Source organism: Giraffa tippelskirchi, chromosome 5 (assembly GCF_054371585.1).
Source record: "Giraffa tippelskirchi isolate mGirTip1 chromosome 5, T2T-mGirTip1v1.2.pri, whole genome shotgun sequence".
In the NCBI taxonomy this organism is placed as follows: domain Eukaryota; kingdom Metazoa; phylum Chordata; class Mammalia; order Artiodactyla; family Giraffidae; genus Giraffa; species Giraffa tippelskirchi.
This window is the reverse complement of record NC_137279.1, coordinates 53,290,424-53,362,512: the sequence shown is the minus strand read 5'-3', so window position 1 is coordinate 53,362,512 and position 72,089 is coordinate 53,290,424. Positions and strand designations below refer to the sequence as shown.

At 41.8% G+C, this 72,089-nt stretch overlaps 2 long non-coding RNA genes across 2 annotated transcripts; one reads left to right on the top strand and one right to left on the bottom strand.

Moving 5' to 3' along the window:
• Positions 1–43,151: 43,151 nt before the first annotated feature.
• Positions 43,152–46,128, bottom strand: LOC145506103 (uncharacterized). The gene is made up of 3 exons (XR_014053547.1): positions 45,282–46,128; positions 44,734–45,186; positions 43,152–43,911 (listed from the first exon to the last, which is right to left on the bottom strand). It is a non-coding gene; the product is annotated as an uncharacterized LOC145506103 (long non-coding RNA).
• Positions 45,386–50,504, top strand: LOC145506104 (uncharacterized). Its single transcript, XR_014053548.1, has 2 exons — positions 45,386–46,223; positions 49,846–50,504. It is a non-coding gene; the product is annotated as an uncharacterized LOC145506104 (long non-coding RNA).
• Positions 50,505–72,089: the final 21,585 nt, after the last annotated feature.

Sequence of the window (72,089 nt, the reverse complement as noted above, 5' to 3'; positions counted from 1 at the left end):
TCACTTGCATTTCTATATACTACCAAGGAAAAATCAGAAAGAAAAATTAAGGAATCAATCCCATTCACCATTGCAACAAAAAGAATGAAATATCTAGGAATAAACTTACCTAAGGAGATGAACTGTACACAGAAAATTATAAGACACTAATGAAAGAAATCAAAGACAAAATAAACAGATGGAGAGATATTCCATGTTCCTGGGTAGGAAGAATCAATACTGTGAAAATGACTATACTACCAAACGCAATCTACAGATTCAATGTTCAGTTCAGTTCAGTTCAGTCGCTCAGTTGTGTCCAACTCTTTGCGACCCCATGAATCGCAGCACGCCAGGCCTCCCTGTCCATCACCAACTCCCAGAGTTTACCCAAACCAATGCCCATCGAGTCAGTGATGCCATCCAGGCATCTCATCCTTTGTCGTCCCCTTCTCCTCCTGCCCTCAGTCCTTCCCAGCATTAGGGTCTTTTCCAGTGAGTCAACTCCTCGCATGAGGTGGCCAAAGTATTGGAGTTTCAGCTTCAACATCAGTCCTTCCAAAGAACACCCAGGGCCGATCTCCTTTAGGATGGACTGGTTGGATCTTCTTGCAGTCCAAGGGACTCTCAAGAGTCTTCTCCAACACCACAGTTCAAAAGTATCAATTCTTCGGCGCTCAGCTTTGTTCACTGTCCAACTCTCACATCCATACATGACTACTGGAAAAACCATAGCCTTGACTAGACAGACCTTTGCTGGCAGAGTAATGTCTCTGCTTTTCAACATGTTATCTAATTTGGTCATAACCTTCCTTCCAAGGAGTAAGTGTCTTTTAATTTCATGGCTGCAATCACCATCAGCAGTGATTCTGGAGCCCCAAAAAATAAAGTGTGCCACTGTTTCCACTGTTTCCCCATTGCCACTGTTTCCACTGTTTCCCCATCTATTTCCCATGAAGTGATGGGACCAGATTCAATGTGATCCCTATCAAATTACCAATGGCATTTTTCACAGAACTAGAACAAAAAATTTCACAATTCATATGGAAACATAAAAGACCTCGAATAGCCAAAGCAGTCTTGAGAAAGAAGAATGGAGCTGGAGGAATCAACCTTCCTGACTTCAGATTATACTACAAAGCTTCAGTCATCAAGACAGTATGGTACTGCCAGAAAAACAAAAACATAGACCAATGGAAAAAGATAGAAAGCCCATAAATAAACACATGCACTTATGGGTACCTTATTTTTGACAAAGGAGGCAAGAATATACAAGGGGGCAAAGACAGCCTCTTCAATAAATGATGCTACGAAAACTGGACAGCTTCATGTAAAAGAATGAAATTAGAACACTTCCTAACACTATATACAAAGATAAACTCAAAATGGATTAAAGACCTAAATGTAAGACTGGAAATTGTAAAACTCTTAGAGGAAAACATAGGCAGAACACTCAATAACATAAATCAAAGCAAGATTCTCTATGACCCACCTCCTAGACTAATGGAAATAAAAACAAAAGTAAGTAAGTGGGACCTGATTAAACTTAAAAGCTTTTGCACATCAAAGGAAACTATAAGCAAGGTGAAAAGACAACTCTCAGAATGGGAGAAAATAATAACAAATGAAACAACTGACAAAGGATTAATTTCCAAAATATACAAGCAGCTCATACAACTCAATACCAGAAAGACAAATAACCCAATCAAAAAGTGGGGAAAAGATCTAAACAGACATTTCTCCAAAGAAGATGTACAGATGGCTAACAAACACATGAAAAGATGCTCAACATCTCTCGTTATTAGAGAAACGCAAATCAAAACTACAACGAGGTATCACCTCACACTGGTCAGAATGGCCATCATCAAAAAGTCTACAAACAATAAATACTGGAGAGGATGTGGAGAAAAGGGAACCCTCTTGCACTGTTGGTGGGAATATAAATTGATACAGCCACTACAGAAGATGGTATGGAGATTCCTTAAAAAACTAGGAATAAAACCACCATATGACCCAGCAATCCCACTCCTATGCATATACCCTGAAGAAACCAAAATTGAAAAAGACACATGTATCCCACTGTTCATTGCAGCACTATTTACAGTAGCTAGAACATGGAAGCAACCTTGATGTCCATAGATAGATGAATGGATAAAGAAGTTGTGGTACATATGCACAATGGAATATTACTCAGCCATAAAAAGGAACACATGTGAGTCAGTTCTAATGAGGTGGATGAACCTAGAACCTATTGCCCAGAGTGAAGTAAGTCAGAAAGAGAAAGATAAATATCAAATTCTAACACATATATATGGAATCTAGAAAAATGGTACTGAAGAATTTATTTTCAGGGAAAATAAAGAACAGACTTATGGACAGGGGGAGAGGTGAGGAAAGGGTGAGATGTATGGAAAGTGTAACATGGAAACTTACATTACCATATGTAAAATAAATAGCCATTGGGAATTTGCTGTATGGCTCAGGAAACTCAAACAGGGGCTCTGTATCAACCTAGAAGGGTGGGATGGGGAGGGAGATGGGAGGGAGGTTCAAAAGGGAGGGGATATATGTATACTTGTGGCTGACTCATGCTGAAGTTTGACAGAAAACAGCAATGCTCTGTAAAACAATTATCCTTCAATTAAAAAAAAAAAAAAGGTGACCCCGCTCATCAGTATTAACTTTAGTGTAGAAGCAGAGACAAAGGACAGAGGAATCCAACTCAAAGAGTATTCTGGGGCACTTGGAGGGGAAAACGTCCAAGGGAAAAGGTTTATGAAGTGGTCAAATCCTCACGAACTCTCCTGTGTGCTCCAGGAAAGGTGTGGATAAGACAGTGCAGATTGAGGGACTTGATAGATGTATCAAGTATGCTGTGTCTTTTCAGAATTGGCCCCTACCAGCTTAAGTCCAACGTCATCAGTGTTCACTGATACTTTTAGGCTGGTGATGCTCTCCAGATAGAGAGTTTACAATTCACTGCTGATATCATTTGATATCCTGGAGAAGGAAATGCCAACCCACTCCAGTATTCTTGCCTGGAGAATTCCATGTAAAGAGGAGCCTGGTGGGCTACAGTCCATGGAGTTGCAAAGAGTCAGAAATGACTGAGCGACTAACACACACACACATCATTTGATATCCAACAGTTTTCACACTGGGGACTTCCCTGGTCCAGTGGTTAGGACTTCACTTTCCAATGCAGGAGGTGAGGGTTCGATCCCTAGTCATGGAGTTGAGATCCACATGCCTCATGACCAAAAAATCAAAATATAAAACTGAAACAATATTATAAAAAATTCAATAAAGTTGTTAAAAATGGTACTCATGAAGAGAAATCTTTCCAAAAACATGTTTTAAAAAGAATCAATCACACTGTAATGAAGTGACCTTTCAAAACTTTAAGAAAATCCTTTCCCAATCTGCCCTACAAGGAGAGAAGCAATGTCTCTTTTTCAAGTTTGTGTTTCACAAAGTACATTTTGGGGAGTTACAACTTGAATTCCTTTATCCCTTCTTCACACCTTCCATGCCAAATGATGCTCTGGAAACACAGATACTATGTTGCATCTCTTGGCAAACCCTCCCTCATCTTTGTGGGGAAGCAATATGATTCTCTTTGTTACTATTGTTTGAGGTAAATCATTTTTGAGACCAGGATTCTTCAAAATATGTTCCACTTCAATTATTTCAATTTCTAAACATTTATCAAGCACTTACTCTAAGTCATTCATTATGTAGTTGTTATAAAAATTATGAGGATGAAAGGATGGTACTCAGACTCAAGTAGCTTTGGAGCCCTCATCTCATTAAAAACCGTAAGCTCCCTGATCTCAACTTTTCTCACAGTTGAATACATGGAGCAGTTGAAGAGAGTTTTAAAAAGTATCTAGCAGCTAGAAATTTCTCACAGAGATATTGACAGTATTATGATGGTGCTTGCTACTAATACAAATAATCACTTCCCACTGTATAGCCAGTGTATAGCACTTACTGGGTTGTAAAAATTATTCTTCCATATGAACCTCAGCCCTATAGGACTTCTTCTAAGTGTGATACCCTGTCCTCTGTTTTGAGACCCTCTTGTCATTTATCTTACATGTTTGAATTCATTTATCCATTCATTTATGACTTACAAGAATGTATTTCTTTTAAAAGTCCATTTTCTTACCACTGAAGCATCACTATTGAGCATAAAAATAAGCGCACAATGCAGAAAAAAAAAACCCGCAGATCTTATATTTATGCAATTGCAAATGCATTGGGTACAGTAGAAAATGCAAAACTGTCTTTTGCTACAAACAGACAAACCTCAAGTTGAAAGGATTAATTACTAATATAACAAAGCGAGGCACACAAAATCTGATTCCAGACTTCTCCAGAAACAATATTCATTCATCTGATTAACATGTACTCAACATATCAAGATTAAAACAAAATGATTATATGTATAATCATTATTGTAATTGCTCTGAAGGCTATTGCCAGTGCAATAAGGCTTGAAAGAAAAATAAGAGGAATGACTATGGGAAAAGAAAGAACCATTATTTTTAGAGGACTCAGACCTACTGAGAAAACCGAAGAAATGACTGTTAGTCAAGACTGTGCTATAGTTGAAAAACTGAACCAAAGAATGGGAGAGATATTGGCAATACATATAACCCAAAAAAGATTTGTATTGTATTCAGAATCTACAAAGATTGTCCTCAAATCAGTAAGAAAGAATGAATAGGGAAAAAAAACGGGCAAATGTTGTGTGTGTTTTTTTTTTAAGAGGAAAACTGAGTGTTAAATGAACCTCTGCAAAGATGTATCATCTCTCTTGTTCTCACATAAAGGAGGGGTTTGTAGACAATGGCCTCCAAGTGATTTTGCAATCATGTATCAAACAATAAACTTCATTAATTTATTAATTAAATAAAAAATGAATCAATGGTCTGCTCTGTGTATGCTGAGTCCCTTAGTCCTGTCTGGCTCATTGCAAACCCATGGACTATAGCCTGCCAGGATCCTCAGTCTACGGAATTTTCCAGGCAAGAATGCTGGAGTGGGTTGCCATTTCCTCCTGCAGCAGTGGTCTGGTAACATTCTGATTCAGTTCAGTTCAGTAGCTAGGTCATGTCCGACTCCTTGCAACCCCATGGACTGCAACACACCAGGCTTCCCTGTTCATCACCAGCTTCTGGAGCTCACTCAAACTCATGTCCGTTGAGTTGGTGATGCCATCCAACCATCTCATCCTCTGTCGTCCCCTTCTCCTCCTGCCTTCAATCTTTCCCAGCATTATGGTCTTTTACAATGAGTCAGTTCTTCTCATCAGGTGGACAAAGTATTGGAGTTTCAGCTTCAACATCCGTCTTCAGGACTGATTTCCTTTAGGATTGACTGTTTTGATCTCCTTGCAGTCCAAGAGACTCTCAAGAGCCTTCTCCAATACCACAGTTCAAAAGCATCAATTCTTCGGCACTCAGCTTTCTTTACAGTCCAACTCTCACTTGCATACATGACTACTGGAAAAACCACAGCCTTGACTAGATGGACCTTTGTTGGCAGAGTAATCTCTCTGCTTTTTTAGTATCCTATCTAGGTTGGTCATAGCTTTTCTTCCAAGGAGCAAGCATCTTTTTATTTCATGGCTGAAATCACCATCTGCAGTGATTTTGAAGCCCCCCAAATAAAGTCTCTCACTGTTTACATTGTTTTCCCATCTATTTTCCATGAAGTGACAGGACCCGATGCCATGATCTTAGTTTTCTGAATGTAATGTTTTAAGCCAATTTTTTCACTCTCTTCTTTCACTTTCATCAGGAGGCTCTTTAGTTCTTCTTCACTTTCTGCCATAGCGGTGGTGTCGTCTGCATATCTGAGGTTATTGATATTTCTCCCAGCAATCTTGACTCCAGTTTGTGCTTCATCCAACCTGGCGTTTTGCATGATGTAGTCTGCATACGAGTTAAATAAGCAGGGTAACAACATACAACCTTGACATACTCCTTTCCCAATTTAGAATCAGTCGCTATTTCATGTCCAGTTCTTACTATTGCTTCTTGACCTGCATACAGATTTCTCAGGTGGTCTGGTATTCCCATATCTTTAAGAATTTTCTATAGTTTATTGTGATCCACACAGTCAAAGGCTTTGGCATAGTCAATAAAGCAGAAATAGATGTTTTTCTGGAACTCTCATGCTCTTTCGATGATTCTTCAGATGTTGGCAATTTGCACTCTGGTTCCTCTGCCTTTTCTAAATCCATCTTGAACATCTGGAAGTTCATGGTTCATGTACTATTGAAGTCTGGCTTGGAGAATTTTGAGCATTACTTTACTAGCATGTGAGATGAGTGCAATTGTGTGGTAGTTTGAACATTCTTTGGCATTGTCTTTCTTTGAGATTGGAATGAAAACTGATCTTTTCCAGTCTTATGGCCACTGCTGAGTTTTCCAAGTTTTCTGGCATATCGAGTGCAGCACTTTCACAGCATCATCTTTTAGGATTTGAAATAGCTCAACTGGAATTCCATCATCTCCACTAGCTTTGTTCATAGTGACGCTTCTTAAGGCCCACTTGACTTCACATTCCAGGATGTCTGGCTCTAGGTGAATGATCACACCATCGAGGTTACCTGAGTCATGAAGATATTCTTTGTACAGTTCTTCTGTGTGTTCTTCCACATCCTCTTAATATCTTCTGCTTCTGTTAGGTCCATACCATTTTTGTCCTTTATTGTGCTCATCTTTGCATGAAATGTTCCCTTGGTATCTCTCATTTTCTTGAAGAGATCTCTAGTCTTTCCCATTCTATTGTTTTCCTCTATTTATTTTCATTGATCACTAAGGAAGGCTTTCTTATCTCTCCTTGCTATTCTTTGGAACTCTGCATTCAGATGGGTATATCTTTCCTTTTCTCCTTTGCCTTTAGCTTCTCTTCTTTTCTCAGCTATTTGTAAGGCCTCCTCAGACAACCATTTTGCCTTTTTGCATTTCTTTTTCTTGGGGATGGTCTTGATCACTGCCTCCTGTACAATGTCATGAACCTCCATCCATAGTTCTTCAGGCAATTTGTCTATCAGATCTAATCCCTTGAATCTATTTCTCACTTCCACTGTATAATCATAAGAGATTTGATTTAGGTCATACCTGAATGGTCTAGTTGTTTTCCCTATTTTGTCAATTTAAGTCTTGATTTGGCAATAAGGAGTTCATGATCTGAGCCACAGTCAGCTCTCGGTTTTATTTTTGCTGACTGTATAGAGCTTCTCCATCTTTGGCTACAAAGAATATAATTAATCTGATCTCAGTATTGACTACTTGGTAATATGCATGTGTAGAGTCTTCTCTTGTGTTGTGGAAGAGAGTGTTTGCTGTGATAAGTGCGTTCTCTTGGAAAAACTCTGATAGCCTTTGACCTGTTTCATTTTGTACCCCAAGGCCAAATTTGCCTGTTACTCCAGGTATCTCTTGATTTCCTACTTTTGCATTCCAGTCCCTATAATGAAAAGGATATCTTTTTGAGGTGTTAGTTCTAGAAGGTCTTGTAGGTCTTCCTAGAACTGTTCAACTTCAGCTTCTGCAGCATTTCATGTTGGGGCATAGACTTGGATTACTGTGATGTTGAATGGTTTGCATTGGAAACGAACAGAAATCATTCTGTCATTTTTGAGACTGCATCCAAGTAGTGAATTTTGGACTCACTATTATGGCTACTCATAAGTGGCGGAATAGAAGGACATGTGCTCATCTTCTTCTGTGAGAACTCCAAAATTACAACTCGCTGCTAAACAACTGTCGACAAGAGAATGTTGGATTCCACCAAAAACGGATACCCCACATCCAAGGGCAAAGGAGAAGCCCCAGAAAGATGGTAGGAGGGGCAAAATCATGTTTAGAATCAAACCCCATACCCGCCAGAGACACTCGGAGGGCTCAAACAAACCTTGTATGCACCAGGACCCAGAGACCCTGCAGAGACTGAGACAGAACTGTGTTTGAGTGTCTCCTGTGGAGGTATGGGTCAGCAGTGACCTGCCACAGGGGCAGGGGCTCTGGGTGCAGCAGACCTGGGTATGGCATAAGCCCCCTTCGAAGAGGTCACCATTAATGTCACCATAGAGCAGCGAGAACTTACACAGGACTGGGAAACAGACTCTTGGAGGGCACAAACAGAACTTTGTGCCCACCAGGACCCAGAAGAAAAGAGCCGTGACCCCACAAGAGACTGACCCAGACTTGCCCATGAATGTCCAGGAGTCCCTGGCAGAGGCGTGGGTCGGCGGTGGCCTGCTGCAGGTTTGGGAGTGCTGAGTGCAGCGGCGGGTGCATGGGATCTTTTGAAGGAGGTCGCCATTATCTTCATTAACTCCACCATAGTTTGGCCTCAGGTAAAACAACAGGGAGGGAACACAGCCCTGCCTAACAACAGAATATTAGATTAAAGATTTACTGAGCATGGCCCCACCCTTCATTCTGAAGACAAAGTTTCCCCCTAGTCAGTTTCTTCCATTGGGAAGTTTCCATAAGCCTCTTATCTTTACCCATCAGAAGGCAGACAGAATGAAAACCACAATCACAGAAAACTAACTAAACTGATCGCATGGACCACAGCCTTGTCTAACTCAATGAAACTATGAGCTATGCCATGTAGGGCCACCCAAGACAGACAGATCATGGTGGAGAGTTCTGACAAAACGTAGTCCACTGCAGAAGGGAATGGCAAACCACTTCAGTATTCTTGCCTTGAGGACCCCATGAACAGTATGAAAAGACAAAAGATATGACACTGAAAGATGAACTCCCCAGGTCGGTAGATGTCCAATATGCTACTGAAGATCAGTGGCGAAAAAGCTCCAGAAAGAATGAGGAGATGGAGCCAAAACAGAAACAATACCCAGTTGAGGAGGTGACTGGTGATGGAAGTAAAGTCCGATGCTGTAAAGAGCAATATTGCATAGGGACCTGGAATGTTAGGTCCATGAATCAAGGCAAATTTGAAGTGGTCAAACAGGAGATGATAAGAGTGAACATCGACATTTTAGAAATCAGTGAACTAGAATGGAATGGAATGGGTTAATTGAACTCAAATGACCATTATACCTACTACTGTGAGCAAGAATCTCTTAGAAGAAGTGTTCTGATTAACAAAGACTTATAAAATTCTTATCACATATCAGGCAAAGAAGCATCCCTTGTGAAAATAAAAGTCTACCAAAGTGATGTACTCACTCTCAATGAAATTTACTTAAAATTCTCAGAAAGAAATGGAATTAAATCCCACACATTTAATATTGTACAACTGAACCATTATCAAAAGTGAAACCCAAGTATATTTGCTTTCATGAATGGGAATATTTATCTTTCCAAGTGCAGTATTGGATTGAAAATCAGAAAGCCTTTAGAAATATCTGATGCTGTGGAAGGTCAGATGACAGGCTTCATTGATTTCAACATTTGGGGAAGTGTCTCAAAAATTGAGTGCATGCTTTCCATCTCTGGAGACTTGTTTGTCTCTTACATAGTGAAGGTACCTGGTAATGAGCTCATAGTTAAGAGCTAATTTTAAATGGAATTTTTATAGAGCCAATTTTTTGGTTGCTTAAAGTTAATTGCTTTGTACCTAATTTAAGTCCCACGGGGAGCAATTCTGATCTCCCACAACAAACTTTATCTTAAAGGAGGCTGATCTATAATTCTATTACATGTATCTGGGTGTCTATCAGTCAATATCACAGGAAGCACTCAGTTTCTAAGGGGTACTCTGTAGTTTTAACATCCTCCAAGAGTTTTACTTTTGACAAAAGAGTGAGTTGTTTTCTTGAAGCCAGGTCAGTTCATAGTACCAAACAAAAGGTATAGGAAGGTGATGAGATTTGTATTAACTTTTCTTATTCAAACAATAGATCACAGTTGCCAGCAACTTGCCAGAAATAAGATGCTATAAATGCAATTCTCAAAGTGTGGTTGCAGTATCAGCATATGAACTTTTTAAATACAAATTCTTGAGCCCCACCCCCATTCCACTCAATCTGAAGCCCTGAGGGTGGGGCTCAACGATTTGTATTTTATCAAGCCTTCCTCCCCCATACTCAGTGGACATGAGTTTGAGCTCCAGGAGATGGTGAAGGACAGGGAAGCCTGGTGTGCTGTGGTCCATGGGGTCACAGAGTGGGACACAACTTAGCAACTGAACTACAACTGCCGCCTCCCTAAGGTGATCCAAATGCACACTGAGGTGTGAGACACACTGAGCTAGATTAATGGGATTTTGCTGAAATAGATTCGTGATATGCATGTGGTCACTCATAAATGTGTCAGGTTTAGTCTGAGACGTGGGGACAGAGATGGGCAGCATTGGGAAGTGAGCTTCTAACAGGAGTTCATGCAGAAACACTCAAATTGTTGTTTCTCATTTGGAGAAGGAGTGGAATTGTGAATCATGCCAAGTCAGAAACCAGAAAGTTTAATCAGGATGGTAGACAAAACTCTGGGACCAGGTATGGTTTTCTGCTATGTGCCTGATTTTTATCACCATCTCTTTCCTGGAGATACCGTGAAGTTATGGGAGGTCTCTGACATGGAAAATACCATGTTGAAGATGGAGCCTGAAGCGAACAACGCTTTCATTCATCTAAATTCACTTGTGAGACAATGCACCCAAAGCTCATAGATCTGAGCTCACAGGGTGTGAGTAGGTGAGCTATGGGTAAGAGAAACAAAGAAACTTTTCAGAAAACTCTATGACGTTCTTTGACATCATTCCAATTTTGGTGGACAATGTGGGTTTCATTAGTGTGAATAGAATAGATGGTTAACAAAGCATTTGACGCCTCTCTCAGTGGATCTTATTATAGAAACAGCAATAGAGAGCTATTTGACAAAGAGAACCATGCTGAGGACACCAAATTATTTTCTAGAATTCAGAATATGTGAAGATGATAAAATATAACTGTGAGGGTTTGTGACAAGAAGGCTTTCAGAGACTTTTTTAGCCATAGATTTCAGTGATCAGGGTGGCCTCCAAAAATGGTTTGAATAATAATTGGGTGCTGACTAAATATTAAACAAGATAATCATGGTTTCATCTCTGGCCCAAAACTTGTCTGAAAGCTCTCCTTCCTGGATGTCAGAAGCCAACAGCTTATCAGTAGTAGGAGTTAATCAAAAAGGATCTCTTACCTGAGAACAGTTCTTCTCAACCTTAGCATGCATCAAAAACCCCTACAGAGCTTGATTAACACAGACTGCAGGACTCCACCCCAGCATGTCTGATTCTGTACATCTTGGGTGGGGGCTGAGATACTGCATTTCTAGAACACTGGTGTTTCTGTTTCAGGGGCCATATTTTAAGGACCAAAATGTTAGGGGAAACACACTGAAACTGCCCACCCTGGCCAGGCACTATAGTAAGCAATTTTATGACAGGAGGGCCCAGTAAGGAACACGGGACTAATAAGCCACCACCAACTGGAAGAGTTCGGTAAAGGTCAAAAGGAGACCCCACGTGTCCTTCCATCTCCCAAAATCCTTCTTGCTGGCATCCACCTTGGCTGAGCAATGCATGCGCAAGAATGACCCTGAATCAGAGTGACTGGCCAGAGAAAGCCTGGAAACTAACCCCATCATCATAAAATCCAAGACTCCAAGCAGGGTATTTCTCCTAGGTTCTCTTATAATCCTGCTTTCCACCTGGGCACCTCTTCCCAATAAAGTCTCTTGCTTTGTAAGCACATGTGTCTCCTTGGATAATTCATTTCCGAGTGTTAGACAAGAGCTCCCTTTCAGGCACGGAAGGAGCCCCCCTTTCTGCAACAAAAAGAGGAGAGGAAGCACTGAAGCACAAGGATGAATTTCTAGGATTAAATCACAGAATAGAGGCAGAAACAGTTCACTGCATAAAGCTGAAACTGACTTATTCTAATATCCAGGAATGAGAGATTCCAGGCAAGTTTTGGATGATTCTATGAGATAACTTCAGGAAGAGTTAAAACTGAGTCAGGTTTTCTAAAGCCTAGATACTTTTAAGAAGTTCGAATCTTCACCAGGAACAAAACAATGACCCTAAGGGAATTATCATTGAGGCTGTAAATTCTACCTGCTGTGGCCCCGCCCCCCTGATCTCAGCCAGGCTGGCTGTCTGTTTCCAGAAAGTTAGCCAATTACTGTACAAGTAGGTGGGAGATTGCCTTTCCCTGAAGCTCATGAATAGTCTCTGGTATGTGGCTGCCAAGAAAAGGGCAACCAGGACATTCTTCTTTTCCAAGGACTCCACCACCCACATACAGAGGCTACTAATAACCCTCTCCATGGCTCTCTGAACCTCAGAGCATCAATGTCATCTTTTCCTCAAAAACCTCAGCCTTGGTCAGGTCTCTCTCTGGTCTCAGGGATGGAGCATAGCGCACCATGGGGTGTGGAAGAAAGCTTCCTCACAGAAAAGAATTTGAGAGCAAAGCAAAGTGCTTGTTTATAAGGCATTTGCTAGAGCTTGATTTTCTGGCACTGCTTGTCACTGTGTCGTCTGCTCCCAGTCCATCACCATCAGGAATCCCTTGACTGCCCAGTACCCAGGAACCAACATGTGCAGTGGCTTTGACCTGTGAAGGGTGGAGTTAGGAAGGAAAGGAGCCTGCAGAGCTGGTCGGTTAACCTGCTACTACACCTGGTAATTTTCGTGGCCACACCCTGCTAAAAGTGACACACAAGAGGAAGACAATGCCTAGGAGGTGGGACTATTTCTATTGTTTACATGTCATCTGACCCATGGGGAAGGTGCTGCCACCAATATTTTCATCATTTGGTGGAAGCACTGGGTGGGAATTTCCAGGCCTCACATCATTCCCAGGACTTGATAGAAGGAGGCCTGACTTATGTGAGTGGTGACACTGATGAGACAATCATTGGTCATGTTTCTATTAGGTGATGTTAAAAAGTTCAAGGTCACTTTTCTACATGCTCCCCTGGCTCCTGAATTAGCATTTGCTCCAGAGCAACTGGGGGCTTCCTAGGTGGTACAGTGGTAAAGAATCCACCTGCAATGCAGGAGACTTGGGTTTGATTCTTGGGTCAGGAAGATCCCCTGGAGGAGGAAATGGCAACCCACTCCAGTATTCCTGCCTGGGAAATCCCATGGACAGAGGAACCTGGCGGGCTGCAGTCCATGAGTTCGCAGAGTCAGACATGAGTGACTGAACTGAACACTGAGCCAGAGCAATAGGTTCTGTGTTTCCAGTTTCTGTGGGTCAGCCGCTTGGTGAGACCCACATCCAAGCAGGGAAGCCGAACTTTTCTCAGCTTCTGGGCTTGGAACCAGGTGGTTGTTACCCTTGCAGGACAGACTCGGCTGACTGCTGCATTCTCTATTCTACCTGCAGCAGAAGGTCCTGAATAGGACTGATAGTGCGATCCTCACTTAACAACACGTGTATCTTTTATCAACCAGTCTCCAAAGAGAAGAAAGGAGGGTGTTAGGATCCGAGCACCCACCCTGCCTGCCACTCCACTTCCAACCAGCTGAGACTGACCATTCCTTTCCCATATGGGCTCCTCTCCCGTCCGGATTTATCAGGAGGAGTGGAGGTTTGTTCGCAGCAGGACAGCATAGGCAGGAAAGGGTCTGAGACTTGGCTTTGTCCACCAGGGCAGGGGAGGCCCAGCTAACGAAAGAGAATCAGGAGAGGCACATGGGCAAGGAGTTCATCATTCCACACTCCTGTCCAGCTTAATCGCTAGCCCCAAGTGCTCTAATTGAAGAGGTGATTTATGCCAAAAGGTGAGCAGGGCCCGCTGGGAATCTGGGACAGACATTTCTTGGAAGTTAGGGCAGGCTGCCAGCCTCAGGTAGTTTTGTCCACAGGAATCCAGGCCCTAGCACTGAGCTAAGATTCAGACTTTAATCCTCCCCTGAGCCTACCTCCACTAGGGAGAGCGTTATTGTCAAGAGTAAGGCGGGAGACTTTGAGATCAAAATCAAAGTGAGAAAGTTCAACCCATTGTGTCTACACAGAAGCTTCTGATGGATTGGCCCAAAAAGTTTGGTTTGGCTTTAAGTAGAACTGACACATTTTGTATTTTCACTAAGAACTTTATGAAACAATGGATTCCTTAACCGGATGAACTTTTTGGCCAACCCAATACATAGGTGCTCTATGATTACACAGGACTTTCCTGGTGGCTCAGATGGTAAAGAATCTGCCTGCCAATGCAGGAGACCCAGGTTTAATCCCTGGGTCTGGAAGATCCTCTGGAGAAGGGAATGATTACCACTCCAGTATCCTTGCCTGGAAAATCCTGTGGACAGAGGAGCCTGGCGTACTACAGTCCATGGGGTCACAGAGTCGACACGACTTGAGTGACTAAGCACGCACACATAATTACACAGAGGCTGTTATTTAATGGAAGAACTCCAAACCAGGGACACAGAGGAAGTATAATGGGGATTCTAGTGCTAATAAAGAGTAAGGGTGATTTAAGTAAGATGGGGAGAACCAAGATCAACTGGTTTAGCTCTCATGGGGATAATGACTCAATATTGAGGTGCCACTGCTTGGGGAAAGGGAGGTATAAGCCTGCTTTAGTGTTTCCTATCTCAAGGCCACACTGTCTGGGGACTGAGGCCTGAAGTTTAAGGGATCAGTGAATCTAGCCATAGAAATTAGGAGCCTGCAGAAGGATGGCAGGAGGCAGGCTAAAACTTCTGTAATACATCCTTACTACGAGGGCCTAGAAAGTGTCGAATCTGACCAGGGGACCCAGACAATTAAGATTAATGTAGATTGCAGCTTGCCTCAGACAGTCATGGGAGTGCAATTTGCCAAAGCCTGCAGACAGTAATTCTGGCATTGGCACCCTTGGCAGCAGCTGGCGTCACCAGGATGGGCCAGCCTCCAGCTCCCTCCGAGATGTAGTTAGGGTTTCTGGCTTTATTCTTGGAAGAGTTTTGTTGGATGAGTTAAACTGGAATCATCTTGCTTTCCTGGGAAACTTGTTCCTTTGTCTGCCATGCCTCTGGGCAAAATCTTTAGGCCTTGCTTGCTGCTATTTTTTACCACTCTAATAATTGCTCCATTGTTAGGCAGACAGGACATCAATACATGTCTCAGGATTCTGGGGACTTGGGGTTCTTACCTTCTAATTTTCTGAAATTTGTTTTTGTTTTTTTAATTGTTCTTTTTTCAGTTCTCTTTATTATTGTTTTGTTTCTCTTTGTTTGACCTCAACTGTTCACAAAATAGACCAGTTGTAAATTGAAGAAATCAGCATAGTATCTGTACATCTTCAGTTGTTCTGGAGAGTTACTTTTTCTGCAGTTTTCTGATCTGTCCCCACACAAGCTGTTGAAAGTACTTCATGCAATGCAAGCATCCTTAATGTGCCTCATAAGTGCATGCACCCACCATCAGTCACTCAGTTGTGTCTGACTCTTTGAGAACCCATGGACTGTAGCCCACTAGGCTCCTCTATCCATAGGATTCTCCATACTTGAGTGGGTTGCCATTTCTTATTCCAGTCTCATGAGTGAGCTTACTAGATTTGGTGTGTACCATCAACAGTCCTACCTGACTATTTGGGAAAGCATCAACAATTACCTCTTTTATTATCATTATTATCTTGTTTTGCATGTTAGCAGGTAGGAATCAGGCATATCCACCTCCTTATCCTGCACTTAAAGTAATTTTCATTTAATATTTTTTGGTCCATCTTTTTGAACTTCCACTCGACTTGAAATGACCCTGATCCCCATCCCCACCCAGCTTCCTTATTACTCCCTTCAAAGGAAGCAGGATAAAAGACTTTGTCACTGAGGAAAAGTCACTTGACAGTTTGGAAATTAGGAAAGGACAGGAAAACTCTCAACTTTGTTAAGTAAAGCTCTCAAGAGTAACAGTTCCAAGAGTCTGGGTCTCTGAACAAAGGCACCTGTTTTAGTGTCTTAATAATAGAATCTTCAGTTTAGAATAGATGCATTTCTCTGTTTCAATCTTTATTCAGGTCTATTTTGATAGCCACCCACAATTGTTTTATGGGCAAAAAAACAAGAGACACTATTTTCCAGGCTTGTGGTTTATGCATACTTTCCTGCTGTGTGCTTCCTTTGGTCACTAAGACTCTTTCCATCATCATGTAGCCAAGTGTTACCACTCCAGACATGACCCTCTGCATCCTTCTTCTAGTATGTGCTTGCCACTCAACAAATATGGAGCAACTTGATTTCCAACTCCCTTTGCTCACAATGGTCTCCATGCCTCCTTCCCAATCACAATGGTCTCCTCTTTCCATTGCTGCCCACCCAAATCCTTTCTCTGATTCAAGGGTCCAAACAAGTTCCAATTATACTATAAGACTTTCCTCCCCACTCTGGTTCTCACTATTATCTCTTTCAATTATGTCCTTAAGCACTTGTTACAGTGATTCATATCCTGGAAACTAGTGTGAATCACCTAGGGACTATTTAAAAAATATAGACACAGACCAGACAGACCTAATCAGAGTCTCAGTGGGTAAGCTACAGGCATCTACAGTTTTACAAAGCTTCATAGGCAATTTTAATGTGTAACTTGTGTTGAGAAATACCGATAATATGTAAATGACTAATTTTAGTATTTAATCATATCTTGCTATAGCTACTTATCTGTCTTACAAGTATATGCTTTGTAAACTCCTAAAGGACATGTTTTTCTTTTCTATTGTACCTAACTCAGAGACCTAAGAGAACCTAAGCTCTGCGACTCGTAGGGAGAGGCTGAAAAGCCAGATGCACCTACTTATACCCCCTAATTATCGCCAAGATGGCCATTCAGTGGGAAGAATCATCTGCAGCTTTTCTGCTAAGTGACAATGTGGACATGCACATGATGAATAAATGAAAGCGCGTGTTTGCTATGGCACTATCATGGCTATATTCAGATGCCCACAGACTGATCATGGGCAGCAGGTCAGGTTCCAGGGCTGTCCCAGGCAATAGGGTGCAGATTGTGAGAGATTTCTCTTAGTTGCTCCACTCTGTCCTTCTAATCACCTTCATCTTCCCTGGTGCATTGCTCCTTCCACCCCAGGTGCCTGCTAACTGCAAGATCTCTCTTTCACATTTAGAAAGACCTATTGTTAAGTTGTTCAGTCGCTAAGTCATGTCTGACTCTTTGCAACCTCATGAATTGCAGCACGCCAGGCTTCCCGGTCCTTTACTATCTCTCGGAGTTTGCTCAAATTCATGTCCATTGAGTTAGTGATGCTATCTAACCATCTCATCCTCTGCCTCCCCCTTCTCCTTTTGCCTTCAATCTTTCTCAGCATCAGGGTCTTTTTAGTGAGTCGACTCTTCATATCAGGTGGCCAAAGTATTGGAGTTTTAGTTTCAGCATCAGTCCTTTCAATGAATATTCAGGGTTGATTTCCTTTAGTATTGACTGATTTGATCTCCTTGCTATCCAAGGGACTCTCAAGAGTCTTCTCCAGTACTACAAAGTGAAAGCATCAGTTCTTCAGTGCTCAACCTTCTGTATGATCCAACTCTCAAATACATTCATGACTACTAGAAAAAAAAAAACATAGCTTTGACTATGCAGAACTTTGTTGGCAAAAGTCCATATAGTCATTCTTACTCTTAGGCATGAGTCTTAAAAATAAATTCATAGGAAAATATAGTTTACTGATAGAGCATTAGAATCCTGCCAAATAAGTAAGGAAACTAAGTTTTACTGAGTTTCTAATGTGTGTTGGCTCTGCTATGTTGCTGCTGCTGCTAAGTCGCTTCAGTCGTGTCCGACTCTGTGCGACCCTATAGACGGCAGCCCACCAGGCTCCGCCGTCCCTAGGATTCTCCAGGCAAGAATACTGGAGTGGGTTGCCATTTCCTTCTCCAGTGCATGAAAGGGAAAAGTGAAAGTGAAGTCGCTCAGTCGTGTCCGACTCTTAGCGACCCCATGGACTGCAGCCTACCAGGCTCCTCCATCCATGGGATTTTCCAGGCAAGAGTACTGGAGTGGGGTGCCATTGCCTTCTCCATGTTATGTTGAGAGATGACTAATAAATTAAATAGAGAAGATGATTAGAGGGCTGGGATTCCCGCAAAGTACATGGTTGATCCATTTGATGGTGGCTTTCCTCAATCCCATTTCTTTCTATTCCTCAGACTCAATAATTCTTATTGTCCTATCTTTAAGTTCACTGATTTTTTTCTTCTGCCTATCCAAATCTTACTTTGAATCCCTCTAGTGATTTTTTTTTTTAATTTCAGTTATTGTAATTTCAGCTCCAGATTTTTTTCTTTCTTTTTAGGTTTCCTATTTCTTTACTGACATTTCCATTTTATTCATATATTGTATCTCAGTACCCATGACATACAGATGGTGGCTTCTTCTTTCTCCCTTTATGTAAGGTGAGCCTTACCCCTAGCTTCCTAGGGGATCACACACTTAGTCTTGATTTTAGATGCCTCTTCTAAGATCCACTATCTGCTCTGGAGTTTTTGGCTTTTTTTCCCTTTGAGCATCTAGTTGATTTTGTTCCCAACTCTTTCCACAGACAGATTGCTTTCTGAACTGGGTCATTGATTTAATTTGTGAGCTCAGGGAAAGGTCAGTTTCCAGTGAGATTTGCCATCTTGACAAATGGTCCTTTGGATCGAATGTATCCTTTTGTATGCAATCTACATTCAATATCAATCTTTATCAATTTATATGCAAGTTCACTCTCTCTTTGTAATATCACCCTTCTTTATGGGATGTGAGAGCAATGTATTTACACCAAGAGATCATAGCAGTTCCTACCTCATAGAGGTTTTTGAGAATTCAATGAAATAATACAGAGAACCTAGAACACATAGCAAACACTCCCCAAAGGTCTGTTGGTTTGTCATCACTTTTGCTTTTGAACAAATGCCTGATAGCCTGGTGTTTCTCAGGCTACCTCTGTTAGCAGTAACCCACTCAATTTCCTCCCGCCACCAACCCCAAGCTGTCCCTTTTTCCTCCTTCAATAGAATTTCCGTTAATGGTGGTGATAGCAGTAGTAACAGAATTAAAAATTAATAGTAAACTCTTCCGTGTGCCTTCTTAGTCATCACTAATTATAATCACTTCCTTGGCATCAATAAGCATGAAAGAGTTCTGGCAGAAAAGGTATTGTAGGGACTGCTCCAGCCCTCTGGTCACTTCCTGTCACTTACAACTCTATGAACTGCGACAAGGAACTTAGACCCACTCTGTCTGTACTCTGTTGTCATTAGGAACTTAATCACCTTTCTGGGGTGGGGACCCCCACTTGATTAATGCTGACCCAGCTGTGATGTCAGAAAGAAAAACGAGCAAAAGTTAAGCTTTGGTGTCATGAATGCCTACTTAGGATGGTTTATTAAGGAGAGAAAAAGACAGTGATTGCATTTGAAATCCTAAAGTAAGTAAATTATCACAACACAAACAAAGGGAAAAATGGGCTGTGCAGTGTAAAACAGTAGTAAAATATAAACCTGCAGACAGAGGAAAATATTCTCAGGTTAAAATTAAGGATTTGAAGGTCTGAGGAGTGGAATTAAAATAAATGCATAATTAAGAAAAGAGTCAAGAATCTTGCAGGCACTCTATCTCTGATCCTGTGATGTTGTTTACCTGTGCTAGAATAGAATCAGACAGGCCAGGGAAAGACTCTGCTTTTACCTGAGCCAGGTGCTGGTGATGTGGTTCCAGGCCTGGCTATGGGAGCCCTCAAGGGGATTCACTCCCAGCCTTTGTCTGGGGAAAACCTGTCTCTCTGCCCCCACCTCCAGCTCTTGAAGGATAGATTCTATAACTTCCTATCTCCAGGATAAAATCATCAGGGTCCACTTGAAGCTTTTGGGTGGAGGCAGTTAGAGTTTCAACTTTCTCTGAAATGTAACATCTTCTTGAAAGAAGCTTGAAACCAAATGTGTACCTCCATTTTGCTTCAAGAAAACAAAAAATCTATGAAAATTTTTAAATACACTGGAAATGAGAGGGAAATAATTTTATTTGCAAAGTAGCCTGTATTCTGTATTCTCCTACTCCAATGTCAGCAAGAAGGGGGCTACTCTGAGACATGTCCTGGTCTCTCTGGTGCTTTGGCCAAAGTATAGGCCAAAGTTCCAATACTTTGGCCACTTGATGCGAAGAACTGACTCATTGGAAAACACCCTGATACTGGGAAAGACTGAAAGTATGAGAAGAGGATGACAGAGAATGAGATGGTTATGGCATCACCGACTCAATGGACATGAGTTTGAACAAGCTCCGGGAGTTGGTGATGGACAGGGAAGCCTGGCGTGCTACAGTCCATGGGGTCACAAAAAGTTGGACAGGACTGAGCGACTGAATTGAACTGAACTGGTGCTTTGAGAGGCTCAACCAGAGGCCTGTTACCATCAGTGGAAACAAAGGATACATTACCAGTGGCTCAGTTTGGTGTTGGACTGATTCTGCATTCCATAGGTACATTGGCTATTTGGGGAAATATTAACACCATCAAGATCAAGTGCTTACTGCCCCCCAACCTGATACTTTCATGTTTCTCCTAACAGACCAGATCTCCTCATACTCATTCAAGTATTCCCAGCTTCAAGGAGACACCCATGTGAGTGAGCACTTCATATTATATATGAATGTGTGGATTGATAGTTGGGCAGATAGATGCATGGATGGATGGGTAGACAAATGGATGGATGCATGGGTGGATGTTGATGTTAATAACAGGATAGGCATGCTTTGCTGGTACAGTTAGGTGGGAAATGATACAGAATCATCATTGTTCTATAGGCCCAGATAGTGATAGGGTAGGTCAGTGATGGACTGGTGTTAATGACAGATTAAGTTCCATAGATTCAGGATGTTTTCATATACATTCAGGAAATCTGTTAGAGAGAGTCAACAATGCTCTAGGAATGATGCTAAGAATTAACATGTGACACCAAACTCAAGGAAATAGAATGAGTTCATCGTTTTAAAACTCCCCACAGGGAAAAGATTATTTTTTTCTCTTCATCACATACTGCCTGGCTCCAGCCATATCTATCTTGGCCCCTGCGATAGAGCCACTGAGTATTTGGTTTTGTTTGCTTTTCCTGCATGCCGACAGCCTTGGCCTTGGTGGCCAAATCACAAACGGGCTTCGCCAGGGTGGCCAGCAGAATGCTCAAGCCGTTGTACTGCTTGAAGCCCAGCTCGTTGTAAAACTGCTTGCCCTCAACCAGGTAGAGCTCTTCCCGATCACCACATGCTTCAAGACATAGGTACCCATGTGGGCAAGGTCCACCATGTTCACAGCGGCAGCAGCCTCAGATCTCACCTGTAAGTTTACTCCCCACCAGCCCAGACACTGAGCCGCTGAGCTGTTTTTGTTTATGTATTGGCTACACTGGGTCTTCATTGCTGCGTGCGGGCTTTCTCTGGCTACTTTTCAGTTATGGTCCACAGGCTTCTCATTGTGGTGGCTTCTCTGATTGTGGAGCATGGACTTTAGGAAGTACACACTTCAGTAGTTGCAGCACATGGTCTCAGCAGTTGTGGCTTCCAGGCTCTAGAGCACAGGCTCAGTAGTTGCACTTGTGCTTAGCTGCTCTGTGGCATGTGGGATCTTCCCGGACCAGGGATTGAACCTGTGTCCCCTGTGTTCACAGGCAGAGTCTTTACCACTGGACCACCAGGGAAGCCTGCCACTGAGTTTTAATGGACTGGGTTTATAGCTTCTGGCCTGACTATGGGGACGAAGTTTTTGGTGCCCAGGAGATTGGAGTCAGTGGGAAGTGTGATTATCATTGTTGAAACTGTTTCCTATGCAGGGATCACTTCTCCTAGAGCCCGGATCTTCCAGAATAGTTTCAGGTCTCTGAGCCTCAATCCCACATCAGCTCTCCAGTTAGGCGGTGCGTGTCCAGGGAAGCAAGATTGACACTTGGGCTACAGTGTCTCTGACCTGTGGCTTTGACCTATAGAACAGAAAAAGGCCATCTGAGGGAGCTTCTAGAAGAATAATAAGAATGACCACTGTCGTTTATTGAGAACCTTTTGCTCTATAATAGCTGCTGTGCTGTGGTTAGGTATATTAATTTGATTAATGATGGCATTCTCTTATGAGGTTCCTGTTCTTGTTAGTTTTGCTAATGAAGAAACAAGGAATCAGAATCACTAAACAATTTTCTTAAAGTGGCAGAGTCAAGATTTGGACCCAGGGATTTGAGGCTACAGCCCATCTTTTTTCTCTTACACTGCTTTTTTTTAGTGCTACCATATGATGAATGCAACATCACAACTAGATGTGCCGCAGTGGGGAACAGAGTACTGGGAGAACACGTACTTCGTGAAGCCATTTGTACATCAATTTATCTGGGCATCTCTTCTGGCATGTGATTCGGCAAGAGCAGAAGATTTAGATTAGATTATCTTGAAGAGGCATCCATGACCAGACACATGAGGCATCCATGACCAGACACTTGCTGGAAGATTTTTAAGGCAGATCCGAGAGGTAAGGCCCTACTCTTGCAGCATGTCCTTATGAAGGAGAACGTGAGCTGGCCCCTTCCACTTTCTGAGCTACTATTCTGAGAAATAAGCTGGAGAAGCAGTGGGAGGTTAAGCTCCCAGTAGAGGCATTGTTATTCTCCAACTGCCTCTTCTGTCTGCCCTGCTGCCTAAACAAATATTGTCCTAGATATCTGAAACTGTCACTTTCCAAGAATGCACCTGATATGTCCAAAACAGGACAGAGTTTTGAAATGGTAGTCTGCATTTCAAGATCCGGGGAGGTTTTGTATTTTCTCTACATGCCTATATGGTCCTCCTTAGTGTTTACCAGACACCAGTACATTAGTTTCCTGGTTTTGTTCTTTTTTTCCCTCTTTGGCTGATGCTTCCTTGTAATATTGTGCAATTAACAACTGCTGGGTTTGACTAGTGACTGCAATTAACAACTGTTGGTTTGGACTAGTGGCAGGCACTGCTGGCTTGCAAGGATCTCATTCTTTAATTTCAGATTTGGGCATCTGCCATTGATTACATCTCCCTATCTTATTAGTGATGGTGCAATCACTACAGATAAACTTCAGGAGCATTCAGCTCCAGGTAAACCATGCCAGCATAAATCAATGAGGTGTTACGAAACTGTATAACACATACACTGATACTATGTAATTCTATTTTTCTGGTTACCAGAGCCCTCCCACAGACTTCAGCACTTGGTTTAGAAATCTCTCTGCCTTTCCCAACTTAGCTCATAATGATCTCATACAAAACTTTAGACTTCTCAGAAGAGATTCTGGAACAATGGGAACTATGAGGGTTGTGTTATACTTACTATTTAACTACATCTGGACTATGTCCAGTTTGACAGTCAGTCTGATCAAGTCTCTCTCAGAGTCATTCCCTGGACCATTGGCATCAGAAGCTGGTGCTTGTGGAAAATGAAGAGGCCCCTCTGGACACAGCATTCATTCAGAATTTCTGTGGTCAGTACTCAGGAATCTGAATTTTAAATAAGATTCTTATTGATATGTGTTGTCAGAGCCCCCACAGGAAACAGATGACACACTCAAATTAGGGTAATTGGAGGAAAGTTTAATAAAGGGATCATCTTCCAAGAAGTAGGCAAGGGAAACCAAAAATGCAGTATTCTGGCTTGTAAGAACCCTAGCTAAGGTAGGAAGGGGCATGGAGAGAGAGAGTGGTTACTGGAACTCGGAGTAGAAGGGTTGTACGGGGATGGCCACTAGGCAGGATGTCCTTGGGATTCTCCTGATGGATGGTCTCAACCAGTCTTTGGTGGTCTCACAGAAAGGGAACCGGGAGAATCAATACCCCGACCTCTCTTTACCCCTAACCTCCGATCTCCTGCCGGGACTTCCCATCACTGAATCTAATGAGAAGCCAGAGCAAGGGACTCACAGGTCAGACCCCCAGGGCACTGGGCAGAGTGGAAAAGAAGGCGATTGGATCTGCAGGGACAAAAAGAGACTGTCCCCACCTGGTTCTTATTCACTGTACTTGGAGAATCACTGGGTAGTGAAACTTTTGCCCTGTCCCTGTCAAATCAAGGCCAACTTCAGTTCCTAAGCAAGTGAAAGAAAGAGGGGAAGCAGAACAGGAAGAAACTGAAAAGTCATTTACGAGAAATCCAGGAAAGGTCAGAGATCCAGGAAGAGAGGTGGGCAGTGGGAGGGGTCTGAGCAAGTCTAGACCCCGCTTCCCTGGAGCTCACCACATTCCCTCACGCTGCTCTGCAGGTTACTTCTCTGACCTCTCCTCCCTGACACTTCTCCCTGAACTCCCAGTCTGTTGGAAGCCTGGTATTTGGGGGGCAGCATTTTGTGTGTTTTGATTCTTCCTCTTGTATCCATCTTTAATACAAGTGGTTTCCTATGTTTATGAACTCTTTTCAGATGATTCATTTGACTGATTCCAAGAGCTCTGTGACTAGTTACTGTCAAGAAGATCCCCTTCTCCAGGGGATCTTCCCAACCCAGGTATCAAACTCAGGTCTCCTGCATTGCAGGTGGATTCTTTACCAGTTGAGCTACAAGGGAAGCCCAAGAATACTGGAGTGGGCAGCCTATCCCTTCTCCAGCAGATCTCCCCTACCCAGGAATCGAACCAGGATCTCCTGTATTGCAGACGGATTCTATACCGACTAAGCTATCAGGGAAGCCCAGTTACTGTCAAAGCTGTATCAAAAAGAACGTGCATGAGGAACAGCAGCAAGAACAGGGTGGGCCTCTGATGGATCCTTAGAGAAAGTTCATTAGACATTTATTTTGACTTTATTGAGAAGCTGGGAAAAAACTGAGATTACCTAAATGGTCTCAAAATCATATCTCTAGAGTGGAATTGCTGCCAGCTCCCTAAACGTGATCATTTATCTCATAGGTATCTTAGCAGTTAATGTAACAGAAACTGTCCCAACCCACCCTTTTTTAATAAGGAAAATGCAGATTATTTTTCTTTTTAATGACATTTTGTCTTATTTTCTTTGGCTAGAAGTTTCCCTCACAGCTACATTTGACTGTATTCCAGTATCTTCCTAATGGTACGAGAGTCCTTGTATAGTCTGGAAGTAAACATCCAGATGTACAAGTCAAGTCCAGCTGGGAGAATGAAGATAAAGCATAAAATTCACTGGCTTTTCCTCTGAAAAATGAAGCCTGAATTTCTTTTTGTCCTTCACACCCTAAATTCATCCAAATGCTCATCCAAGTGTGATAGTATTTTATCAAAAAGAATCAAGTCCTCTGGGAAAGATGAGCAAGCAACAAGAATCACCATTTACTGAGCAGATATTATATGCTTAGCATATTCTATATATTTACCCTGAATTATTTAATCCTCACAATGACACTGTGGACTAGGTACTATTATTATTACTTTTTCTAGTGTGGAGAGTGAGGCACACAGTGGTAAACTGCTTGTTTAGGATTGTCCTGCTAATAGATCTTCGAGTCAGGAGTAAAACCAAGATGATCTGACTTCAGAAGCTGTGCCCTTAACTACAAAACCATGCTGCCTCTCTGGGTACTAGGAGCACCTGTATTTAAGTGCATCAAGTTCTTTCCATTCATTTCTTATTGTATTTGAATAAGTATTCAAAGAGTGCCAGACACTGAATACAACTCGTTCTCCCTTCAAGCAGGAACATGATGTGCCTACAGCGGAGAGCGGGGCAGTGATGTATCATTGCAACATATGGAACAGAAATAATCAGGGGTATGTACAGAGTCTCGTGTAAAGACAGAGAGGAAGTGACTAATTCTTTTTAGGGAAGTTGTGATAAACTTCATGGAGGACGTGACATTTAAGCCTGTCAAATAGCAGGCACTTGGAAAATTTTTGCTGAGTGAATGAATGAGTAGCAACTGAAGTTCATCAGAAAGAGAAAAAGGTGATAAATAAAGGAAAAACCATGGGCAGAGAGTGATCCCGGACTCTGTTAATCATTAGGTAACTCAAGAAATGTGTTTTCCAAGTGGGGTCGAAATGGATGTTCCTGAGATCTAAGTTTTCTGAGCTGCCCTGAGTGCTGGTATCAGGACCTCAATGGGGCTGAAAGCCTGGCTCAGGGGATAAAAAGGGGCAGAGTGACCAGCCAGGTCAGCAGGGAGTGAATAGGGCTCACAGCCACACTGAGGGGCCTTCAGAAAGGTCAGGAGCTGAGGGGAGGCCAATTAGCCTGGGAGTCCCCCTGAGCCCAGCAAGGGTGATGGAGAGCTGGACAAAGACCATACTAGTTACAGCCAACAGCCAGGAGGGGTGTTTTTTCTGCACATTCCATTAACGATGCCCATTGAGTTTGCACCCCCAAAACTCTGACAGACTACAATGTTGCAAGAAACCCAATCCTTTCAGACTATAGAAGGCTCTTGAGTCCATCATATGTGCTTTGCCCCAATCTCAGAAAGCATCCCCTTTCATTTTATTTTCTTGTTCACTAAGGACCAAAATGGATTTCCAGCTTGGATGTTTAGGTGGGGCTGCTGCCCAGCGATGGGGTTCTGAGCACATGTCCCCTCTAGAGCACTTCCTGCCTTGCAATCAGCAACCCCATGAGAATCACTAAGAGTCCCTGCCGGTGGCCCGGGTTCAGCAGTGCGGACACAGGCCAAGGGCTACACCAGCCAACTTCATGGGTCTTTCCTGCCTGTGTTCTCTCTGACTCCCCCAACACAGATAACATGTGGCAGTGAGCATGCCACATCCCTGGTACCTGCTGGATGGGTAATGCTTTTAGCTCCTGGATCCCTGGGCATTGCCAAGCTGACTCACAGGCCCTCTTACTCTGCACCCTTATCTCCTCTGCTGTCTTTTCCATGTCCCTTCTCTAAGTCAAGCTAGAAACCCTCTATTATCAAATTTAGACAGAAAATGTCTTATCTGCATAAACATGTGTGAGTAATAATGAACTGTACATTGAAATCTGTACCTGCAGCTACTTTTCCAATAGCTTTAAACTAATGTAGAAAGAAAAAAGTTCTTTGGCAAATAAATTGTTCCTTAGCCGCATCCAGACAGTGTGTCTTTCCTAATGTTTTCCCCTTTTCTAATGTTATATCCCTTTTCCTTGGCATTTCCATCCCCTATGATCACTAGAGTCAAGCCAAGGAAACTCCCTACTGCTCTAGACTTTGAAAAGTAGAAGAAAGGAAGGAAAGAAGGGAGGGAGGGAAGGAAAGGCCTTTGGGAAGCAGCAGGAGTCAGTATCCGGAGAAGGCAATGGCACCCCACTCCAGTACTCTTGCCTGGAAAATCCCATGGATGGAGGAGCCTGGTGGGCTGTGGTCCATGGGGTCGCACAGAGTTGGACATGACTGAAGCGACTTAGCAGCAGCAGCAGCAGCAGCACTAGGAGTCAGTATTGTTGATTAAACCCAGTAGGTCATCAGGGGTTTCATTTCTCTATGGGAAGATATGGAAAGGGGCCGGGCATGGATTATAAAGGCAAGCGCACCCCTGTGGGTATCCTGTGTCTGGCCCTGGGCACCTGGCAATCTTGGCCACGGTGTCTATTTTCCACCCCCACCTCTAGTCCACCACTATGTTAGTCTGTGTGTGAGGTAGAGAGGAAAGGGGTAGGGATGTGGTATGAGAGGAATCTGGGAAAAAGAGAGAAAGGAAGAGAGAAAACAGAACGACTTCTCCTTTCTAAATCCCTGTGCTCAACTTATTAATCTGTCTGAAAAAGAAAGATACTTGAAATATACCACCCCAATCATGGATGCTTGTGAAAATTACACAGAAAGTCATTGAATATGTACTGAGCAGTGTGTGAGACACTTGATAGGCATAATTTCATTGAATAATTATTTATTTCACATTTATTATTTAATCTTTTATTTAATTGTTTCAGCAACCCTATGAAATAAGTGTTATAATGAAGCCCATTTTACAAATGAGAAAGTGAGGCTTAGAAAGCATTCAGTCGTTCGCCTAAGGTTACCTATGTTGTGGCAGAGTTGAAATTCAAACTCATCTGACTAAATATTAAACCTTATATTCATCATATTTTAACAAATAGCTTAAATAATAAAATTTTAGCAAAGAGATTAAAAAGGGGAGAGTTTATTCTGGTTGTCACAAGATTTATATATGATTTATCTTACCTGTCAGATCCCCAGGTTCAAATCTCTCTGTCTGCTCTTAGTCCAGGGCTTCCCTGGTGGCTCAGTGGTAAAGAATCTGCCTGCCAATACAAGAGACATGGGTTTGATCTCCGGTCCAGGAAGATCCCCCTGGAGAAGGAAATGGCAACCCATTCCAGTATTCTTGCTTGGAAATCCCATGGACAGAGGAAACTGGCAGGCTATAGTCCATGGGGTTGCAAAGAGTCATTGGACACAACCTGGTGATTGAATAACAACTCTAAGTCCAATGTGCTAACTCACTAGATCATATATATTGGTTAATAAAGATGGACATTAACTGGGGGTGTTGCATCTGCATAAGAAAAAATTTAAATTAAAATCAACAAATGTTGCAAAAACAATATTTATAGAAAATAAAATATTTTTGAGACACAGACACTGCTATTCACCAAGAGTAGCAGTGGATAGAATTCTAGGACTTTGCTCCTCTTTCCTCATCCAGGACAAATCATTGCTGAATGATCACTGGGAAAAAGATTCTGGGCTACAAGCCACTTAGCAAACTGCAAAACCATAACAGCCGGGATTCCTAGTGCTTGCTATTACGGTACTGGATGTGTTTCCTTGTCAAAGCTTTTAGACTAGATACAGTCTTTTTTTTTTTTTTTCTTTTTCTGGCATTTTATTTTTAAATTGAAGGTGAAAATTTGGAAAGAAATGGTGTCAGAGTTTGAGTCCAGGTTCCTCACTATTTTTAAATGGGTAATAATAATAAGAATACTAATAGTAACACAACAATAACTAGACAACTCTAAGCAATAGTATAAGACAGATAAATTCACATCCAAACCAATTGTAAGAAAGAAAAGGGCTGAGCAGGAGCAATCTTTGAAGTAAATTAGACATTTTAGAACATTTGAAGTAAAATTAGACATTTTAGAACATTTGAAGTAAAATTAGACATTTTAGAACACTTATCTTCATTTAAGATAAAAAGGAAATGGTGTACGGGTCATGGCAGCCCGCTGTTTTGGGGTTCCGTACACTGGAACTCCTGAGAAAAGTGAAAAGAGACAACTTAAAAAGGAAATTAGAACACAGGAAGCTGAATCCAGGAATTTGGTCCATTGCCCCACAAAGGACTTCACTTCCAGACTGGTAGTGTCAAGAAATTCACAGACCCTCCATAGACAGCGGTGGTGTTCATATTGAAATATGAAAGAACATGTATGTGCATGGGCAGAGTCACAACAAAAAAATTTTCCTTATTTTCTTCTCTACTGGAAAGGGGGCTAAAACTAGAGTAAGAGAATAATATCAAGGTGAATGGTTTTATTTTAAAACTAGGATCACATGGTTCTGTAATGGTAAGAATAAATTCAGATTTGACATCAGGGAGAAAAGGAAATGGAATTTTACACACACACACATATACACACATACCCATAGACCCTGATCCTGCTCATTTCCACCCATGAACACATCCACCTATTTGTGAGGCAAATATATAAGGCAAGAAAAATGAAATAAGAGAGTGATGAGCAAAAGAAGCAGTTGGTGTCATGAGAGAAGCAGTTACATGCTGTTCTCTACTTTCTTCTTTATATTTACTCTGAGCTTTACTAGGAATACTGAGTGATTCAAAACCTGTAAGTCCAGGAGACATGACCTGGTGACTGTGAGTTGTCTGCCTGAAAACATCTAGTTTATATCTCAACACCCTACAAGGTTATTTTGTACAAAACACTCCCCTTTCCATTTCAGCTGCACTCTAGCATGACCTTGGCTGGTTTTCTGGGAACTTCTAGAAAACAAGCTCTTCTAATAATGAGTAAAGTTACTTTAAAAATCAGCTTTATCAAGGTATAATAAGTGCTATATAGTAAAAAGCAATTATTTGGGAAGTACAATTCAACATTTTGGTGAATGCATATAGTGATGTATCCACCGCTATACTCATGTTGTAAAGCAATTCCTTTACCCTCAAAAGTTTCCTCACACCCAGTGAATCTCCTCTGTCTAGTCCTGGCCCTGGGGACCCCTGATCTTTCTGTTACCATAGTTTTAACTCTGTAGAATTTTACAAAAATGTAACCAAACAGTAAGAAAACTTTTAGGTTAGTTTCTTTCGTTAGCAAACTGCTTTTGAAATTCATCCACATTTGTTGTATGAACCACTTGTTATTTCTGAGCAGTGGTGAGTGTTTATCCAAAAAACAAGTCAATGGGAATTTGAGTTGTTTTCAGTTTTTGGCTATTATTATGGATAAAGATGCTGTGAACATGTACAGTTTTATGTGGATGTATATATTTTTAATGAGATTGATTTTATTACTATTATTTTGTTTTATCCTTTTTTCCTTTGTAAATTCGGTGTTCTCATTCATTATATGTTCTCATCGCTATGTGTATGTGAAGCAAGGAGAGAAATCTCTCTTTTTTTCAGCCATGCCTTGGTGCGTGCGGGATCTTAGTTTCCCGACCAGGAATCAAGCCCGTGCCCTCTGCAATGGAAGCTCAGAGTCTTAACCACTGAAATATCAGGGAAGTCCCTACGTGTATGTGAAAGTGTTAGTCACTCAGTTATGTCCGATTCTGTATGAACCCATGGACTATAACAGGCCACTACTCTCCTCTGTCCATGGGATTCTCCAGGCAAGAACAGAGGAGTGGGTTGCCATTCTCTTCTCCAGGGGATCTTTCAGACCCAGGAATTGAGCCCAGCTTTCCCACATTGCTGGCAGATTCTTTACTGTCTGAGCCACCAGGGAAGTCCCTACGTGTATGTGATAGTGAAAGTGAAAGTCATGTCCAGCTCTTTGCAACCCCATGGACTATACAGTCCATGGAATTTTCCAAGCCAGAATACTGGAGTGGGTAGCCTTTTTCTTCTCCAGGTGATCTTCCCAAGCCAGGGATCGAACCACAGTCTCCTGCATTGCAGGTGGATTCTTTACCAGCTGAGCCACAAGGGAAGCCCAAGAATACTGGAGTGGGTAGCTCCACTAGTAGTAGAAGTAGACCCAGGAATCAAACTAGTAGAACAGGAATCAAGCTAGTAGTAGACCCAGGAATTGAACTGGGGTCTCCTGCATTCCAGGTGGATATGTGTATGTGAATGCTATCAATTTTTCACTTTTACCTTTTATCTTGCTGTCTTAATGAATTCTTTTAGTGAGATATTTTATCATTAATTCTCTAAGATTTTTCAGGTATACTTTTATGTCTTCTGCAAGAGGGATCATTTTATTTCCTCTTTTCAGTCATTGGGCTATGATTACTTTGCCTAGTCTAATTACATTAGCTGGTACTTCAAAAATGATGTGAAATGGCCATGGACATGGTGAAAGATGCTGGCCTTAGGAGTGAGATGTTGGTCTTTAATAATTTTAAGGTGATAGTTATCTATTTGTATTTTCTCAAGAATTTTAATTAGGAAAGAACATTAAATTGTGTCAAAGAATTTTTAGCATCTCTACAAAAAATCATTTGGATTTTTTTCTTAGGTCTATTAATATAGTGTCTAACATTTAATCTCCTTTGAATTCCTGGCATAAATCCCATTTGATTATAGTGTGTTACTTTCAGCATTTTCTTAATATTTCTTAACATGGTTTTAGAGTATGTTCACTAAAATTTAAGATTTTTGCACCAATGTTCATAAATCATGCTGATTTGGTCTATATTTTTTTCTTCATTTTTTTTTTTTAAATCAGATATAAGATTTGTTATACTTGCTTCATAAAAAGAATTTGGACATTTTCCTTCATTTCATATGCTCTGAAACAATGTGTGAGCCATATAAAACATATATTGTAATTTTGATGAATTTAGTTATTTTTAACTCTAATGAGGTTATTTCACTATAAATTTTTACTGTGGACCCCCAGGTATACCCACACTATCCACTGCTGTGCTAAAGAGAATTTTTTTTAGTATAATGACCAAAGTAAGGGCTTTGGCTAACTAGTATCTAGTATTATCTTTAATTTTAGGGATGGGCTTTACTTTTAGAGATGTGAACACTAGAGATACAGATGCAGCTCAAAAGATTGCCTTTCTTCCCACACAACCTGAGATCTGACCTTTAGTTTCTCGACACCACGGTTTGACAAGAACAAGTTTTACATCTCACATGGTCCACTGCTGTGTGAGCTAATCTTGGATTGAATCTTAGGCTCCCGAGTCCTTCACCAAGGATTCAATAAAACACCATTCCGGAGGGCAACTTTATAAACTGAAAAACACATGTAATGTTAGTTATGATTAAAGCTTGTGTAGAAGGAACTGGTTTCTATCACTTTGAGTAAATTACTTAACCGCTCTAAATTTCAGTTCTGCCGTTTGTTCAATAGAAATAGTGGGGCTGTTTTGTGATACAACACAAGTAAAGCCCTAGCACTGTGTCAATAGAAATATTAACTGTCGTTGTTGCTGTCACCTTGATTTCTGATTCCTGGTTAGCTGCTGGTGGGACCCCCCGGCCGAGTTCCGCAAGGACAGTGACAAGCGTTCTGAGCTCTCAGCCAGTGTCGTCTCCACAGCTCACCTTTCAGAGACCAGATTCTGGCAGAATGAGCACTTACGTTGGTGAGCAGATACATGAAAAGAAAAAAAAAAGTCTGGTAACGCTCAAATAACTGATTTTGGGTACAGGCTGTAATGAAAATGCATTCTTCAGAGCTTGGAAATAAACTCTGAGCTATTTCTTTGTGCCTCCCCTTGGGTCCGAATGAATCCACCATCTCTGCCTGTCCTTACAGAAACACACACACACACACACACACACACACACCTCCCAGGGCAGAGGCTCTTTCTATCCCCTTTCCCTACTTGAGGTGCAGAGACTCTGCATCCATTCTGGGCTCCCAGGTATACGCAGGATGCCCTAGTTATGCAGCTGGGGGATGACCGGGGCTTGAGGCCCAGGGAAGTCAAATATACAGAAAGAAAATGCAGTTAAGGAAGGAAGGAAAGTTGTACAAATGAGCTTTTAAATCATGCGTTAACTTCTTAAGAGGCAGTGGGGGGTGCAGGGAAAAGCCTGGGACTTCACATGGACTAGAAAGAGAAATCCCCGCCCCTCAAGCAAATACACACTCCCCTCTGGTTCTAACTAGAAAGCAGAGCCCAAGATACAGTCACTAATATATAAGACAACCCAAATGTGAACATCTTCCCTTCATTATAAACCAGGTTCTGTTCAGTTCAGTTCAGTGGCTCAGTCGTGTCCGACTCTTTGCGACCCCATGAATTGCAGCACGTCAGGCCTCCCTGTCCATCACCAACTCCCGGAGTCTACCCAAACCCATGTCCATCGAGCCGGTGATGCCATCCAACCATCTCATCCTCTGTCGTCCCCTTCTCCTCCTGCCCCCAATCCTACCCAGCATTAGGGTCTTTTCCAATGAGTCAACTCTTCGCATGAGGTGGCCAAAGTACTGGAGTTTCAGCTTCAACATCAGTCCTTCCAACGAACACCCAGGGTTGATCTCCTTTAGTATGGATTGATTGAATCTCCTTGCAGTCCAAGGGACTCTCAAGAGTCTTCTCCAACACCACAGTTCAAAAGCATCAATTCTGCGGTGCTCAGCTTTCTTCACCGTCCAACTCTCACATCCATACATGACCACTGGAAAAACCATAGCCTTGACTAGATGGACTTTTGTTGGCAAAGTAATGTCTCTGCTTTTAAATATGCTATCTAGGTTGGCCATAACCTTCCTTCCAAGGAGTAAGTGTCTTTTAATTTCATGGCTGCAATCACCATCAGCAGTGATTTTGGAACCCCAAAAAATAAAGTCTGACACTGTTTCCACTGTTTCACCATCTATTTGCCATGAAGTGAGGGGACCAGATGCCATGATCTTAGTTTTCTGAATGTTGAGCTTTAAGCCAACTTTTTCACTCTCCTCTTTCACTTTGATCAAGAGGCTCTTTAGTTCTTCTTCATTTTCTGCCATAAGGGTGGTGTCATCTGCATATCTGAGGTTATTGATATTTCTCCCAGCAATCTGGATTCCATCTTGTGTTTCCTCCAGCCCAGCATTTCTCATGATGTACTCTGCATAGAAGTTAAATAAGCAGGGTGACAATATACAGCCTTGACGTACTCCTTTTCCTATTTGGAACCAGTCTGTTGTTCCATGTCCAGTTCTAACTGTTGCTTCCTGACCTGCACACAGGTTTCTCAAGAGACAGGTCAAATGATCTGATATTTCCATCTCTTTCAGAATTTTCCACAGTTTATTGTGATCCACACAGTCAAAGGCTTTGGCATAGTCAATAAAGCAGAAATAGATATTTTTCTAGAACTCTCTTGCTTTTTCAATGATACAGCGGATATTGGCAATTTGATCTCTGGTTCCTCTGCCTTTTCTAAAACCAGTTTGAACATCTGGAAGTTCACAGTTCACGTATTGCTGAAGCTTGGCTTGGAGAATTTTGAGCATTACTTTACTAGCATGTGAGATGAGTGCAATTGTGCAGTAGTTTGAGCATTCTTTGGCATTGCCTTTCTTTGGGATTGGAACGAAAACTGACCTTTTCCAGTCCTGTGGCCACTGCTGAGTTTTCCAGATTTGCTGGCATATCGAGTACAGCACTTTCACAGCATCATCTTTGAGGATTTGAAATAGCTCAACTGGAATTCTATCACCTCCACTATCAGGTAAATACAATAATAAATACACCCTGTTTGAGTCTATGCAGGAGAGGATTTTTTTTCCAGCTACAGAAATATTTACTTTAAAAGTAGCACTTCATAAAAAAAGAAAAAGAAAAAGGAAAAAACACTGGAAGCGATTCAGGTTAATAGCTCCAAGGCATATTGTTTCCAGTGGGTGTTATGGCTATCTGTACCTTCATCTCACTTATTAAGTGGTTTCAAGTAACTTCAAGTTTTGGGAAAAACCCTAATGGTCACTTCTGATTTGCAATCCTCTGGCTGTGGCTGGTTTAGTCTCCTGATTCTGATGATGTGCTGCCTGGTTGCCTAGAAGTTGAGCCCAAGATTCCAGGTCCCTCCTGCAGTCCTCAGTGATCCACGTACACACTAGTTCATATCTATGTTTTGAAAAAAAAAAAAAATCTGAAAAACAGATTTATCTTTATCTGAAAAACAGTGCATTTGTAGGACATACTGATGACATTTGGTTTATTTCGTTTTATTGTACTCATGCTAATGAGGCAGTGTCCCAAGTGATTCCAAATCTTTGACTGTGTCCAAGGTGTGCCTTTCCTTGCACACCTCAGACAGCCTTCAAATTCCAGCTCCTAGCCCTCCATGTTCTCCCTGAAGACTTCTTGGGCTTTTCATCACGTATGATAGAATCATCCCACACAGCATGGAAAGGTTCCTTGGTCGTTACAAATTAGTTGCTTCTATGGAACTGGATTCTGAGTAACTTGAAGGTACAAATCTCATTGCTCTCCTGTTCCCTCTTCCTGCCTACTGCCCTCTGCCCATTATGACAGAGGTTATGCACCTAGTGTATAATATACCTAGTCTGTAAGCCACATGGTATATAATGTATGCAATGTATATTGCATGTAACTCATAATGCCTGTAGGATATGATGCACCAAACTTATAATGCACATGGTGTCAAACACATCCAGTGTATAATACCCTGAGAATATAATGCACCTAGCAGTGTATAATGTGATTTCCCTGTGATTGTGCAGACTCTGATAAAGGCATCACCACCAAGCTTTTCAATCTTTCTCTGACAATTTGTAGATTCTGACAATTTGTAGCAACAGTGACAGGCTTTATTTTTGGGGGCTCGAAAATCACTGCAGATGGTGACTGCAGCCATGAAATTAAAAGATATTTGCTCCTTGGAAGAAAAGTTATGACCAACCTAGACAGCTTATTAAATAGCAGATACATTACTTTGCCAACAAAGTCCATCTAGTCAAAGCTATGATTTTTCCAGTAGTCGTGTATGGATGTGAGAGTTGGACTATAAAGAAAGCTGAGTGCCGAACAATTGATGCTTTTGAACTGTGGTGTTGGAGAAGACTCTTGGGAGTCCTTTGGACTGCAAGGAGATCCAACAGTCCATCCTAAAGGAAATCAGTCCTGAATATTCATTGGAAGGACTGATGCTGAAGCTAAAACTCCAATACTTTGGCCACCTGATGCAAAGAACTGACTGATTTGAAAAGACCGTGATGCTAGGACAGATTGGAGACAGGAGAAGAAGGGGATGACAGAGGATGAGATGGTTGGATGGCATCACCGATTCAATGGACATGAGTTTGAGTAAACTCCGGGAGTTGCTGATGGACAGGGAGGCCTGGCGTGCTGCAGTCCATGAGGTCGCAGAGTCGGACACAACTGAGCGACTGAACTTACCTTGTAGATTCCATGTCAAGGTCTTTTACCGTCTATTTTTAACCATATGCCACATACACCAGTAACTCACCTTCCTTGTACTCTTTTTAGGGTCAGTTATTTAGGACAGGGGTCCCCCAACCTCTGGAATCTAATGCCTGATGATCTTAGATGGAGCTGATGTAATAATAACAGAAATTAAGTGCACAGTAAAGGTAATGCACTTGAATCATTCCCAAACTATTCCCTACCCCCTACCCCCGTCTGTGGAAAAACTGTCTCCCAAAAAGCTGGTCCCTGGTATCAAAAAGGTTGGGGACCTCTGCTTTAGATTACCTTGAATAACCAGAAGAAAACTGTGAGCACAGTTTATAATGGTTTGCAACCTCACTTGCCCAGGCAGCACGATTTGGTCAATCAGTGCAGTTTCTTCCCCATTATTAACACTTAGCACAGGCAAGGGCTTCCGGTTTCCTCCTGGGTCACCCAGCCTGGAGAGGAGGTCTGAACCCTTGAGGTGTGGTTTCCATCTCGGCTGGCCACCCACAGCCTGACTCGTTGGGACACACACAGGGGCGAGGGGGCGGCTGTTTGTCTGCGAAACTGTTTTATAAAAGCTCCCCCTGCCCTTTATCCCTCCTTGGCTGCCAGCAGTGAGGTCTCGCATCTCCACTTGGCAGCCACGACCCGTGAGGTCATCTTTTCACCGCTCTGTTTCCTTCAGCATTTAGACGCTCTGGCTGGGACTCAATGTTTACAAACCCATCAACCTGGGAGGAGCTTGGTGTCGAAGAACATGAACATGCCCTTGCTGGCACGAAGGGAAGTGAGGACATGTTCTTGGGGGCAGGAGGGGAGCAAGGAGCCAACAGCACGCAGGCTGAAGATACCTGTCTGTGAGGTGCTCTCTTCAGCTCTTGGCAGGACATCAAGTCCCGAAAGGAGGTGAATGACTCGTCATGTCCAGTCTAGTCCATGCTCTTGCTTGGAAAAGAAAAGGAGCTGTGTGCTCAGGGTGAGCGCAGTCCCCAAGAAGCCTGTCCATGTGCCTAAGTCACACAGGATGACATCCATGCAGAAGGAAGGCCATCTTGGGAGGTATTACCCTGGGGTAGCATCCCCCCCCCCCAAACACACACTGTGAGTTGATCTCGCTCACAGAGCTAGTGGCAAAGAATCTGTCTGCCAATGCAGGTGACACAAGAGACGTGGGTTCGACCCCTGGGTCTGGAAGATCCCCTGGAGAGGGCAATGGCAACCCACTCCAGTATTCTTGCCTGGGAAATCCCATGGACAGAGGAGCCTGGCGGGCTACAGTCCATGGGCATGAAGAGTCGGACACGACCGAGCACACACACACCAGAGTGAGAACAAGCAAAAGGAAGTGCCTTCTTATGTGGAGGGGAGGAAACAGGGACAGGATAGGTATAAACAACTGAATGTCATCCTTCAGGCACTAGAAGATGGTCTCTAGCAAAATGTGGTAACACTTTTCTAACTCCAGAGAGAGCACAGACTTCATTCACACCGTGACTCAAGGGTACCCACCACAAGACACAACTCTCCATTTTGTCTGCAGCTGTAAGGGTTTCTTTCCTGAAGGCTCACTGACCAGTGGAGGAGGGGATGCTTGAAGCTCTATCAGCTTAAAACCCAATCGCTTTAGGTCATTGAAACAGTATCTGATGAACACTCAGGTTACACGTCAGGCTCTCAAATGCCTCTGTCTCCCTCCCTGGGAGGTGAGATCTTCAGAGATAATATCTGAGCAACTGATGCTGTCTTAGGGCCAAGGTGAGCCTGTGGCACCTCCAGCCTCTCCGCTTCCTAGAGAACCCAGTTGTTACCCTGCTGCACGGGTGCACAAGTGTGAGTCTGGGCTTACTCCCAGGGGACTCTTTCCAGGTCCTGACCTTGACACAGAGGAACCAAGGTGGGGCACCAGCAAGCTAAACTTTAAGACCTCCTATCGCCAGAGCATGCAGTATGGCCAAACAGACCTTGATGGGGCTGTACCCAGGCCAGGATGAAACTGCTTTCTCTTCAGGTGCCCACAGGGAGCAAACTAAGAGTCCTTTCTTGCTCTCAGTTCCTCTCTCTCTCTCCCCCCTCCTCCTTTTTCTGGGCCTCACAAACATCCACATCCTGGAATATAACCTTAAGCTCCAAAGAAAGTAAGAACAACCCTGAGTGACAGTGTGATCATCTAGTCTGGCACTATTCTGACATAATTTAGAGATACTTTATCAAAATATGGGCTTCCCTGATAGCTCAGTTGGTAAAGAATCTGGTTCAATTCCTGAGTTTGGAAGATCTATTGCAGAAGGGATAGGCTACCCCCTCCAGTATTCTTGGGCTTCCCTTGTGGCTCAGCTGATAAAGAAGCTGCCTGCAATGCGGGAGACCTAGGTTTGATCCTTGGGTTGAGAAGATCCCCTGGAGAAGGGAAAAGGCTACCCACTCCAGTATTCTAGCCTGCAGAATTGCATGGACTGTATAGTCCATGGGGTCACAAAGAGTCGGACTTTTTGAGCGACTTTCACATACATATCAAAATATAATAATTATTATAATCTAACTTGAGAGCACAGTATACCAAATAGATGAAAGCAGAGCTGGCCTGTTGAAGAACACAGAGAACCGGATCTATAGGATATGAAGCCTGGAGCTTCACAGATACTACTCTGTGCAAGTTACTGATTTTTTTCCAAACCCATCATCTTCTGGAGAAGTTGGGGTCTCATTCATGGAAGGAAGTTGCCATGCAAGTTGCAAATGGCATAGCCTAGATTCAAAATCTGTCTCTGAACCTTCCACTACATTATGCAACTAATTTTCCCCCAAATCTTCACTTGATCACAAAGACCATATGCTGCTAATACTCAGCTGCACACCAACCTTCTAATTCCCCCAGAGTCAATGACTCTCATATGCGAGAAACAATCACCATCAAAAACAGTCTCACAGTCATGCTTAACTGCAAAAAAAGCGAAAAATTCTAACATGTTCCAATCTGATTAATCTTGACTTAATGACTTTCTTATGTCTAGCCTTAATGAGACATCCCAATAAATCTCCTTGAAGCATATAGTCATGCTAAAGTCACAGAGATACAGCAGACATGACCTACTCAACACTTTAGCTGTTTAGCTACAGTCTATTCTGATTAATACACTACTGAGGAATGAATGAATAAACCTCAGTATGTTAGTGGACTGTTTTACACACTTGCTAAAGTAAAGCTTACTTGAGGTTTACAGAGCACAGGGACAAATAAATGACTTTATCCCTTTATCAGAATGCCCTGCAAAAAGGACAGAGGAAGAAACAAATTTCAAGGAGACACTAAAGATAAAGGTATCAGGCACTTTCATCCCACTATCAAGGAAGCTGGCATTTGAATCTTCAAAACCTAAGTGATCACAGGCTGGGAGCAATGTGAATCAATGGACCATTTACGCATGGCTGATGACTTGTAAACACACCTTGTTGCTACAGGGGTTTAGGCAATTACTGGGCAATTATACCTGCAAACTACCTAGTAATTAAAAGATGGAGTCTCATGTGGGTTGTCATTTGAGGAGCAGTGGCTGCTTTCTCACTTCATTGGCCTGATCACATCCTCCTGAGAAGATGTTTGGGAGCCAACAGATAGGTGATCCATTTATAGAACAGCTGAATCTCAGAGGGAAGATGGCTCTAATCCTGAGATGGTTCAAAGCAGTATTTCCTGGGTTAAGAGAAAAGCCATAAATGACTGAGGAACCATGTCTGCAGATGCCGAAGTCCAGGGCACATGTGTGGAGTGAATATTTATTAAACAATTTTCTACAAAAGTCTGGGCACATGAGAAAACTTATACCCACCAAGCAACCCTTAAAAATATCTATGTGGACACTGTGCTGAGAGCTTTACATCTACTTTCTCCTTTAATCTTCCCAACCAGCCTGGGAGGTAGAGATGTTATTATCTATATTTTCCAGACAAGTTTCCTGAACTCAGAAAGGCTATACAACAACCTCATATCCCCTATGCTAGTGAATGGTCAAGTTGGGATATTAACCCACATATTCTAACTGCAGGAACTGTGTTTATCTCTGCTTCTCTTCCTGGCATAAAGGAAAATGAAAGAGAATATAAAGATGAAATTCTAGTCTTGCAAATTACTGAGAGTGAAGTGACTCTAAAACAAAAGTTGCTCACACTGACCAAAGGGCTATAATGTGCATTAGGCTCAGTAGTAAAGAATCTGCCTATCAATTCAGGAGATGTGGATTCAATCCCTGGATCAGGAAGATCACCTCAAGAAGAAAATGACAACCCACTCCAGTATTCTTGCCTGGGAAATCCCATGGACAGAGAAGCCTGGTGGTCTACTGTCCAAAGGGTTGCAAAAGTGTTGGATACGACTTACTGATTAAACAACAACAACCGAGAATAGAGAAAGTTTAAGGTATATGGTCCTTACAGACACAGTTAACCTTCTAGATGTTCTAAACAAGTGTGAATTTTGAGCCAGATTCTTAAAAAAAAATGACTATTTTAACCTCATCTACCACAAGTGTGTAATTAGATTTCTCAAGTTCTATAAGCCTACCTCTATGACTATTGGACTGAGTGTGGAAACATGTTTTTCTTACCCTTGAAAAACATGATGTGCTAGAAATCACTGGCAGGTGTGATCATACTTTGGCTGAAAACCACCTGGTGAAAAAAACCTTAGTTTGAGAACTGATTTTAGGTGATTGATAACTAGATCCCTAATATTTTCTTCCTTATCATTTCAGAGAATATTGCAAATCTGAGAAATAGTGTTACTAACATCATCAAGTTCTGTGTAAAGTTTGTTAGTCTGGAGACAAGGAGACCAGGCATAAATGGTAGACATTTGAAGCAACTTTAAAATTTAAATATGAATTCATTTTTGGCCCTAGGAAGGAATGATTGCTAAGAACAGGAGTTCCAGTTTCTACTACTGTGAAGGATTCCAGAGCTTGGTCAAGGTCAGGTACTACAGTGGGTGACTGGAGTAGAGAAAAGGGAAGGATCAGGATAAAAACCGGTTTTGTCTGTTACCAGCAGATTGGATTTATCACTCTATACAGTAGTATTGTCACTTGTAAAACTGGAATAATACAGCGTGTTTGTATTTGAAGTATATGCAAAAGTGCTTAGAGAAATTCTCTAGTCATAAAGTATAATATTATTATTATGGGCTATTACTACACAATTCCAGGTCAGTGAAATTCATGTATTCTTATAGAAATTCAAGTATGTTCTCACTTATTTATAATTACTAATAACTGTGATTAAAGTATAACATATTTTTAAAAATAATGAATCAGCTTTTATAGTAAAAATATTTTTAAATTTTTATTAAAAATTTTAAGTAATTATCACTGCTGTACAAAATACCAGTTTTTTCCAACTAAAAGACCCAACTCAATGGACCTGACAGTACCCCCTGACAGCCTAAATCATAGCAGTGAAAAATATTAAATTTTTCTTTTTTGATAATGGTGGCATTATCACTGACTTGGTTATGTGTCACTGGTTTACACTATTGGCAATACACTTATAAAGTATCCTAATTAGACTGCTCTTTGCCTCTCTTGAAACAGAATGAGAAAAAATGAGATTGTATCCAGTGTTACTGATCCTAGGCTGTCACGACAAAATAACTAGACAAGCCCAGTGTTCTGATATCTTCAAGGGTAATGATGATGTTAATAATACTTCTAAAAAAAAAGTTTTTATAGAAGTATAGTTGATTTACAATGTTTAACATGTACAGCAAAATGATTCAGTTTCATATATATATTCACTTAGTATGATAATCTTGAGCTCCACCCATGTTGACATTATTTCATTCCTTTTTATGGCTAATAGTCCATATGTGTGTGTGTGTGTGTGTGTGTGTGTGTGTGTGTGTGTACATATATATATGTATCAGCTCAGTTGCTCAGTCGTGTCCTACTCTTTGCAACCCCATGGAATGCAGCGTGCCTGGCTTCCCTGTCCAACACCAACTCCTGGAACTTGCTCAAACTCATGTCCACTGAGTCAGTGATCAGCTTGACTTCCCTCTCCCTTCTTTTCTGATTCCATCCTCCATATCTGCTCATCTATGAGTCACATTCAACTCTAATTAACCACAACCTAATAAAAGCATCAACAGCAACCAGACAGTGAGGGTAGTAAGTTGGTCTCCAACATGAGGTACAGCTCTCCAGGATGGGGCTCCAGAGAAAAGACTGGATTCCAGACTTCCTACCTACATATTCTTACAGAAGTTCAAGATTGGGAAGGAACATGTAGACTCTGCAGGACCAAGAGCCAGCAGACCTGGGAGTTTGCCCAAACGCAGTTATTACACTTCACTGCCTTAGGAAGTGCAGCAAAGACCTACAGGGAAAAAAGAGTAAATAATTGAAGGAAAAGTTACCCACAGCCAATGAGGATACCTAGGGGTATGATGTTGGGGAGGTTACTGAGTCCAGGGTTAATAACAATTTTCTTTAAATTGGATTTTGGGGGACTTTAAGCAGAATAATTGGGCAATTTGCTGTTACTATTGGAAAAGACCCTGATGCTGGAAAATAGTGAGGGCAGGAGGAGAAGAGGGTGACAGAGAATGAGGTGGTTGGATGGCGTCACCAACTGAATGGACATGAGTTTGCGCAAACTCCAAGAGATAGTAAAGGACAGGGAAGCCTTGAGTGCTAAAGTTTGTGGGTTCATATAGAGTCAGACATAACAACTGAACAACATCATTTCTTATTGTTGTCATCACCAATTTAGTTTTATAGCATAGCTCATGTAGGAAATATCCAAGTTAAGAGCAGAACTGAAAATCCAGCAGAGGATACTGAGAGAGGAAGACTTGGTAAAATCAAGTACCCATAGACCTTGATCGAGGAGCTTCATGACTTGGAGGACCCACTTCCTTGCACCTAGAGGAGGAACACGCCAAGCCCAGGGGATCCAGCATCTGTGGGAGAAGCTCTGGGTGCTCATGTCTTTATGGGTAAAAGTAAAGCAAAGGCCAGCCTTGTCTTGTGAACAGCTTTGGCTTGTGCACAAAAAATGTCACATCTGTAACAGAGACAATCCCATAGAGAATTCCTTACTAAGTTCAAGTCTAAGACAACCTCTTAGAGCTGCTGTGCTGAGGTGCTGTGTTAAGAGTCTACCTCACTTTGTCTCCCCAGCCCAACCAGTCAAGTATGCAATAGGCATACTGGTGAGATAACTGTTTTTTCCTTCCTTATTCCATTCCTTCTGCTACTTCTATAATCACTTGTTTCCATTTTCTGAAACCCTTGCTTCCTTATGTCTTGTCTTCCTCTAGGAGCAGTCAGCAATGGTGAAGGTAAACATCTCAGCAGTGACAACAGTCATTCACAGCTCTGAGTCTCCAATCCACAGATGTACTGAGCATCCAATAACCTCAAATTTTTATCCCATCTTGTGCCTGCCTGATTTCAGGTATCTCGCAATGTCTTGAAGATCTTAGTTTGGGTTCTTCCTCACCTGCAGAAGAAGATGTTGAGACAAAGATTAGAGTTCAAGTTGTTTATTTGAGAGAAAATTGCAGGAAACACTGGTGGGGGAGGTGGGATATGAGACAGAGAAGAGAAACCAGCCAACAAAGGGTTATGAAGTCAGTCATCACTTGGGGCAACTAACGTTTAATCCTGTTGGAGAACTCGATGGAGCACAGATTTCAGAGGATACCACCAGAGGAGTGGGGGAGGTGGTGTATTGATACACTAACTCCACCAGTGTGGGTCAAGAGGTCTTGTGAGGGAGATATTAATTCCTTGGCATCTCTGGCTTGCTGCAAACCAGCCTCTGGTGACCACAGAAAGCTATGAGAATCAAGCAGAGAATCATAAGCTTTGGAGGATGGAAGTTGATCTTTGTACTCTGAAGTGGGAAGGGCAGGAGAGATAAGGAAGGGCATTGAAAATTTCTGTCACACCATGGAAAGTCCCTCCCTGCTGCTACCCAGGCTGCTTTCTGCTCCACTGCCTGTCTGTAACAACCAGGGGCATTGCTGACTTGTGCTAGAGTGTTCCTGCTCTATATCAGTCATATAGATATGTTCCATATCAAATTATGGATGACCTAGAAAAAGATAAACATAGTAGTAACCCACTAGTGTTACTTCAGGTAAAAGGCTTCCCAAAGTGTGGCCAACTGTCTCAAAGATATTGGGACTGGTTTGCTAGGGTGGAATGAGTTACATTTATATGTCATCAACCAGGGTCCCAAACAAAATCATGCCTGTCTGCTGAAAACTAAAGCTAGGCTCCTGAATGGAGAAGGTATTAAATTGAGTTGTTGACTCACCTAGTGATTATTTGGGAGTAAGTTGGTATCTTTTTTTGTTTTTCTTTTCAAAGATCTAAACCCAGTTTCACAAGCTTGGTCCTTGGTCTCAAAGTCCCGTAGCTATTCCCCACTGGAAACCATCAAACACTATGCTGGGTCACTGGAGGGAGGAATACTCATTAGACCCCCACATACCACACATTTCCACATTGCTTTGTATATACCTCCAGCGTGTTGTTGGTTTCTGGAAAGTAGGTCTGCTTCTCATATACCTCTAGACTTGCCAAGAACAATCTTAGACACTGGAGGATGGTCATTAAATATTAGTTAAGTTGATATGCTCAAAAAAGTGGACACATGAAAACCCAAGGTCCCATCCCAGATCCTTGTGGTTCAGGAGGATAGCTGGTTCTCCTCTTTTATGTGGGACACAAAAGCCACCCCGTGTGAGCTCTCCAAACATTGCCATGTCTTTTTTTTTTTTTTTTACCTTTTTTTTTTTTTATAAATTTATTTATTTTAGTTGGGGGCTAATTACTTTACAATATTGTAATAGTTTTTGCTGCCATGTCTTTTGAAGGGACAAGGTAGGGAAGGACAGCTTAGCTTTGAAAGTTCTGTTTATGATGTGGAAAGAGTAAATGTCCCCCAAATGTGGTCTGAAGGTACTGTAGCCTGCTATTTGTAGTGAGAGAGAGGTAGCCTGGAACACATCAGCAGCTTCAACCATATCACTTCTGTTTGTCCTTGAACTTCCAAGGAGAACTTGATGGACCAACCCAGGATGGGCATTTTATGGTTTCTGAAGAAGGGTGGATGCAACAGAAGCAGTGAGCTGGTGCTCAGGATCCATATTTGACACGTGGAGATCATTATACCCACTTTTGAATGTTTCAGATGAGAACATGAACAACAAACTCTCCAAGTCATACAATAGTTGGTGGATAATCCAGGGAGGCTCTTGCCTTGGGAGATGCTTTAGGGTTTCTGAAACTTCTCTTTAATGGAAGACACACAAAAGATCTTCATCCCTTAAATATAAACCTAACCTGTCTTTTAATCACAGAATAGTCACTTCGCTAAGCATGTAACTCATGAAGACAGCCTGGAGACTAAACACACACACATATACACACGAGAGCCTCTTTTCAACCTCCTTCTCAGCAACTTGGTTATAGCTCTGATGCCTTTCTGTCTTGGCCGTATTAGGAATATTTCAGAGATAGAAAATTGGGTGGTGTGTCTATAATTAGTCCATTCTGATCTTTTTTTAATTGTTTTATTATTCTACACTCAGGTATCTGCGAGAACATCTGTCTGTGCCTACCACTGTAAAAAATGCTGAGATATATACCAAAATACCTCTAATGCAACATGGAGATGCTCTCTATGTTCAAGGAATTTGATGACCTCACAGTCAACAGAACACCTAACACTCAGGAAGCAGCACCAGGCAAAGAGTGATCCAGTAGCCTGGGAACAGCAGTCAGAGAAAGAGGAGCTCAGAGGTAGGTGAGCTTCCTAGTGGCTGAAGAAAGTAGAGAAGAGGTCAGGGAAGGGGTAAAGATACCAGCCCGGAGCTTCTGCCTCCTTTGTGATGCCACAGGCACAGAGATGGGAGGAGGGTAAGACTGAACCCTCAGGTATCTATTGCTCATATCTCTGGGTCAGATGAAGTCAGAACTTATGGATAAGACACGGGGTTGAAGAGAATATATTGCTTGTCCCAACTCTGTTCTCCAAGGAGACAAATCAGGCTTTGAGCATTGTAAGTTTAAAAAGTAGCACCATGCCTCCTCATTACCCCCAGGCAGAAGATTAATTAACACAGAACTTTAAAATAAGTCACTCAGTTCCTCAAACGGTAATGGTAGGTAGCAGTTCTAAACATGTAAGGCACTGGGTTTAGAAACTTCATGAAGATTTATAGAAAGTGTAAAACACTACTACAACTGTTAAATGAGAAAATCTAAAACTTGAGAATGAGTGGCAGGGGAGAATGGAGAAATGATAAATCTGCCAAGTGTCAGAGTCAGCATCATATTGAAAGACAATTAAAAACATCTGTCTGCAAAAACAATGGTCACAGAGTGGACCTGACAAGTTCTTGGTTAAGACGGTAGAATATAAAATGTTGAGAGCCACTGCATTTGATGGGTTCTGTCTTTTTGCCAACTTCCCCCAGCCTGGAAAGGATTGCTTTTCTTAATAGACTAGATGCATTGGTGAGAAATGTATACTTATAAATTAAACATAAAATAAAAATCAAATCATAAAATGTAAAAACCACATGCAAACATCTGGAGAAAAAGTTTAAAAATATGCATTCTACTACAGTTATTTCCAATTATGTAGTCATTTCATTGATGGACAGAATTCTTATTTATTTCTAAGCATTGGTTACTTTATAGAAGCAGCTTCCAATATAATGCATTTATTCATGTGTCTTGATCCTGAATGATTTTCATACGGGCAATAGTTCTCCATTTTGAAACAGGAGTCAAAAGTGTTCACGTAGTCTTATTTTGAAAAATGTGCCTTGCCTTTAGTGGGACAGCCAGGATTAAGCCAAATAGCAAAGAGAGACTGATCCATGTAAGGCCTGTGGGGTGGGGGGAAAAGTTAACTGTCTCTTCTACCCTGGACTAGTTGTCTCTCAAGTCATCGCCTCTCCACCTGACTCAACTATTCGCTGTCCTTAAGAATACTTGACCAGCACAGAGAGTGGCTGATTTGTGGTCCAGTCCATTGGGCCCTAAAGTTTAGACACAGTGGCAGTAAGGCTGCCTTTTTCTTTTCCCATCAAATATTTATTTATTTATATTTTATTTTTGGCTGCATTGAGTCTTCATTGTGGCAGGTGGGCTTAGTTGCCCTGCAGCATGAGGGATCTTGGTTCCTCCACCAGGGATCAAACCTTCGTCCCTTGCATTGGAAGGTAGATTTTTAACCACTGGACCACCAGGGAAGTCCCTCGGGTTAAATATTTAAGTGACAAATTTAAGAGCAGAATGAGATGATAGCTGCAGGGTACTTGCTACCTAGGCATCTCAAGAGAGATAGCTTGTTTTAGAATAAGGCAGAAATAATTATCCAATTTAAATCACTTTGGAAATTTTGCAATGAAAATACCAGAGAAGGAAATGATGGATATACTCATCATATGGAATCATACAACTCACCTTAACACTCAAGGAACCCATCTTTGTAATCAACACACACACACATACTCATCCCCACAGGGATGAGAAAATTAAGGATCAGTGATGTAAAGTGACTCATTCTGACACAAAACTAATTAGTAATGAAGCCAGAGCTACAACTCAGATCTCTTAATTTTTAATGCATTTCTTTACTTCATTCTGCTTTTCCATGAGTTGGAATAAATCCATCCAAACTTCAAAATGATTTCAATTACTTAAAATGAGACATTCCAGCCCCCTACCACATTCCCCTTCCCCTGTCTGTTTCATTCAAATTGTCCTAAAGCAGAGTGAAGTGAAAGTCTCTCAGTCGTGTCCAACTCTTTGCGACACCATGGACTATACAGTCCGTGGAATTCCCCAGGCCAGAATACTGGAGTGGGTAGCCTTCCCCTTCTCCAGGGGATCTTCTCAACCCAGGAATCGAACCCAGGTCTCCCACAGGCATTCTTTACCAACTAAGCTATCAAGGAAGCCCACAGAAACCTACAGCAATTCCTTATTTCTAACCAAGAGAGACCATGGAACTCTTCCACACCAGGTCATCCTGCCCTTTCCATTATCTCTTCACTGGGATAGTTTTCCAGCCAAGGAAAACCACCTGCTGTTCCATTTTCTCCTCCACCCTCTGGATCTCTGTGCATTGTCTATATTCTCTCTGAGAAGCCCCAACACCCATCTTCCCTGTGAAAATTCCACCAGTCCTTTCAGATCAAACCACACCCTGTCTCCTCTAGGAAGCTTTCCAGGAGACGCAGCTGTCTTCCATTGCTCTCTTCCGCTTTGCTTGTTTCTCTGCATCACTGTCTGCCACCTGCTCCTTTGTAAGGTCTTTGGGGAAAAATTTCTCTCTTACTCAGAGAGTAATTACAGAACTTTGAACAGTTCTATACACATAGTAGGTGCTCAGTTAAGACACAGATTTTTTTTGTTTCATTGTTGAAAAAAATGAATGTGTAGTTTAATTAACAACTTTATAATTCCACCCTCCTCCCTCACAAAATCAGTGCGTTCACATAAAAATAACCCAAATATGGTGAATAGACAAAATAATTAGCCTATCATCTATCTTTTATTACAGACATGTTTTGCATGTTGTCTGCATAACCCTAGTCTCTCAGGAAAACTCTCAGTAGCTGGAAATTTAAAGTCAATTTTAAAGTGAAAAGCAACACACATTGTCCTTGGAAGAAAAACATACAATCGTACTAAATTCCCTAGTTATATACAGGGTCACAGTTGTCAGCATTCATTAATTTCAATGATGCCATAGAAATGTCCTATTGTAGAACTTATCAAATGGTATGAATACAGTGTCCACTTCTAAAATTGCTTACTAAACATTTAGCATCAATGTATGTGTGCAGGCATGCTCAATCATGTCCCACTCTTTGCAACCCCATGGACTGTAGCCCTCCAGGCTCTTCTGTCCGTGGAATATTCTAGGCAAGAATACCAGAGTGGGTTGCTATTTCCTTCTCCAAGAGATCAATGTATAAGTATTGAATATTACCAAAGAAGATTGTTTGGAAGATAACACCAGATATAGAAGGGGATTGTGAGGATTAGAATGGCACGTACAGCATGGCTTATTTAATAAGTCCTGATGATGCTACCAAGTTCAGCAGTTAAATATCTGAAGAGGTAACATTATCCTCTTGATGCATTCATTTTACAGCTAATAAATATAGATGGTGAGTGACTCTCCCTTCCCGAGCTGCATGGTAGTCAAACAGAAGAAGTATTAGTACCCTGATTGATCAGGGATTGGTCCCTTATGTTGCATAAACAGTCAAGGAAAGTAAGGTCCATGTAGCCTGTCCCAGACTGATTCTGTCCATCTTTCTCCATTTCTTCTCTTTTTGAATATCTTACTATGCTCATAATCCAGGTGTCTGGCCTTAGTATCACTCTTGTTTTTCACTAGGTGTTCTTACACTGACCTTACAAGCCTCAATATGATCCTCTTTCAATGCAGCATATCTAACTTCTCCTCCTGAAGGATATTGAATCTGAGATACTCTTCAAAGGGACCCAAACAAAATAGAAGGAAAACAAACCCCAGTGGCCCCGCAAGATGAAGTGGTGATGAGGTATTGTCAGGTATCTGGAGTTTGTATGTTATGTCTCTGGGAAAGATTGAAGGCAGGAGGAGAAGGGGACAACAAGATGAGATGGTTGGATGGCATCACCAACTCGATGGACATGAGTTTGAGCAAGCTCTGGGAGTTGGTGATGGACAGGGAAGCCTGGCGTGCTGCAGTCCATGGGGTTGCAAAGAGTCGGATACGACTGAGCAAATGAACTGACTGAACTGATGTTACATGGCAGATTGTTTCATCCATCTTTCCAGAAGGGCATATTTTGAACATGGAAACTGAGGTTGAGAGCACTCCAACAGGGAGGGCTTGTGGGCAGAGGATGCTCCACCAGTCTGTTACCCCACACTGTAGGGGTGTAAGAAAGAAGTAAATGAAGACTGGGCTTGTCAGTTCTGAAAGACTGCCATGGTCTGTGTCATCCCTGGAGTTCTAGGTTTGTTCTGTCTCACCCAAATAAATGCTGTCTCCGTGGACCTTGTAAAACCAAGGCTTTCATGCACGTGTTCCTCCCAAGCTGGGCAGGCCAGCTCTACTGCATTAAATCAATTGTGATCCAAGCTGATTCTTTTTTCAAATGAGTTGCAATTAACATGCAGCAACATGGTATAAGACTTCCAAATAGATCAATTACATAGCTGGATTGTGAAGAAATCATTTCCCATGGGTCTCATTTTATTTTTGTCCTTGATGTACTGGAACAAATATATATCTTTTCCTTGTTAAAAAAAAAAGTGATTCCTCAGTAAAAAATATGAAATGATCTGATTAAAATATTGCTTTTGAATGTCGCATTTGGGGTTTATGGAAATTTTTCTTTCAATCTTCTGTGACAGTTATTTTCTATCAGACTTTGAGTTGTAACACTCACCTTGTCACCCTGCCTTCTTTCTGCCTGGAGAATGCACACATCACAGGTTGTTATGACCTAAATGTGTACATATGTAGCCCAAGGACTGAAAAATAAATAGCCTCAGTCCACTGTTCAGCATCCTGAAATAGAAACAGTGCATGTGTGTCTACCTCTGAATGTTCTGTGTCTCTCTCCAAAATACCGCAAAAGATCTTTATAACTACTTTCTTACTTATTATCACAAACTAAATGCTGTACATGTTGACAATTAAAATAAAGCTCTTGCTTTCAGGATTATTAACACATTCTGATTTTAATCAACCATTTATTCTGTCTCTTCAACATCATACTTCAGAATGGTTACACATAAAGAATAACAACGTATACAGTTTTTTGTTTTGGTTTGGTTATTTGCCTATATTTGTTTATTCTTTTGGTTTTCCTTGATATTTAATATTTACTTTCTTTGAAATAAATAGTCACCTCTCTGAAAGTCCAATTTTAAAAAAATTTCTGAGTTTGTCTCAGACCTGAGTCCACCTGGGCTATGGTTGTTCATCCTCTTTGCTATGGACAAGGACCTCCTCAGTCCTTGTTGGAAGAAATGTATGTGTGGTTCTATGATTGATTAAAAGTACAAAATGTAGAAAAAGTCCATGAACCTGAGTCCAACTCTGCCATGAATTTTTCTTGTCCCTTTGCTGAGTTTCTTGCTGCTGCCAGTTTTCTTATCTGTGAAGTGGGGTGATTCCTCTGCTGAATTTGATTGGGGAATTGCTCTGAGATATGTAGACAAAGATACTAATGAAATTTTGCTAGTCCAGTTTGCAGCAGTTTTTTTTTCTTTCTTTCAGAATCAGTTGGAAAAAAGTCTTTGCATTTAGGCTGTATTTTAGTGAAGTTTTAAAATATTTATTTATTTGTCTGCACCATGTCTTAGTTGCAGCATTAGGGATCTAGTTCTCTGACCAAGTATCAAACTCAGGCCCCCCGCGTTGGAAGTGTAGAGTCCTAGCCACTGGACCACTAGGGAAATCCCTTTAGTGAAGATTTCAATCATAGGAAACACTTAATTTTTTCCTACTAAATGGTAGTTTTAGTGATATAGAATTCTATTGTTTTCTGTTGACCAATCATGATACAATGGTATTAAACGAATAAAACTTACATAATCACAATAGTAAAAGATGAGGAAACACATAAAGGACTCAAATCTGTAATTTACCAGATTCCTTAGAGTCTTTTTCTATTACTTCCATTCTTAGAAAGTTTTTACCTCTTGAGGTTTTAGATGATAGTTTTCTATTATTATCTTCTGTGGTTTTCTTATTAAATATTTAATTCATTTTAACCCAGCTCTAATTTATTTTTTGTATGTCTGAAGAAGACATACACATGCTAATAGTTTTCATACCCCTATAAATAGACTGTGGATAAGCCCACATTTCTCCAATGGACTGTGGCACTTCTTTTTACCACATATTAGATTCTCATATGTAAGAATCAGTCTTCTGAGAGAATCTTATTTCTTTGTCCTTTGAAATCACATAGCATCTTATGTTTTGTCTCTCTTATATTTCTCTAAAAACATGTATATGCCCTGTACAAGACTGTGACCTTTTACAGGGTGTGGAAAATATGTGTTTTTTCTTCTTTTATCTTTTCTTTAATATTTAGCTGTTAATTCACAATATGTTGTTTGAGTTGGATTCTGACACTATATACTAGAAAGGATATTATATACACACAAAGATAGAGGAATAAAAAAGGAAAATGCAGTAAAAATCCTTTAATTGAAAACAGGGTTGGGGCTGCTGGTCAGTACCCTTGACTGCTGGGTCACAGGACAGTCTGGAGGGCTGTGACACCGGTCCTGGAAAGCACTGCCCTCACTAGGTGGTCCTGGATGGCAGCCTGTGGAAACCTAAGCCCCGGTGCCCTTCCCACCCCTGCCCTGTCACACTTAGCTTTATCCCCCACCTGAGCTTTCCCATTTGAATCAGAAGGGCAGCTCCAATTAGGGCACTAGGCAGAAAGTTAAAGAGGAAGCTCAAAGCAATCCTGATGCCCTCAAGGTCACACAATCACTCTTTCCCCACACATTGTAACTAGGCTACAGATCATTCCAGAACAAGTCAAAATTCATTTTGAGCAATCCAGGTGCACTGCCAAGCTCCCATCCAAACCTTAAGATGACAATCAGGTCTACCATTCCTTGTGCAGTCTCCATCAACTTTTGGATCTTGTGCTGAGGTCCTTTCCATCCATAAACTTACATGCTTAGGTCATCTGTTATCTCAGAAGGGATATCTGTCATCCTTTCTGGCAAGAGACACCCGAGCTGTTAATATTGGCACCAAATTCCTTCAGCCTTTGCAAACTCTGGGATAAGATGATATCGCACAGCCTCGAGTCCCCTTGTAAGAAGCCTGGTCAATGTCCCAAGTCCCCAGAAAGGATAATCTCTACCAGGGCAGCTCAAGTGTCATTTTATTCCTTCTCAGTTTCAGAAGGTATGACTGCAAATCAATGTCCTGCTCACTAAGGTCGCTTACAATGAGCCTGGGACAAAGAAATGTAGTCCTTTCTTGATCCCACTCCTCTGTCCTTGGCAGATGGAAGTTATTGAACTATCTTCAAAGTACTTGCAAACCGTACACTGGAATTTGAGAAAAAGTGAAATGGTTCAGGAGAATTAATCTAGTGGGTAACTGTTTGAATCCAGACTCTTCCATGTTGAGAGATATGACTGGAGCTAGTTATTTAGCCTCTCTGAGCCTTGGTCTCCACATCTGTTAAACAGAACAACAGCCACCTCCTAGAAGAGCTGTGCATACAAGTCCTATGTGTTTGAGGTGCCTGGCCCATAGTGAGCTCTCAATTCAACGAAATTATTATTAGGATTGGAGTAAGCAGGGTTTATTGACAGGTTCTTGGATGGTATGGGCAGAGATCAGTGAGAACGAAGACAGTTCTTCCCTGAGCGTTCCCTGGGGCACGGCCAGAATGAGGACAAAGCAGCGTATGGGCTGTTAGGTGACGCCAGAGGTGGCATCTTTGTGATATTAGGAAAGGTTAGTACTGCAATGGATGGTAGGAATCAAAATTTGTAGGCCCCAGGTATGCTGGAGAGCCGCTACCTGGCCAGGTTATAGGGCTCTTACTGATCACACCCCATTTGTTCAGTCCATCTCTCATGAATTATTCATTCATGAGAATTCATGAATTCTACAGGTGCAATGCTGATAGTCAAGGCTGATCACAATGTAATGGTAAGAAGCAAGCATGTGTGGTCCCAGATGGCTAGTGCCACCTGCTGTGGTGTTTCCCAGAGAAAAGAAAGGGGTGGCTCATGTTTGTACATCTTGAGCCCTGGCTCCCCCTAGTAAAGGAACAGAGAGCCATGTTTGGCTCCTTGGCCGTCTCTTTATTAATAGAAACCCTGGTAATATCATCTGGGAGAAAAATAAAAACCCTGGCAGAAGTGGATATGTATTTTCAGATGACACAGTTTATATTTAGAGATGGGGATTATGCCCCTTGAGAGACATGAAAGAAGAGGAAGCGAGAGTGGAGCTAAGCATCTGGCCGTAGCAAATGTCATCTCCCAAAGTGGTCACGCTCTGCGCAGGCGCACATTAGAGCAAGGGAAGGTGGAAGATTCAGAGCTCGCCCACTTGCAGAACTCCCCACTGCCCAAGATGCTGATGAAATGGGGACCAAAGTCAGGGCTGGATCTGCCAGGGAGGGTAAACCCAGCCAGAGGGCACATTTATGAACCAAAACACCTCTACCCTCACCAAGGAGTGATGTTGGACAAAGTGAAATAATCTGATGAATGCCAAGGGCTTGAGACACAGCAAACTTCACCTAATGTGAGATACACATTAGTGTTTTCCACAGAAGTATTCTAAAGGCTGATATCATCGTTAAAAGCAGTACTGGAGGTCGATGTGTTAATTTGGCATACAATCATCACCTGTCTATGGAGGCGGTATGATCTGTTCTTGGATAATTTTTAAATTAAAATTTTATTGCTGCTTCTGTTAAAGTTGAGTAATCACCATAAAAACAACAATGCTCACCCACATTTTCTTCAGCTGTTTTCCATTTATTGTCTCATTTTATTCTCATAACATCCATGTAAAGCTTGTTGAATAACACTTGACATGTTAATATAAAATTATTAATATAATCATCATAGACATTTTTTAGTCTAGAGAAACTGTATTAAAATATTTTAAAAATTATCCACCCAGAGAAAACCATTGTTAATATTTTAGTGAATCTGTTTCCATTATATTTCCATGCATATTTTAAGTAACTGAGATATACTACATAAAGTGCTGTGCACAATTTTTTCAGCTAATATTACACCGTAAGTCCCTGGTGGCTCAGATGGTAAAGAGTCTGCATGCAATGCGGGAGATCCAGGCTCGATCTGTGAGTTGGGAAGATCCCCTGGAGAAGGGAAAGGCAACCCACTCCAATATTCTTGCCTGGAGAATCCCATGGACAGAGGAGCTTGGCAGACCACTGTCTATGGGGTCACAAAGAGTCAGACAATAGTGAGGAACTAACAATAGTGAGGAACTAACCCTTTCACTGCTTTCAAGTATTTAGTATGCAAAGAGTTTTTAACGTCAAATTCTTTGCAAATGTAATTTTAAAGCAACATAGTAGTGCATTGAGGGAGGTACCATAACATTCTTAATAAATTCTTGACGTTTTGAATTTATTGATTTCCAATGTTTTCTGCTCTGCTGCTTCAATAAACACTTCTGTAGATAAATCATGGTCTTGGGAGAACATGAGGAACTTGCTTTTACAAACAAGAAAGCACAGACATCTGGTCACCTCATCCACAGATGCTCAGCCTGTGAAAAATGGAACAGTAATTACAGCACAATTTTTCTTTATGCCTGACTCTCCGTAAAGAGGCACAGGGAAAAATTATCAAACCAGCCAAGGGAATAAAACAATCAGAGACTTATAGACTCAAGTTTGTATCTGCTGTCACATTCATGTACTTGTAGACTCTTACAACTAGATTAAAATTTAGAAGAGCGTTTGCAATCAGCAATTGCAAAACTGGCAGGCAAAAAAGAGTCAACTCAAGAGTTTACTAAAATAATCAACAAATCTAAGATACAGTTTGAAAATCTCTATTAAACAACAAAAGGAAGGAGGGAGGGAGGTTGACGGAAGGGAGGAAGGAAGGGGAGAAAGAAGAGAAAGCAAAGAAAGTGGGTGGCTCTTCTGCTTTGAATCAGACTTGCTGCTACTGCTAAGTCGCTTCAGTCGTGTCCGACTCTGCGTGACCCCATAGACGGCAGCCCAACAGGCTCCCCCGTCCCTGGGAATCTCCAGGCAAGAACACTGGAGTGGGTTGCCATTTCCTGCTCCAATGCATGAAAGTGAAAAGTGAAAGTGAAGTCACTCAGTCATCTCCGACTCCTAGCGACCCCATGGACTGCAGCCTACCAGGCTCCTCCATCCATGGGATTTTCCAGGCAAGAGTACCGGAGTGGGGTGCCATTGCCTTCTCCGTCAGACTTGCTAGTACTGCTTTAATGTTATTTTGGCAACTACCTTATGGTAATTAGGGCTTCCCAGGTGGTGCTAGTGGTAAAGAACCTGTCTACCAATACAGGATAATTGCTGATTTTGTAGAGATGGCTATCAAGCTTCTATTTGTGCCACAGCCCTGGAATGGTCCATGTCACAAGGTAATGTTAAGGGCAGATGGGCCAGTGGACCTCCCATGTATAGTGCTGGACCTCTGGTGGTCCTACTGAAAGGAAGAGCCACCTGATGGATGGAATGTACAGCAATCTATGCTCAAGTGTGACCATGTGCTCTGCAGCTCCTAACCCCATATGAGGATGACCACGTGCCAGGGACCCCTCTGGATGCCTGTAGTAGCACCAATTTTGAGTCAGGCATGTAGAAAAGGAGCTGTCCTTTTAACCCTGGTGCAACTAGAACTAGGGTTTCCCAAGTGGCACAGTGGTAAAGGATTTGCCTGCCAACGCAGCAGATGCAGGTTCGATCCCTGGGTCAGGAAGATTCCCTGGAGTGGGAAATGGTAACACACTCCGTGTTCTTAGCTGGAAAATCCCATGTGCAGAGGAGCCTGGTGGGCTATAGTTCATGGGGTCGCAAAGAGTCAGGCACAACTGAGCAGCACAGCAGCAGAAAATAGAAATAAGATGCTAAAGGTTAGCTAGAGGCTGTAATAAATAGTTGAGAATGGTTGGAGTTGAGCTCATCAGTATCTCTTTCATGCCTTTAGGCACCACAAAGGCTATTCCAAATGTGGCAATGGTGCAAAGATTAGTGCATCCACTGCAAATCTGCGGTCAACCATAAGCATGTTGTTTGAAAGAGTTGTGTGAAGGTCAGCTTTATACTCTGGAATCAGGTCACCTTTTACGAATGACATCAGGATCTTCTGGGTTTATGTTCTCTTAATGACTTCCAGACTTATTGTGTTCCCTGAGCGCTCCGGAGGATGGAGCCTCCAGATGCGACTGCCTGAAAAGCCCACCTGGGACTGACTCAACTCATCCAGCTAGATTTCTTTTCTTCTAAGATTGCAGTTGATCATGAAAGCAGGACCAGTCTGCCTCTGAGTTTGTCCAGACAGCTGGCAGATGATTCAGGGAGTGGATCCAGCTTGTTCTCACTTCCCCCATTAGCTGGCCAGCTTGGTCTCTGAGATGGAGTGATTGCTGTGCCTTGGGGGGCCATGAAGGGAAGCAGATGCAACTCTTTCTTCCACAGTGAGGCTCTGCTGAGTGCTAAAAGCATTAAAAAGTGAGATACCACCAGGCAAATCAGGATATGCTCCTTTTGCCTGGAAGTTCATTGCATGGCTCTTGAGGTTAACCAATGCCAATGGCACCATTCCAGAGTAAGCAGTTGAGCTGAACAGCTCAACCGGAAAAGTAGCTCTCCTTCATTCAGCTAACCAAGGAAATGGCCATGATGCTACATCCTGAAGAGGAGCCTCTTCCCTTAGGTGACAGGGAAGGGGACAGTGGGAGTCAGAGATGAAGGAGAAGGAAGAGATGGGTGTCACCAGAGGCCAAGGCTGAGCTGGGGCAGGATCATTGGGAAACATGGTCACTGCTGTTCCACCCTGACCCACCCTCTCCCTGAAAAGTGTTATGCCTAGTAGGCAATTACTCAGAAACCCTTTGAAAAATTCTTTCCCACTAGTTTAAATAGTTCCTATACTTTGGCCAACTGATGCAAAGAGCTGACACATTGGAAAAGACCGTAATTCTGAGAAAGGTGGAGGGCAGGAGGAGAAGAGGGTGGCAGAGGATGAGATGGTTGGAAGGCATCACTGACTCAATGGACATGAGTTTGAGCAAACTCTGGGAGATAATGAAGGAAGGGGGAGCCTGGTGTGCTGCAGTTCATGGGGTTGCAAAGAGTCGGACACAATTTAGCGACTGAACAACAATAACAAGATTAAATAGCAGACTTTCACTTAAGATCAATAGGTATAATAGGCTGGAGTCCCGAGTTCACTATTGTATTGACAGTGTGAGTTTTCTCATCATCTTCAAGAGACTGCCTGAAAAACCATCTATATGATCATGTCTTAGGCATTGAAGTGTTGCTGTGTGTTGAGGGGGCTGAAATTTTGTGTTCCTATGGTCTGGGCTTGATCCTACCATCCTTCACTTGAATTTGAGTGTTATCCAAGCTTATCTCATCCTCCTTTCTCCCTCTCTGTACCTCTCCCACCTCTAACTTTATTTAGGAATCACTCACAGCCCTCTCCCTGCTCAGTTTTTATTCCAGGACTTTTTCTTTAGAATTCTGGTCCCCTTTTCCCCCCAGTGCTATCAGGCTGTGGGTAGAGAAGAGTGCCAACCTACAGGATGTTTCCACTTTAAAAGCCCATCATCTTAGGTGAAATACATACCAAAATACAAAGACCAGATGAAGACAGATGGATGGATGGATGGATAAGTAGATAGATAGATAGATAGATAAATAGCTATCCTTAGAGACAGAGGTAGATAAATGATAGATTTGTTGTTGTTCAGTTGCTCAGTCATGTCTAACTCTTTGTGACCCCATGGACTGCAGCATGCCACACTTCTCTGTCCATCACCATATCCCAGAGTTTGCTCAAATTCATGTCCATTGAGTCGGTGATGCCATCCAACCATCTCTTCCTCTGTCACCTCTCCTCCTCCTGAATTCAATCTTTCCCAGCATCAAAGTCTTTTCCAATGAGTAGTCTCTTCGCATAAGGTGACCGAAGTATTGGAGCCTCAGCTTCAGCATCAGTCCTTCCAATGAGTATTCAGGGTTGACTTCCTTTAGGATTGACTGGTTTGATATCCTTGTTGTACAAGGGACTCTCAAGAATCTTCTTCAGCACCCACAGTTCTAAGGCATCAATTCTTCAGCACTCAGCATTTTTTTATTGTCCAGCTCTCACATCCATACATGACCACTGGAAAAGCCATAGCTTTGACTATACAGACTTTTGCAGGCAAAAAAATGTCTCTGCTTTTTAATAGGCTTGTCATTGCTTTTCTATATCCATATGATAGATAGATATGGATATAGAGATGATGGGATAGATAGATATAGAGGGATGTGCATGCACATGCTAAGTCACTTCAGTCACGTCTGACTCTTTACAACCCTCTGGACTGTTGCCTGCCAGCTTCCTCTGTCCATGGGATTCTCCAGGCAAGAATACTGGAATGGGTTGCCATGCTCTCCTTTAGGGGATCTTCCCAACACAGGGATTGAATATCCATGTCTCTTAACATCTGCTACATTGGCAATCAGGTTGTTTACCACTAGCACCACCTGGGAAGCCTATAGTGGGATAGATATGTTTATATCTATCTATCATCTATCTAACATTTCCAGGATATGAAAATAAAAATTTATTGCAGCAACAAAATGCCACCCTTGACATCATGAAACGTACTTGAGGGGACCTAGTAATACAGGCAAACATTTTACACTCATATAACAACACCTTTCCTGAGCTGACATTTTGTCTCCAGCGTTCATTCTCCAGCTGACCTGTGGCTCATCACTGGGTCAGGTCCTGATCAGCCGCATTGCTGGAATGTCAGTGGAAATTGACTAGAGGCCCCTAGAAAGTTGGTCTCAGCTTAGTTCAAGGAGGTACATCACTCTTGCTATGCTCAACTTTAAATCTGAGAATCATGTGAGATATTCATAAGACAAGATGTCACTTAGACAAAAATGGGCACGTGAAAGCGAAAGTCACTCAGTCGTGTCCGACTCTATGATCCCATGGACTATACAGTCCATGGAATTCTCAAGGCCAGAATACTGGAGTGGGTAGCCTTTCCCTTCTCCAGGGAAAAAGGGCAAAGTATGTAGCAAAAGCACTGATTAAAAGGCATACCCTAGAAGTTTCATGACTTCCAAGGTGGTGCAGTGGTAAAGAATCCACCTGCCAATACAAGAAACACAAGAGACATGGGTTCTATCCCTGGGTCAGGAAGATCCCCTGGAGAAGGAAATTGCAACCCACTCCAATATTCTTGCCTGGAAAATTCCATGGACAGAGGAATCTGGCAGTCCATGGTGTCCCAAAGAGTCAGACACAACTGAGCACACACACACACAAAGTTTCATAAATATATATATATATACTCTTACAAGCCATTATTGTATTTGCCTGTTATTATTCCTTATGAAAAGCTAGTCATTGTACAGTCATATGCTGTATAATATAATATCAAGTCTTAACTACTCCATGCCTCTGTTTTTCATGAGAACAGGAATAAATAGCATCCAACCCACAGGTTTGCTGTGATGATTAAGTAAATTAAAACATAAATCATAGAACTGTTACTGGCAGGCAATAAGCCATAATACACTTTACCTTATTTTATTATTGAAGATAATAGCTATCTTTATGGGTTTTGCTACTACAGGAATAGTGTAAGAAGAGGCAAAGAAACACTGTTTACAAAAATGAGCTTTTTTCTGCATTCAGGATCAGGAAGTAGTCTGCTTAACACTATGCAGGAACACTTCCTGACTGCACAACGAGGGCATCGTGTCTACTCTAGGATAACTGCAGAATAAGGACCTCTCCAAAATTGGTAGATTTTAAATGGTTTCAGGAACTGAGATGGCTAAGACTAAAGAAGATTGGAAAGAGAGACATAGCCACAATCCTCAAATACCGAAACTCTGAGATGAGGAAGAACAGTTGTATTTATTTTGTTTAGACTCAGAGGACAGAACCATGACCAACTGGGAAGGAGTTATAGGTAGACTTGGATTCAGCATAGAAAGAACTTTCTAATCCCTGGAAATGGGCAGTTTATAAAGTAATCTCCATCAGTGGGAATGCTCTGTGACTGAGCAAATAAAGTCTCTATGCCTCAGTTTCCCAATCTATAAAATGTAGATTATAATGTCTATTTTTCAGGGTGTTGTGAAAACTGGATGAGTTAATACGTATACAGCATTTCAAATACTGTGGGCATACATTTAGCATCCAGTAGACATCAGCCATGATGTAACTGTCCTGTAGAGATGGAGAGAGGCAGGTGTTAGTATTCCTTTTATGATGGATAAGGAAATTAGACCAGTTATTAAGCAACCTTGTCTACTCTTAGGCAATTGATCAAAATGACAACCAGAATTACCTAACCTATCACTTCAGCATTCCACTGGTGTGTCTCACAGCAACATCTGTCCCTGTAATCTCAGTTCTTGGGGTCATAAACTATACAGTATATATTTTGGGAGATCTTCCGGCAAACAGTGAGTCTTCAATAAGTGGTGCTTGTTGTCTAAACATATACAGCAGTGCCTTCTCATAAAAAGTGTATTGATTTATGCTCTATAATTCCAACCATCTCCACATCCCTCTCTAATCAGCATCAGTATAAGCCACAGTCTAAACGGGCTCCAGACAGTCATTTAACATTTTTTCCTAACTCAACAGTCACTGCAATTTAACTTGCTTGAATACAACATGGGTTTAATTGGAACATAGCTGCAAATTGAGAGCAAAGAATTCATACAACTGACTGCTCTTTAAATATAGTTTAGCTCAGCAAGTTAATAGCTCTTCTTTGGAGAGGCCATACTGGGGTAGACATTAAACTGTGGTTCAAATAGCAAAGCAAATAGTGTTTGGGTCTCTCAGTATTTATTGTGATTATGCTATATGAGTAATAAGTAATATTTGAGGACATTAGTCATAATTGGCTTTGCGTACTTCCTAAGCAGTCAACCCTAGAGCCAGGATAAACAAGCCCCAGGATGCCACCCCCCCCCTTTTTTTTAGCATGTGCTCATACATAAGTGCTACGGGAGAGTTACCACCTCTCTAGACATTTGCTAGGAGCTAGGAGAAAATGACATATTTGTGCAAGTATCAGACTTACCATCATGAGACAGCTTTTCTTCTCACAAAGATATAAAAATCTGCAGGGAATATGGTCACATAGCCCTTATGATAGATACAGGGGTTGGAAGGAGAGGAGAGAGGAGCTATTTCCCATTTGCTTTGAAACATCTTTTTCATGGTTTCCTTAGACATTTTGTGTAGGTGGTGAGGACATCAGGGAGGATCTCCCAAAGTAGGAAGACATAATGAGATTTGGTTTTTTTGGAGAGTTAATTTTGGCAGTACAATCTTATACAATGAAGAATGGGCTAAAAGAAGGAAAGCTGGTAAAGAGAAATGTCAGGAATTCTATTGAAATAATGCATATATAAGATGGAGAAGCTGTGATAATAATTTTAAAAAAACTAGCAATGAGAGAACACCAAATTCTAGACACAGACATAAGGTAGAAACAATAAGAGTTTTTTGGTCCATTGGTTGTGATAAATGGAATATTACCTACCATATCAGTAAACAAAGGATGTCACAGTCATCATTGATTGCAATCACAGCATATGATAAGCTGGTGAGCCCTAAGGGAACTCAGGAAGGAAATAATACCTTCCATTTCCATCTAGTCAAAGCTATGGGAGAATAGCATTGAAACATGTATATTATCATATGTGAAACAGAACACCATTCCATGTTCGATGCGTGAGACAAGGGCTCAGGGCCGGGGCAATGGGATGACCCAGAGGGATGGGATGGGGAGGGAGGTGGGTGGGGGGTCCAGGAAGGGGAACACATGTAAACCCATGGCTGATTCATGTCAATGTATGGCAAAAACTATTACAATATTGTAAAGTAATTAGCCCCCAACTAAAATAAATAAATTTATAAAAAAAAATAATAATAAAATAAAAAATAAAAAGCGTGTTCAAAAAAAAAAAAAAAAGACAAAGCTATGGTTTTTCCAGTAGTCGTGTATGGATGAGAAAGTTGGACCATAAAGAAAGTTGAGCACCGAAGAACTGATGCTTTTGAACTGTGATGTTGGAGAAGACTCTGAAGAGTCCCTTGGACTGCAGGGAGATCCAACCAGTCAATCCTAAAGGAAATCAGTCCTGGATATTCTTTGGAAGGACTGATGCTGAAGCTGAAATTCCAATACTTTGGCCACCTGATGTGAAGAACTGACTCACTGAAAAAAACTCTGATGCTGGGAGAGATTGAAGGCAGGCAGAGAAGGGGACTACAAAGGATGAGATGGTTGGATGGCATCACTGACTCGATGGACATGAGTTTGAGCAAACTCTGGGAGATGGTGACGGACAGGGAAGCCTGGCATGCTGCAGTCCATGGGGTCGCAAGGAGTCAGACAAGACTGAGCAACTGAAATGAACTGAACTGATCTAGCAGCCATCAGACTACAGCCACTCCCTAGGATGAGCCCTGAGGAAAATCAGGATGTGAAAACACAGGATACTGGCCCCAGGGAGCTGAAGTACATATCAAAGGAATGATTTCAGTAAGCCCAGATTCTTGAATCTCCCCATATATAGAAAAGTGCTAAATGGTTTTCTTTAATTAACAGCAATCTTATGACATTCAGATTACTCACCCTTTGTTGTAAAACTTCTATGTAACCTGGCTCCCCACATTTTCCTCCTCAGAGAAGGAGATGCTACTTGAGATGCTGTCTCCTGGGCTTGAAGCCCTAAAAATTCTCACCAAATAAAACATAACTCTCAACTTTTAGGTTGTGAATATCTTTTAAGTTGACAAGAGGAAAGACCAAATTCTAGACACAGACCTAAGGTAGAAACAATAGAATTTTTTGATCCATTGGCTGTGTGAAATGAAGGGAAAAGAGGACCTAAGATTAATTATAGTGTTTAGAGGATGGAGTGAATGATGATACCATTAGCTGGGATTTAGGAATTGAGGAAGAAAAAAGGACCAGGGCATGATGCATTCTATCCAGGACCTGCTGTATTTGAGATTTATGTGTGGCCCTTAAAAATAGTTTCGCTGGGCAAGCTAATAGTCGTGAAGATATTTGGAAATATCCATGGTATTTATGCCACATATCCTGATTGGTTTATAGATTTGGGAGCACAATGTCCTCACTGGCTCCCATGTTCATGGTAGTTTATAAACATCTCTATAAAATACAAAAAATATTCCACTCCCAAATATAAAGTTCCTTAGATACTGGAGAAAGTGACATCATTTTGTTTTCCACCTTTTCCATGTTCTAAGAACTAAATAAAGATCAGGAAAAGTCTTCTGTGGTAGACAGAATAATGGTCTCCCAAAGATGGCCATTATCCTAATCCCTGGCACCTTTGAGGTGGAGATGGGGAGCGAATATTGCATTACCCAGGTGAACCTAATCTAATCACCTTGTTGTTGTTGTTGTTTTAATAAAAAAAAAAAAGGCAAAGGAATCTTTATTTAAGCCAACATTTGTCATAGAGAGTGAAGTAAGTCAGAAAGAGAAAAACAAATTTTGTGTATTAACTCATATGAAAGTGAAAGCCACTCAGTCCTATCCAACTCTTTCTGACCCCATGGACTGTAGCCTCTGTCTATGGAATTCAGGCAAGAATATTGGAGTGGGTTGCCATTCCCTTCTCCAGTGGATCTTTTCAACCCAGGGATTGAACCTAGGTCTCCCACATTGCAGGCAGATTCTTTCCTCTGAGCCATCAGGGACACCTCTATGTAACCCCTAAAAAGATGTTGGAAATGAACCTATTTGCAGGGTAGGAATAGAGACACAGACATAAAGGACAGACTTGTGGACACAGGGAGAAGGGGAGGGTGGGATGAATTGGGAGATTAGGATTGACATGTATATGCTACCATGTGTAAACAAATAGCTAGTGGAAAGTTGCTGTATAACACAGGGAGCTCAGTTTGGTGCTCAGTGGTGAGAGATGGCATGCAGGGGTAAGAGGGAGATCCAAGAAGGAGGGGATATGTGTATGCATACAGTTGATTCACTTTGTTGTACAGCAGAAACTAACACAGCATTGTAAAGCAATTATACTCTAATAAAACAAAATCACATTGGTTCTTGAAAGTAGAGAATCTTACCCATCTGGGATCAGGGAGAGCTGAGACTATGGAAGAAGAGTCAGAAAGATGTGACATCATTGGCCTTGAAGATGGAGAAAGGGGGCCATGAGCCAAGGAGTGGCCTCCAGAAACTTGAAAAGGAAAAAGATAAAACAAAAAAACAGATCCTCCACCAGAGTCTCCAGAAAGAAGGGCAGCCCTGTCTACACCTTGATTTCAGTTGGGACACCCACCTTGGGTTTCTAATCTAAGAATTTTAAGATAATAAATTTGTTGTAAGCCACCATAGCAGCAATAGAAAATGAATATATTTTCTCAGTTGAAAAGTTTTAGCACATGCTACAAAGAAGAAATAGCTCTTTTATCATCATCAGTATATATTAAGATTATTATTTATTAAGACTATTGAATGATATGGGGTTCCTCAGTTGCTCAGTGGTAAGGAATCCTTCTGCCAGTGCAGGAGACAAGGAGACTTGGCTTCAATCCCTGGGTCAGGAAAATTCCCCTGGAGGAGGAAATGGCAACAAGGTCCAATATTCTTGCCTGAAAAATCCCATGAACAGAGGAGCCTAGTGGGCCACAATCAATGGGATCGCAAAGAGGCAAACATTACTGAGCACACATACACACGCACACTGAATGATATGTGCCTTATCTGAACTTGGTCTCCTGAAATATCAAGTGAAATGATGTTAATTCTGACCTAATGGAGGTACTGTGAGGGCTCAAGGAGGAAGCATGTGTAGAAGCATGTCACGTACTGGGATGTGCTGGTCAGACATTAACTGACAGTGGGAGTTTCTTGGCCTGGTCGCTGGAGGTACAAAGCTTAAGAAACTTAATATCAAAGACTGTCCTGCCTGTTGGGAGAGTGAACTACCACAGACAATGTTCTGAGAGGCAGAAATCACAGTCGTGGGTAATTTCAAGGAGGAGTTAATCATTGAGCAGGCTTTGAATGAAGATTGGAGCTTGATCAGAAGTGGGGAAGATAAGACTGCAGGAATTTGGTCCCTTTGAAGGAACCCATATCAAGAAGTGGGGAACACTTTTGGGTAATGAAATTGACATCAATCATAAAAGACTCTAACTGATTAAAAGTGATAGATGCAGAGGGTATGAAAAATCTGCCTTCATGTCTTGTGGTTTCTCAGTCTTGTAACACTTCTAACCATTCTTTCATTATTAAAACACTTGTTCACTTGCCTGACAGAGTTCATTTTTAGTTTCTTCCCAGTCTGTTTTGCAGATTTCTCTTTCTTGACTTAGCTCTTAAATGCTGACATCACTTAAGTTATCTTTGGCCTTTTTTTCACTTCTTTGTACTGTTCATAGGGATCTCACACATTCTCAGCATTTAAACGCAGCAGTTGGATCATGTCTCTCAGTCTGTAGCTGGAGATCAGAGCTTACCCAAACATCTTGTCTGTATTGATGATTGACCACTGAATGTGTCTGCCTCAGTGTTTCCTATGGTCCTCAGATATAATCTATCCCTGATTCTACTTCCTTCGATCTGGTCCTCTGTTTTTCTTACCTCCCGTGGCCGTGTGGATATTGTAGTCATTCATTAACTTGGAGTTGATCTCAGTTCTCTTTCTTCTATGCATCCATTCCAGTCACTGCTCGGGTTCTGTTGGTTCTATTTTTCTTCACTTTTCCTATCTAGCCCTTCCCTCCAAATTCATTGCAATTTTTTTTAATTCAGGACTTGACTATTTCTCCCCTAGTCCGTTGGGCTCCTAACAACTTTAACTTTGCTGTCAGTCTTGCTTCTTTCAATTATCTTCCACCCTACAATCATCCTAGTCTTTCAAAAAGAAAATCCAAATCTATTTCTTCCCTTTTCAAGTCTTTCCCTGGCTCCCTGAAGCCTAAGTATATAGATCTTATTGTGGTATATACCACCCTATATAATCGAGCCTTCCCTAACTCTAGTCCTGTCTCTCACCACCTTATACTCAAGTACTTTTAAAGGACAGGTCATTTCAAGTCTCAGGCCCTCATCTGCATGGAATGTATTCTGTCTTCTCTCTCAGAAACACATATCTTTTAAAAACTTAACTCAAATCCCTTCTCCTCTACAAAGCCTTCCACGGCCACCTACTCTAAGTATAGTTGGCCACTATCTTCTTTGGGTTTTTCCATTTGAATCTTCTATACATTTCTATAAAGATTTTGCAATGTTTGTACTGCACTTAATGATTTGCATGCTGTCTTGTCCATTTGTGCTGCTATAAAAGAAATACCCTAGACTAGATGGCTTAAACCAACAAACATTTATTTCTTATTCTGGAGATTGAGAAGTCCAAGATGAAGACATCAGCAGATCTGGTATCTAGTGAGGATCAATTTCCTGCCTCATAGATGTCTGTCTTCTGCTACAACCTCACGTAATGGAAGGAATGAATGATCTCTCTGGGGTCTCTATTACAAGGGCACTCATACCTTTCATTTGAGTTCTGCTCTCATGACCCAATCACCTTCCAAAGGCCCTCATCTCCAGAAACCATCACCTTGGTGGTTAGGATTCAACATACGAATTTGTAGAGGATATAAGCATTCATCATTACATATGCCCTTCTTCTCCCAGTTCTCTGTAAGCCTTTGGGTACAGAGACTCAGTCGTCCTCATTTTTTAGAACTTCAGTGGATTATCCAACATGGCATAGGGTTTAGGCATGTATCAGTAAGAAGGGGGGTAGGGAGTGAAAGGAAGAGAGAATGAAAATATATATGCAAAGTAGGAAGGCAGGAAGGAACTATTTGTGTGACAGCATTTGTATGAACATGACTTTGAGCAAACACCAAGAGACAGTGAAAGATGGGGAAGCGTGGCATACTGCAGTCCACAGGGTCGCAAAGAGTCAGACACAACTTAGTGACTGAACAACATTATTGAAGTGACAATGAGATGGGAGGCAGGTAGACTTGTAAGAAGGCTAACCTGGAAGTGGGGACACAGGGATGACCAGAGTCCTGGCAGGGGAAGTGAACAGAAAGCATAAGACATGCAGGAGACTGCAATAAAAAACCATGACTAGGGACACAGGGTGTCCTGTGAAAATACGCTCTCAGCCCCTAAGCCCCTGAGTGGTGGTCTTTAAGCAGAGAAGTTCTCTGTCTAAAAATGACACTATGAACTCAGATTCCAACATTCCAATGTGGTCTTCCCACTAGAACAACACATGGATTCTTTAAACCATCAAAAGGTAATTTAAAACAGCAGGACCCAGGCATTACTGTTCAGTGAGTCACAGTGCCTTTTATTAAAATAAGTTTTTCACACATCTGGTCAATGTTTAGACACAATGCCTTCTGCATTTAGTTTTTTCTAGGACTGAGATAACAGCTTGGGTATGGATTTGGGTAGCCCTTTGGATTTATTTATTCCTAGAAAATCAACTAAAACACATTGTCAAAAGAACATAGAGAACAATGCTTTCTGCTTCATTTATTAACTGAGGGCACTCCCCAGCCCAGGCCACAGCTTTGGGGTACACTCAAGAGCTTAATCCTGAGAGACAACCCTGCCACTGTGGGTTACTGTCCGCCTGGAAGACCACACAACCCAGACCCTGCTCTGGGGCTATGCGTTCACCTGCCAAACAATGGTGGACTGGATTTCTTCCCTGCTCTGAGGCCTCTTCCTCTCTGCTCATCTGCCCTGAACACCTCTTTCCCCATGAGGAAAATGCAGGCCTTCAGCTCTCTAGAAGTGTGTCTTCAGAGAAAAGCTAAGTTTGCATTAGGAACTAAAGCACTGCTGCATTGTAACTGAAATATCAGATAATTCTGCAAAGAACCATTGATGAATGATTTTGAGTCTGACCTAGATAATCTACTAGGAGCACAAAGAAAGAGCTTGAGCTTCCAAAACTGGCCACTACTGCCCTCTGGGCAGCCAAGGGAAGACTAAGTCCTCAGCAATGACTCTACCCATGGGTCAAAGCAACAGAGAGCCAAAGGCGATGACAATGAGGGTGGAGAATGGGCTATGAACCCCTCATCTGGACACATTATCTCCCTGCCATGACCTCCTTAAGCATCTCACATCCCCTCTCCTGCAGCCCTTTTCATTTCTAACTCATGTTAGAATTTGCTAGCTGGGTGGTGTTGAGAATGTTGCTGACAGTTTTTGATAAAAAGATGGTGATAAAAGTGTCAACCTACGGGATTGTTGTAAGGAGTAAACAGTTAATGCTTGGCAGAAGTGTCTAGCTAAGTCAGTACCTAGAAAGGAGTAGGATTTGATAAATGTTGTTTTTCTTCAACAAGTGTGTAGTACTATGGTTAAGGGTGTGGCCATGGAGCCAAAGAGTCTGGGTTAAAATCTGGTACTGCCAAACTAGTTGTGTGACCTTAGGCAGATTTCCTAACTTCTCTTCACCGCAGCTTTTTCATCTGTAAAGTGAGGATAAGAATCATATATGCATTCTTATAAGATGTTAGGATTAAATAAATTACTATATACAACACTCTCAGAACAGTATTATGTGCATAAAAGCATTGCAAATCTTAGTTCTTATCATTATTACCCTCATTAGGTAGGAGTTGAAGGTGAAGCTGAAGCTGTAATACTTTGGCCACCTGATGCCAAGAACTGACTCATTGGAAAAGACCCTGATGCTAGGAAAGACTGAGGGCAGGAGGAGAAGGAGGCGACAGGATGAGAAGGTTGGATGGCATCACTGACTCAATGGACTTGAGTCTGAGCAAACTCCAGAAGATAGGGAAGGACAGGGAAGCCTGGTGTGCTGCAGTCCATGGGGTCACAAAGAGTCAGACACAACCGAGCAAGTGAAAAACAACAATGTAGGAGTGATTCATTTATGTAGTTTCATGGAGTGAATAAAACATCAATACATCCATGGTAGGTGCCCAATACCTCTTTGTGAACTGAATGAATGAACGAGTAACCTTTCTTTTAGACACTGGAGGTACTTCGTCATGCATTTTTAGAGATTTTTCACTCAGATGAGAAGTGCTTATTGAGGGTCTTATATATGCTATGGGGTGTCACACCTTACAAAGCAGGCAAAGGTTCAGCTCACGGCTTGCAGTCTAGATGCAGAAGTTTTAGCGTCCTCTAGTCTTGGTGTTTCACTTAGCAAATGAGGACATTGAGATCCAGAGAGGACAAGGAATTTGGGTGAGGTGGTCGCTTGTGGACATGTTGTCATAGGATCCATGTGTCAAAACTCCATTTGGTTGGTTGACACCTTCTTGCTTCAAGGTATTTCTTGGTATAGGAGGCAATATGACCCAACAGGAAGAGCTTGGCTCTGGGTTTAGATGAAATCCTACTCTGCTGTGAGCCCATTGTGCTGTGGGGCAATGTACTTCAACAGTCTTGGCTCCAGTTCTTCTCTATGATGCAATTTTAGCTTATGCTTCATATGGTAATATGAAGTCCTCCTCTCTTTGTGCTGAAGAGGTTGCAGAATGAGACACACATGTCCCACATCATGTCTTTTTTTGTTTTGTTTTAATTAAACTAGTTTCAGATGTTTAATAATTTACATAAAACCTAGATGTCTGGCTTCTTTCGACAAGTCGGACCATCTGGCAACCACACTTAGCTGGAGTGGACAGCTTCCCCCTGTGATGGGACTCGGGTCTTGCAATGTGGCACAGTCTTCACCCTTCTGCATTCACCTTATTCCTGGTCTGTTTCACTCACTGACTCACTTGCCTGAGCTTGATTTGTACCTAAGTTTTCAGTGCCTATCGTATGGATCCTGGAGGAGGAAATGGCAACCCACTCCAGTATCTTTGCCTGGAAAATCCTATGGACAGAGGACCCTAGTGGACTACAGTCCATGGGGTCACAAAAAGCCAGACATGACTGAAGCAACTGAGCACACCATATGGATGAGGTTTTTATAGGGGAATGTTATTATAAACAATTAAGGTGTTTTCCATCCTAGTTAATTTTCACTAGACTATTTGTTTCTTTTGTGGAGACACAGAGTTGTGTTTTCTCAAAACACTAATCTTTTTCACCTCATAAGAGATTTAGGGGGAGAGGGATGGCAAGATGACAATGTACTAATTCAGATACAGGAGCATAGTTGTTACCATCACCCTAATTACCTCTACTCCAGCACCTACGCAAAAAGAAGAGATAGAGAGGCCTTCCCTAGTGGTCCACTGATTAAAACTCCACGCTTCTGAGGCAGGGGTTGCAGGTTCAATACCTGGTTGGTGAACCGAGAGCTCATGTGCCTTGGAGCACAGCCGAAAATAAATAAATAAAATAGCTTATTCCCAAGCTCTCTTTAACAAAAAAAAAAAAGAGAGAGAGAGAGAGTTGAATAAGATACCAACCTGAGAAACCAGGGGCTACTGAGAAGTGATGGTCTACTTGGGGTCTCATGAAGAATGGCAGTTTGGCAGACCACCTTATCTCCTTCCTCCTGGGGCTAACATGAGTCTTATTTATAACCTTGCTCACAGAGCTCCTTCATGTTAAATCACAGCAACTGAGAAACCTTCAGGACTGGAAGTAGGAAGTAACTTTTGAGACATCTGGACTAGAAAGCTGCATCTTACCACTTGCAAGGACCGTGGACTGGAGATCAGAAATCTAGAGTCCTTTTTCTGGCTCTTGACCTGTCACTGATGGGTTGCATCTACTTTTCCAGTCCTGTGGCTGAGTTAGGATGTTTTCATTAAATGTTAGCAGGGGTTGTTCTGAGCATCCCATGAAATGACTGATACAGATGAAGATACAGATACATATACAGACATAACCTAGATAA